Here is a 71,756-nt window from a genome sequence, read left to right on the forward strand (position 1 = left end):
CCCGAACCAATGATCAGAGGTCCCGACGCTGACGGAGAGGACGGTGACTCTACATGACGGCTAGAAACTTTAACTTTTTGCTGAGGACCTGTTCTGACTTAGAAAACGACTTTTAGCCAGAATAGGTAAATATGGAAAATGATGATCTTGCATTTAATTGGCTTTTCATACAAATTGATTTAGATAAACAATATTCTGTTTGAATTATTGTGTCGGGTGGTTATTTCATTGTTATGTTTTTTTGAATATGCAGAGTGTTTGAATTGTTTTCACCAAATCTATAGCAACTAGTAGATCGCATCAACCTCAGGGTATATGCAGATTGGTTAAGTATATAGAAAAGTGTTTCCCCTTATACATGGCACGAATAGAGTGGTAGGATGAATGTTGGTGTAATGGGCCCCACCAGCGTGTGATGTGTGTGTGTGCGTGTGACTGTGAAATCATTCCGTCCGTGGAAGTAGAGGGGATTCGGAAGCTCCGTTCTGCACCACCAGCACTAGCTTACAGTCTCTGTGCTGCTGGTCTGTCAACTTGGGAGAGAGAACAACTCCCTCCACTGACCCATCTTGCGCACTAGTGTAGAGGAGGTCAGGCACAGGCTCAGTTTCCTCCTCCACACCCTCATCAGTGACCAGTAACATGGTCATGTCTGTCCTGTCATGGTGGGGTTTCAATCTATTCACATGCAGGACCCTATGAGGGTTCCTGGGGGTGCCAAGGTCAACCAAATAGGTAACCTCACCCTTCTTTTTTAAGATTGGATAGGGCCCACGCCACTAGTCATGGAGGGCCCTGGGAGCCACAGGCTCCAACACCCACACCAATTGTCCTGGAGTATACTCAGGCATAGTAGCCTTTTGATCATACCAGTGCTTCATGAGCTCCTGTAGGCAAACTGTAAGCATGGGATGAGAATCCCATCTCCTCCTGAGTTTCTCTGACAACCCATTTATCATGCCCTTCAGGGCTTTGTTAAATCTCTCACCATGACCATTTGCTTGGGGGTGGTGAACTTGTAGTTGACACTACACTCATCCCACAAGCAGTCAGATTGCTGGACATGAAGTTTGTGCCCCTATCTGATACCGCCTCTTTCAGAAATCCACTCTGGTGAACACACCAAGCAGTGCTCTAGCCATTGCAGGAGTAGCAATGGTTCTGTGAGGGATTGCTTCAGGGTACCTAGTGGCATGGTCCACTACCACTAAGATAAACCTATTCCCTGATGCAGCAGGTAGGTCCAGGGGACCAACAATATCCATCCCCACCCTTTCAAAAGGAACCTCAACCACTGGCAGTGGTATTAGGGGAGCCTTTGTCTTGCCCCCTGCCTTGCCACTGGCCTGACAGGTAACACAGGAGCTGCAAAACTCCTTTACCTTTTCAGACATATGGGGCGAGTAGAAATGGTTTACCAACAGGTTCCATGTCTTTGTCTGTCCCAAATGTCCTGCCAAGGGGATATCATGACCCAAAGTCAGGATGAACTCTGTACTTCTGGGGCACCACCAACCTCCTGGTGGCCCCCTCCTTGAGGTTTCTGGCCTCAGTATAAAGCAGTCCATCGTCCCAGCAGAGTTTGTGAAACCCACTGTCATCCCCCTCCTCTTGCTTAGGAGCCATCCGCCTCAAGTTCTCACGGGTGGGACAGTCTCGCTGTCCCTTACTGAACTCCTCTCTGGAGGGTCCATCTGCTCCTGTCAGTTCTGCCAAATCTGACAGCTCTGGCAGGGATGGTCCGTCCCTCAGAGGCCAGATCTTCCCCATCAGGTTTAGATTCTTCCTGCACCTCTGGAGTTCCCTGGGCTGGCTCACCAGGCCCAGTACACTTGTCCTTGGATGCTTGGCCCTTGGTTCCAGGGTCCAAGTGTCTAGCCCTTCCCTTTTAGCTAGTCTGTGACCTAGTCACAGCACATACCCACTCAGGGAGCTCCAATATTTTCATATGAAGTCCTCTCTCCACCTCTGACCACTCAGAGGCTTGAAGATCATTGCCCAGTAAACACTGGACTGGGAGCACCTTTGACACAGCTACCTTCTTAGGGCCTGTCACACCTCCCCATTCTAAATCCACCACAGCCATAGGATGGAGTGTGGTAGTTCTGTCTGCATAAGTCACCTGGTGAAACTCACCAGGATTCAACCTCTCTGGAGGCACCAGCTCATCCAGGACCATAGTTACACTAGCCCCTGTGTCTCTGATAGCCTCAACATCAGTCCCATTCACTTTAGGCCTCTGCCTGTACGTGTGCATGTTTGGAGGTAAGGCAGCAAGGGTTACAATATTCACCCCACCCAGGGACACTAAGGTTGCTTCCACCACATGACTACCCCTCTCTGGGGCACCACTCTCCACCCTCCACCCCCACACTTACATTGGCAATCCCTGTGGATGGCCCCTTAGGGGGGAGCTTCTTGGCACAGACAGCATCTCCCTGTTTGTGCCCTGGCTGGTTACAGTCAAAGCACTTACCCACCTTTGAGGGATCAAAGAACCCACCCTGGCACCCCTTCTCTTTGAATTTGGGTTGCCTCGGGCCACCCCCCCTCCTTGTGCATATTTTTGTGGGTCTTTGGAGGATTCCTTCTGGTTTTGACCTTCTTTTCCCTGGGTTTTCACCGGGGGGGCCTGTCCCTTCTTCTGGTCACCCACCTGGTGCTGAATGGAAACCCAGGTTCTCACCCACTCATCAGCACTCATCAGCTGCTTCTCCAAGCTCTCTGGGGTCTGGCAGCTTAGAGTCCACCAGATACTGGCGTAACTTCTATTCTGCACAATAAGTCAAAATGTGTTCTTTCAAAAACAAATTATACAATCCCTCACATGTGTCAACAGTGTTACCAACAATCCAGCCTTCCAGCGCCTTCACTGAAACGTCTACAAAGTCTGCCCAAGACTTTGAACTAAATTTCTGGGTGCCTCTAAAGTTCAGCATGCATGACTAAGCAAGCCTTCATATGCTGGTATGATTCTGCATCCTCTCCCTTCAGGGTCAGGCGCCTATCCCTCTCAGCTACTGGAATCAGCTCCCACAGGAGTGCACCCCAATACTTATAGTGGACCCTACTCATTCTAAGGGCCCTCTCAAAAGCGGCTAGCCACTTGTCAATGTCATCCCCCTCAGTGTACTTGGGTACTATACCCTTGGGAAGTTTGTGATCAAGACCACCCTGCCCCCCCCCCCCCCGGACATTTCAAAATCGTCATCATTTTCACTGCCACCATTTCTTTTCAATGCCTCCTCCCTCTCTCATCACTTCTCAGCAACTTCCAGTTTCATCTGCTCCAAAGCTATTAAAGCTAATTGAGCCTTAAGCTGTCTCTCTGCAAGGGACAGTGGTGGTTCCTGTGTAAGGGTCCCTTCACCCCTCCCATCATCTGGAATCATATGGCTAACACTGGAAAAAATGGAAGAGGCATCATCCTCACAACCCTGTGGGGTGAGGTTGGGGGGCTCACCCTCCATCCCCCCTTGAGTCTCCTCAGCTACCCAGCCCAGGCTATTAGGGACATAATCAACGCTGTCTTCTTAATCTTGTTGGAAGCAGGCAGCCCCCTAAGCCTACACTGTACCCTAAGATCACCCACTGTGAACAGTTTAGTCCAAATTCCAAAAATCAAAAGTTCTGTTCTAAGGTAAGTTAGAGGATTCTTACAATCTTACTGAAAGGTGTACTCTTTAAACGCAAGTCCTCTTCCCACCGCTGCCACCAAATGTTGGAAAGTGGATTATTGGTAGGGGCAAATTTAGGTCTCCCACTGGCAATAAGGCCACTAACACAGTATAGGGCTCAGAATAGGTCTTAGAAAATTATTCCTATGCTCAACCCTTGGTAAAGTGGCCGCAAGCAGGGAGGCTTAAATTTAAAGACAGGAATGTAAAGCATTCAAAAGCACCAATTCAGTAAATACTTAAGACACTACACAAAATAAAAATCCAACACCAATTTATAAAAATAGGAAATATTTTTATCTTTTAAATGACACCAAAACAAAAAACATCCACTGTAGGGAACCAGGGTGATATGAATTTGTAAAGATCAGTCACTTTCTAGTGCTTAGAAACCAACAGTGCCCCTTTTAGTCATTTTGTTGACTCTTACAGGGACACATTCACCTTTCGCTATTGTTCTGAAGGATTTCACACCACTCTTGTGCAGCCCCCTTCAGCAAGCTGGGTCCAGTTAGAACTCCTTCATGAAGTTCTATTTGCGGGTCCCAAAGTATCCAACACACAATCCAAGGTTCTGGAATCTCCAAGAGGGTTTACAAAGTGTGAGACTTCAATTCCCGCAATCCACTTGAACAAAACCCTTACAAATCCACTGGTAGTACTCCAGGCTGGGGATTATTTGTGGGGATGTCCAGGTGAGCTCTGTTACCCTGTAGATTGCAGGGAGTCCACTCTTTAGTCCTTTTGAGGCAGGTTTGATCCACAGGGCTATAGTTTCAAATGGTGCAAAAAGGCGCAATCTCAGAGTCCTGGCCTTTGGAAATGCACATCAAAATCTTCAGTGCGGACCCTTCTGATTATCTTAAGTTTCAAGCAGCAGATATGAAGGCTTCTGCCCCTCTCAGATACTTATTCCAAGTTCTCTGGGTCAAGCAGGAGGTCACTCCTGACCAATGGGAGCAGGGTAACTCCCCAAGGGTATGACCACATCTTGTAGAGTGTGGCAATATTTTGTGCACCAAATCCTCCAAATTCATAATGGCTGATTTTCCAGCAGGGAGTTAAGAGCTAGCTAAACACACCCCTAGGATGGCTAATTTCCATAGACTCTCCCCCTTGCATCTGCTCATTCCTTCCTTAATCCTAGCTCTGGCTCGGGGTCAAAGGAGTAGAGTGGTAACTGAAACTGAGGCCTTCCCCTTTACTTTGAAGACCATGGTTTACGACTCCTCCCCCTGTTCTGGCATTCCTGTGTAGCAGCACACTGCCCTCCCAGCAGAGCTGGTTCTTTATCACCTCTTCAAATCAGCCTGGCTAATCCACTTAACTCTGACCAATCAGGACAGACCACTGGAAGGCTGAATCTGGACCTACAAACAAGAAAGTCTTATAACTTCCTGTCTGTACATTTTAAGAGAAATTCAACAATATCATATTGTTGGATTTATCACTACCATTCTGGGATGTCTTTGAATGGAAGTTCTATCATTCTCCTATCAGGAGTTATTAGTTAATGACCTCTTGCCAGGTTAACCTATGTGGCATGGGATTTGCAATGGGCAAAATGACTTGGGCCATTTTTCCAGCACCAGGCCTTATAAAAACATATTTTACAAGTATCCGCCTATATCTACAGGACCCCCACCCAATGGAACAACTAGGGGAGACTTTAGGGGTTCTGAATCTGTAGAAATATTGTAGATACTCCCTCCACAGAGCTCCTAGCCGAATTTGGGCAGCACTTTATCACAATGTGGGAAGTGAAATGTGAAATTCCACCTAATCCTGGGCATATAAAACTCATTATATAAGTGTCCACCTTATAAATACCTGACCCCCCAACCCCGGGACACCTAGGGGAGACCCTGAGGGTTCCTAATATGCCAAAACATAGTAGGTTATCTATTGTGAAGTGCCCCAAACACAAAAGTCGAGTTTGGGCACAATTCACTTGTTAAAAGCAGTCCTGCCACACAGAGCTACTTTTAGAAATACCCCGGGCTTCAGCAGTGCACACATGCAAGGGCAGAAAGGTCTGCTGGCCTCTAAACTGCCATGCCCTATTTATACTAGGGATTGATAGGTAGTTTCAATCCCTCTGCCCTAATTTGTACTAGGGCCCTATGGGGTAGGTCATGCCAATTACATGGGTACCCCAACCCTTGGTGTACCGCAGTGTATGTAGGTGTTTTCACCGTATTCTAAGTGTTTTCAGCATAGCACTGGCCCTGGGCCTGGTTAGGCAGAGCCCAGGGGACGTCAGAGTCAGTTACCACCAGTACCAGTCAGCAAAATAATGGGGGGTGCCCACGGCACAGGATGACTTTGCAACAGTAGTTTTGGTGGTATTGGTGGTGGGCGCATCGGTGGTAGTATTGGTGGTGAGGGTGTTGGTGGTGATGGTATTGGTTTTGGTGGTGGTGGTGGTATTGGTGATGGTATTGGTGGTGGTGGAGGTGGTGGTATTGATAGTGGTGTATTGGTGGTGGTGGTGGTATTGATAGTGGTGGTATTGATGGTGGTGGTATTGGTGGTGGTGGTATTGGTGGTGGTGCTGGTATTGGTGGTGGTGGTATTGGTGATGGTGGTGGTACTAATTGTGGTGGTATTGGTGGTGGTGGTATTGGTGGTGGTATTGGTGGCATTAGTTGTGATGGTGGTGGTAGTATTGGTGGTAGAGGTGGTATTGATGGTGGTGGTATTGATGGTGGTGGTATTGGTGGTGGTAGTTCCGGTTGTGGTGGTATTGGTGGTTGTGGTACTGGTGGTGGTGGTATTGGTGGTGATATTGGTATTGGTACTGGTGGTGGTATTGGTGGTGGTGGTATTGGTATTGGGTGCATTGGTGGTGATGGGGGTATTGGTGGTATTGGTGTTGTTGGTGGTATTGATATTGATGGTGGTATTGGTATCGGTGGTGGTAGTATTGGTATTGGTGGTGGTGGTATTGGTGGGGGTATTGGTGGTGGTATTGGTGGTGGTGGTATTGGTGGTGGTGGTAATGGTGGTGGTATTGGTGGTGGTATTGGTGGTGGTGGTATTGGTGGCATTGGTGATGGTGGTAGTATTGGGGTGGTGGTATTGGTATTGGTATTGATGGTGGTATTGTGGTGGTATTGTTGTGGTGGTATTGGTATTGCCGGTATTGGGGGTGGTGGTGGTATTGGTGGTGGTATAGGTGCTGGTGGTATAGGTGCTGGTGATATTGCTGGTAGTGATGGTGGTGGTGGTATTGGTGCTGGTGGTTTTGGAGGTGGTGGTGAAATTGGTGGTGGTATTGGCGAAGGTGGTATTGCTGATGGTGATATTGGTGGTGGTTGTATTGATGGTGCATGTATTGGTGGTGGTGGTGGTATTGGTGGTGATGGTATTGGTGGTGATGGTATTGGTGGTGGTATTGATGGTGGTATTGGTGGTGCTGGTGGTGGTATTGTTGGTGGTATTGGTGGTGGTATTAGTGATGGTGGAAGTATTGGTGGTGGTGGTGGTATTTGTGGTGGTGGTATTGTTGGTGGTATTGGTGGTGGTGGTATTGGTGATGGTGGTATTGCTGGGGGTATTGGTGGTAGTGGTATTGGTGGTATTTATGGCATTAGTGGTGGTGGTGGTATTGGTGGTGGTAGTATTGCTATTGGTGACATTGGTGATGGTATTGGTGGTAGTAGTATTAGTGGTGGTGGTGGCAGTGGTATTGTTTGTAGTGGTAGTATTGGTGGGGGTATTGATGGTAGTATTGGTGGTGGTATTGGTGGTGGTATTGGAGGCAGTATTGGTAGTGGTGGTATTGAGGCTGGTGGTATGGGTGGTGGTGGTAGTGATGGTGGTAGTGATGGTGGTGGTGGTATTGGTGGTGGTGGTATTGGTGATGGTAGTATTGGTGGTAGTGGCAGTATTGGTGGTGGTATTAGAGGAGTTATTGGTGCTAGTGGTATTGGTGTTGGTGGTATTGGTTGTGGTAGCAGTGATGGTAGTGTTGGTATTGGTGGTGGTGTTCGTATTGTTGGTGGTGATGGTATTGAAGGTGGTGGTATTGGTGGTGGTGGTGCCATTGGTCGTGATGGTGGTATTGGTGGTGTTATTGGTGGTGGTGTTATTGGTGGCAGTGGTATTGGTGGTAGTGGTATTGGTGGTGATATTGGTGGTGGTATTGGTGGTGGATGTGTATTGGTGGTATTGGTGGTAGGCGTATTGGTGGTGGTGTTGTGGTTGTGGTATTGGTGGTGGTGGTTGTGGTGGTGGTAGTATTGCTGGTGGTATTCGTGGTGGTGGAGGTGGTGGTATTGATGGTTGTGGTATTGGTGGTGGTGGTATTGATGGTGATGGTATTGGTGGTTGTGGTGGTATTGGTGGTGGTGATGGCATCGGTGATGGTGGTATTGGTGGTGGTGGTGGCAGTAGTAGTGGTGGTGGTATTGGTGGTGGTGGTATTGGTGGCATTGGTGGTGATGGTGATACTGGTGGTGGTGGTATTGGTGGCATTGGTGGTGGTGGTGGTGGTGGTATTGGTGGTGGTGGTATTAGTGGTGGTGGTGGTATTGATGGGGTATTGGTGGTGGTATTGGTGGTGGTATTGGTGGTGGTGGTATTGGTGGTGGTGGTAATGGTTGTGGTGGTATTGGTGGTGGTATTGGTGTTGGTGGTATTAGTGGCATTGGTGGTGGTGGTATTGGTGGTGGTGGTATTGGTATTGATGGTGGTATTGGGGGTGGTATTGTGGTGGTGGATTTGGTATTGGTGGTATTATTGGAGGTGGTATTGGTGACGGTGGTGGTATATGATAGTGGTCGTTTTGGAGGTGGTGGTGAAGTTGGTGGTGTTATTGGCGGTGGTGTAGATAGTGGTATTGGTGGTGGTGGTATTGGTGGTGGTGATGGTATCGGTGGTAATGGTATTGGTGGTGGTGGTATTGGTATTGGGTGCATTGGTGGTGATGGGGTATTGGTGGTGGTGGCATTGGTGTTGGTGGTGGTATTGGTATTGATGGTGGTATTGGTATCAGTGGTGGTAGTAATGGTATTGGTGGTATTGGTGGTGGTTGTATTGGTGGTGGTGGTAATGGTGGTGGTGGTATTGGTGCTGGTGGTTTTGGAGGTGGTGGTGAAATTGGTGGTGGTATTGGCGAAGGTTGTATTGGTGATGGTGATATTGGTGGTGGTTGTATTGATGGTGCATGTATTGGTGGTGGTGGTGGTATTGGTGGTGATGGTATTGGTGGTGGTGGTATTGTTGGTGCTGCTGATGGTGCTATTGTTGCTGGTATTGGTGGTGATATTAGTGATGGTGGAAGTATTGGTGGTGGTGGTGGTATTTGTGGTGGTGGTATTGTTGGTGGTATTGGTGGTGGTGGTATTGGTGATGGTGGTATTGCTGGGGGTATTGGTGGTAGTGGTATTGGTGGTATTTATGGCATTAGTGGTGGTGGTGGTATTGGTGGTGGTAGTATTGCTATTGGTGACATTGGTGGTGGTATTGGTGGTAGTAGTATTAGTGGTGGTGGTGGCAGTGGTATTGTTTGTAGTGGTAGTATTGGTGGGGGTATTGATGGTAGTATTGGTGGTATTGGTGGTGGTATTGGTGGTGGTATTGGAGGCAGTATTGGTAGTGGTGGTATTGAGGCTGGTGGTATGGGTGGTGGTGGTAGTGATGGTGGTGGTGGTATTGGTGGTGGTGGTATTGGTGGTGGTAGTATTGGTGGTAGTGGCGGTATTGGTGGTGGTATTAGAGGAGTTATTGGTGCTAGTGGTATTGGTGCTGGTGGTATTGGTTGTGGTAGCAGTGATGGTAGTGTTGGTATTGGTGGTGGTGTTCGTATTGTTGGTGGTGATGGTATTGAAGGTGGTGGTATTGGTGGTGGTGGTGGCATTGGTCGTGATGGTGGTATTGGTGGTGTTATTGGTGGTGGTGTTATTGGTGGCAGTGGTATTGGTGGTAGTGGTATTGGTGGTGATATTGGTGGTGGTATTGGTGGTGGATGTGTATTGGTGGTATTGGTGGTAGGCGTATTGGTGGTGGTGTTGTGGTTGTGGTATTGGTGGTGGTGGTTGTGGTGGTGGTAGTATTGCTGGTGGTATTCGTGGTGGTGGAGGTGGTGGTATTGATGGTTGTGGTATTGGTGGTGGTGGTATTTTTTTTTTTATTATTTTTTTTTATTGAAAATCTTGTGTCAGAGTTACAATTGATAATACCATAAGTTGGCACACAGAGAAAAAATATAAATTGGCAAGCAGAAAGAAAAAATACAGAATTACATGAAGAAAATAATTTACGCAATACGGAAATCAACCATTACACAAAGTAAAGACTCCAAATTCTATTAAACTTCATAATCCCGCCTATTCGCTGTGCATATCACATTTCAGTCTTTCTAACATTCCTAATTTTTTGCAGCCAGGCACTAAAGAGAGGGACATGAGCTGACTTCCAGTTCTGCAGGACTAATGACCTTGCAACTGCCATTGCAATAAATAATAGTTTAACCCTCTGTTCTGTCAAGCCAAGATCGGAATCGTAACCATACAATATTAATTTAACATTATAAGTAATCAGAATCCCACAATACTTTTGCAAATAATCGAATATCTCATTCCAAAAAGGCATAATTTTAACACAGTTAGCTATAGTGTGAGACCAGTTTGCAGGAATATATTGCTGGCATCTAAAACAGGTGGCGGTAGTGTTGGGAAACATTTTAGCAATGGCAGCAGGGGTACGGTACAGAAGCCATTTACTGAAAAATAGCATTCTTCTCCAATTAGATCCTCGAAGAACACTAAAATTCAGTTTATTTATAATTTTCCAAGTATTAATAGTAAGTACATGATTCTCCTGTTCTTGCCATTTTTTAATTGCTTTTTGGCTAAGATCATCCGCAGTATATTCTGCTAGAACACGTTTCCATACCCCTGGCTTCCTCGTCCTACAAGTCGTAAACAAATCGTCCCATAGTTGATTGGAGGAACCAATGCTGATTGGTTCGACTTGTACCAACGTTTTAAAGATAGAAACATACGAACCAAGTAACATAAAGTTCCCAGGAATAATAAGCTGCATCTCTCCAGGTAACAGCCATGTCCCCTCCCTCAAGAAATCTAACAAAGAATGAAATCCCGAAAGTGCCCATTGTAGTACAGTGTCAACTCCAATTTTTATTCCCAAAAAAAGGAGAGCATTCCTTAAGGGGGTTCTAAGATTAAATTGCGGGAGAGAATATCTTTTGAGAAAAACATCCTGACGCTTAAAAAACCAAAGCATCGTCTTATAACGAGTAAGTTTCGGTAATTTAGAAATATGTAACGGAGAAGGAATCTGAACCTCATGACAAATTCTATTAATAAAGAAATTAATAAACACAGTTGGGGTCTGCGTTCCAGATTTAAACCGCTCTAAATATTGGGCAAAATATGCGCTATAGTAATCTTTAATATTGGGTACGGCTAAACCTCCCAATTCTGTATCGGCGTAAAGAATCCGCATTGCGATCCTGGGACTTTTTTTTGCCCATATAAACCCTGTGAATAATGATTGTACTTTTGAGAAGAAACCACTGGGCAAAAAACAGGGAATGGCAGAAAATAAAAAATTAAATAACGGAAGAATAGACATTTTTATAAGTGCCACTCGCCCTAGGATGGAAAATGGCAACGATTCCCATCTATTGAATAAAGATTGAACCTTACGTAGAAGAGGATCAAAATTTAACATAACTAAATCGGAAACCAAAACAGAGTACATAACTCCTAAATACCTCTTCGGTCTAGGATTAATACAGCCGGATAAATCAGTGTGTAGCTCAACCTCACCCCCACCACAAACTAGTATTTCAGTTTTTTTTTTATTAATTCGATAACCACCGAGATGTTCGAATTCCTCAAAAAGCTGAAGAGCGGCAGTTTGAGATTGAATATCCGACTTAATCAGTAATAAAATATCGTCGGCATATAGTTTGATTTTTGCCATGGAGGGAATAGGAGGAGAGATATTTACGGATTCCCGAATAGCTGTGGCTAATGGTTCAATAAAAAAAGCAAAAAGAATAGGGGACAAGGGGCAACCTTGCCTGGTGCCCCGTTGAACCGATACTTTACCAACCATAACTGAATTAATGATTATATTGGCTTTGGCACCCGTGTACAAATTTTGAATTAAACTAATAATCTGTGGAGGAATTCCAAAGTGGTTTAAAATAACAAATAAAGTTGTCCATACCACTAAGTCAAAAGCTTTTTCCGCGTCTAATAATAAAATTAAAGCGGAAATTTTATTTGTCTGAAAATAATCTAAAGCCTCAGTAAGAAAATGTGTATTTGTAGCTAATTGTCGGCCTGCCACAAAGCCATTCTGATCCGGGTGAATACGATCCTTGGCAATGTGATTAAAACGTATTGATAATAATTTAGTGAGGATCTTATAATCAGTGTTAAGTAATGTAATAGGCCTATATGAATTGGGATCTTTGGGATCTTTGCCTTTTTTAGGAAAACTCACAACTGTGCCCTTCCCAAAAGAATCTGGAACTTGCCCACCCATTAACATATAATTAACTAATTGTAGCAACAAATCAGAAAAGGCGCAGAAGAAAACCTTAAAAAATTCAGCGGGGAGGCCATCCGGGCCACAGGCCTTACCAATTGGGAGGTTCTTTACCACTAATTCCAGCTCTGACTTTGAAAATAAACTCATCATAGCTCCACTGTCTGCCTGAGATAGAGAAGGCATATCATATCTTGCTAAGAAATGTAAGAGCCTAGAATGGTCTATTTCCTGATGATGGCTATATATCTGTTTATAGTGAGAGAGCATTATAGTACCAATAGCATCAGACTGTGATGTGTCTAACAAAGTGATAGGAGACTTCAAAGTACGAATTGAATTTGCAGCGGCTTGCTCCTTAGCCTGCCACGCAAGGAGTTTACCAGAAAAATTACTCTCCTCATAGCTCCTTTGAGATTGTATAAGGAATTGCTGTTCACTCTGTGTAGCAAAAAGCGTACTTAATTCACGTTTGGCCTCGTTTAATTTTTTTTGCGCAAGACTAGAGAAATGAGATTGTCGAAGCCGAGTCAGGGAACAGATTCTTTGATAGAGTACAGTCCTAGTCTGTTTAATAGTCCGCCATTCTTCTGCGTCTTTGGCGATAATAATACCACGAACAAAAGCTTTTAGTGAGTCCCAGATAATATGTAATGGGGCCGTGTGTGAATTACGAGCAATGAAGTCAACGATTTCTGATTTTAAAAAGGAAACCCAATTACTATCTTGTAGGTACATTTTATTAAATATCCATCTCTTAGGGGACTTAATTTCTTCCCCTACTTTAAACTCAATTACCAACATTGCGTGGTCTGAAAAGCCATTATGCAAAAATTTCTGATATGAAAATTTTAATGAACTAGAGGCCAAAAAAAAATCAATACGAGAGGAGGATCTATGTCTTCCCGACCAATAAGTAAATTCTTGTTTATGAGGAAATTTTAATCGCCATGGGTCACACAGATCAAGTAATGCGGAGTGCTTCATAATGGACCTTAATGACTTTGGTTTAGATTGTTTCTTTAAAAGACCAGTGGAATCAAGTTTTATATCGATAAGGATATTAAAATCCCCGCCTATAACTATATCTCCTCTGACTATTAGTAGTGATTGGAATAACTCCTCATAGATGGGGGCACGATCTTCCACTGGGGCATAATAACTAACAAAGGTAATTGGCCTATTCCTGTTTTTAATTACACAAGTAGCCCAACACCACCGCCCTGCTCCTCCATCTTCAAACTGAATAATTTCTGCATCTAAATTACGATTAATAAACAGCGCGACTCCCCTTTGAGATTCTTGAGCACATGAGAACCCACGATATGAAGACCAATTTTTAAACATTGAAAAAGAGTTAATTTTGTCCACAGAAATATGGGTTTCTTGCAGCATCACAACTGCTGGACGCTCTGTTTTAATCCAGAGCTCGATAGTGCGCATTTAAGGTGGTGGTGGTATTGATGGTGATGGTATTGGTGGTTGTGGTGGTATTGGTGGTGGTGATGGCATCGGTGATGGTGGTATTGGTGGTGGTGGTGGCAGTAGTAGTGGTGGTGGTATTGGTGGTGGTGGTATTGGTGGCATTGGTGGTGATGGTGATACTGGTGGTGGTGGTATTGGTATTGGTGGCATTGGTGGTGGTGGTGGTGGTATTGGTGGTGGTGGTATTAGTGGTGGTGGTGGTATTGATGGGGTATTGGTGGTGGTATTGGTGGTGGTATTGGTGGTGGTGGTATTGGTGGTGGTGGTAATGGTTGTGGTGGTATTGGTGGTGGTATTGGTGTTGGTGGTATTAGTGGCATTGGTGGTGGTGGTATTGGTGGTGGTGGTATTGGTATTGATGGTGGTATTGGGGGTGGTATTGTGGTGGTGAATTTGGTATTGGTGGTATTATTGGAGGTGGTATTGGTGACGGTGGTGGTATATGATAGTGGTCGTTTTGGAGGTGGTGGTGAAGTTGGTGGTGGTATTGGCGGTGGTGTAGATAGTGGTATTGGTGGTGGTGGTATTGGTGGTGGTGATGGTATCGGTGGTAATGGTATTGGTGGTGGTGGTATTGGTATTGGGTGCATTGGTGGTGATGGGGGTATTTTTGGTGGTGGCATTGGTGTTGGTGGTGGTATTGGTATTGATGGTGGTATTGGTATCAGTGGTGGTAGTAATGGTATTGGTGGTATTGGTGGTGGTTGTATTGGTGGTGGTGGTAATGGTGGTGGTGGTAATGGTGGTGGTATTGGTGGTGGCATTGGTGGTGGTGGTAGTATTGGAGTGGTGGTATTGGTATTGGTATTGATGGTGGTATTGGTATTGTGGTGGTATTGTTGTGGTGGTATTGGTATTGGTGGTGGTGGTATTGCTGGTGGTATTGCTGGTAGTGATGGTGGTGGTGGTATTGGTGGTGGTTTTGGAGGTGGTGGTGAAATTTGTGGTGGTATTGGCGAAGGTGGAGAAGGTGGTATTGATGCTGGTGATGTTGGTGGTGGTGGTATTGATGGTGCTGGTATTGGTGGTGGTATTGGTGGGGATGCCATTGGTGGTGGTGGTATTGGTGGTGGTGGTGGTATTGATGGTGGTATTTGTGGTGGTGGTGGTATTGTTGGTGGTATTGGTGGTTGTTGTATAGGTGGTGGTATTGGTGATGGTATTAGTGATTTAAGTAAGTAAGTAGGTAAAGTAAAGTTTATTGTATGATTACTTAAAATCCTTTACAAAAACAGAGCAGATAAATACAAATTAAGAAGAGGTAAAGATAAAATGAATAAAATCTGAATAGGGTTTAGATGCCAAGTACAATCGTAGTCCGCATAAAAATACATTTAAAATTAAAACAGGTGTTTGGTATTACATGCAAAGAATGTGCATAGCTACATCACCAAAGTCTATTAACTAGTAAAAAGTTGCTATGGGCAGTAGTAGTATGAAGGGTGATACTAAGCAAAAGCGATTATAGGTGTTCCGTGATTCGTAAGTTTGATTGTTGTCAGTTCGCGGGCTGATACTAAAGACAGCCCAGCCGCCGCAGAAAACTTCCCAATTCGTGCGAGCTCCATCGGGACTATGGTGGTGTATATATGCCTTAAGGCCTCCTTGCATGATCTTACGCCGTGTTGTATGAACATGGTTCTTAGATACAAGCGCCTTGAAGACTGCAGAACTGGATAACAACAAATTACATGCTCCACAGATTCTGTGTGATATTGGCACAAACAGCATGCAGACCTTCTTGACAACCCATTTTTCCAGTGAGCTCTATAATCTTGAATTGCCAAAGTTAATAGCCTTGTCATCATAACATTTTGTAAAGCATGCCTTCCCAGTCCTGCTTTTAGGTAGGGCTGGCATGCAGTTGTTTCATATGAGTTGATAAGACCCTCTGCACCCTGAACAGATCTGATCCGTTCAATGTCTTGTTGCCTCAGAGTGGTCTTACAACACTTTTTTAGCAGATTCTTTAGGCTAAGCTTAGTCAGGGGTGTGTCTGTTAAGAGGTCGACGGGGTGGTGGTGGTATTGGTGTGGGGTGGTATTGGTGGTAGTGGTGGTGTTGGTGGTGGTATTGGTAGTGGTATTAGAGGAGATATTCGTGCTGGTGGTATTAGTTGTGGTATTGGTGGTGGTATTGTGGTGGTGGCATTCAAGGTGGTATTGGTGCTGGTGATATTGGTGCTGGTGGTATTGGTGGTGGTGGTATTGGTGATGGTGGTGGTATATGGTAGTGGTGGCTTTGGAGGTGGTGGTGAAGTTGGTGGTGGTATTGGTGGTAGTGGAGGTGGTGGTATTGATGGTGGTGGTATTGATGGTGGTGGCATTGGTGGTTGTGGTACTGATGATGCTGGTATTGGTGGTGGTATTGGTGGTGGTATTTGTGGTGGTGCTGGTATTGGTGGTGGTGGTATTGGTGGTGGTATTGGTGATGATGATGGTATTGGTGGCATTAGTGATGAGGGTGGTGTTGAGTTGTTGGTAGTATTGATGGTGGAGGTAGCATTGGTGGTGGTGGTGGTATTGGTGATGGTCATACCGGTGGTGGTGGTGGTATTGGCGGTGGTGGTGGTAGTATTGGTGGTGGTGGCTGTATTGGTTGTGGTGGTAGTAGTGGAGATGGTGATATTGATGGTGGTAGTATTGATGGTCGTGTTATTGGTGGTGTTGGTGGTATTGGCGGTGGTGGTATTGGAGGTGGTGGTGGTGGTAGTTCTGGTTGTGGTGGTATTGGTGGTGGTGGTACTGGTAGCTGTGGTATTGGTGGTGCTATTGGTATTGGTGGTATTGGTGGCATTGGTGGTGATGGGGGTATTGGTGCTGGTGGTGGTATGGGTATTGGTGGTGGTATTGGTATTGATGGTGGTATTGGTATAGGTGGTGGTGTTGGTGGTATTGGTATTGGTGGTGGTGGTATTGGTGTGGTATTGGTGGTGGTTTTCATAGGGTGGTATAGGTGGTGGTGGTAATGGTGGTGGTGGTATTGGTGGCATTGGTGGTGGTGGTAGTATTGGGGTGGTGGTATTGGTACTGGTATTGATAGTGGTATTGGTATTGTGGTGGTATTGTGGTGGTGGTATTGCTATTGGTGGTATGGGTCGTGGTGGTGTTGGTGGAGGTATTGGCGCTGGTGGTATTGGTGCTGGTGATATTGCTGCTGGTGGTCTTGCTGGTGGTGGTAGTGATGGTGGTGGTGGTGGGGGTTTTGGAGGTGGTGGTGAAATTGGTGTTGGTATTGGCCGTGGTGGAGAAGGTGGTATTGATGCTGGTTGTTAGACCTGGCACCATTGGCGTGGGTCACCCTTCCATTTTTTGTCTCTGCCTCAATGTATTTTTGTGCTGGTGTTAGCTGCTCGGGGCACTGTGCCACTGCCATCCAGTGCCACAGTGCAAGTGCTCCCTATGGTAAAATGTGTTATGTGAATTGACTTCCACGTTTGGCTTATTTGGTTTACTATCAGTGCCTAGTAGAGTGCACCAGGGGTGCCAAGGGCTTGTATATCCAAATGCTGCTAGTGGGCTTGCAAAAAAACAGTTGATGGACAGAATGCAGAACAATGTCATACATTCATCCCAGTACAGAGATCTGGGCCTAAATCCATCATTTTTTTGCTCACCATGCCGTTCCAGTTTGAACCCAGCCATATGCAAATCAGTCTTGACTCTGTGCCTCATGGGAACAGTCCAGCCCCAACTGCCAAGCCAGGTCCTCCCTGGACTGGAAACAAGCATCCTAGGACCGGTTTCGGGGTTTCACCCCTCTTCAGCCCAGATAGCTTGATTCCAGTGGCATGGAGAGCAAGGGACCCACATCTGGGCATACCCTTCCCACTCGGGGTGACAAATGCAAAAAAACAGTTGATGGACAGAATGCAGAACAATGTCATACATTCATCCCAGTACAGAGATCTGGGCCTAAATCCATCGTTTTTTGCTCACCATGCCGTTCCAGTTTGAACCCAGCCATATGCAAATCAGTCTTGACCCTGTGCCTCATGGGAACAGTCCAGCCCGAAATGCCAAGACAAGTCCTCCTTGGACTGGAAACAAGCATCCTAGGAACGGTTTCGGTGTTTCACCCCTCTTCAGCCAGGATAGCTTGATTCCAGTGGCATGGAGAGCAAGGGACCCACGTCTGGGCATACCCTTCCCACTCGGGGTGACAAATGCAAAAAAACAGTTGATGGACAGAATGCAGAACAATGTCATACATTCATCCCAGTACGGAGATCTGGGCCTAAATCCATCGTTTTTTTGCTCACCATGCCGTTGCAGTTTGAACCCAGTCATATGCAAATCAGTCTTGACCCTGTGCCTCATGTGAACAGTCCAGCCCGAACTGCCAAGCCAGGTCCTCCCTGGACTGGAAACAAGCATCCTAGGACCGGTTTCGGGGTTTCACCCCTCTTCAGCCAGGATAGCTTGATTCCAGTGGCATGGAGAGCAAGGGACCCACGTCTGGGCATACCCTTCCCACTCGGGGTGACAAATGCAAAAAAACAGTTGATGGACAGAATGCAGAACAATGTCATACATTCATCCCAGTACAGAGCTCTGGGCCTAAATCCATCATTTTTTTGCTCACCATGCCGTTGCAGTTTGAACCCAGCCATATGCAAATCAGTCTTGACCCTGTGCCTCATGTGAACAATCCAGCCCGAACTTCCAAGCCAGGTCCTCCCTGGACTGGAAACAAGCATCCTAGGACCGGTTTCGGGGTTTCACCTCTCTTCAGCCAGGATAGCTTGATTCCAGTGGCATGGAGAGCAAGGGACCCACGTCTGGGCATACCCTTCCCACTCGGGGTGACAAATGCAAAAAAACAGTTGATGGACAGAATGCAGAACAATGTCATACATTCATCCCAGTACAGAGCTCTGGGCCTAAATCCATCATTTTTTTGCTCACCATGCCGTTGCAGTTTGAACCCAGCCATATGCAAATCAGTCTTGACCCTGTGCCTCATGTGAACAGTCCAGCCCGAACTTCCAAGCCAGGTCCTCCCTGGACTGGAAACAAGCATCCTAGGACCGGTTTCGGGGTTTCACCTCTCTTCAGCCAGGATAGCTTGATTCCAGTGGCATGGAGAGCAAGGGACCCACGTCTGGGCATACCCTTCCCACTCGGGGTCACAAATGCAAAAAAACAGTTGATGGACAGAATGCAGAACAATGTCATACATTCAACCCAGTACAGAGATCTGGGCCTAAATCCATCGTTTTTTTGCTCACCATGCCGTTCCAGTTTGAACCCAGCCATATGCAAATCAGTCTTGACCCTGTGCCTCATGGAAACAGTCCAGCCCGAACTGCCAAGCCAGGTCCTCCCTGGACTGGAAACAAGCATCCTAGGACCGGTTTCGGGGTTTCACCCCTCTTCAGCCAGGATAGCTTGATTCCAGTGGCATGGAGAGCAAGGGACCCACGTCTGGGCATACCCTTCCCACTCGGGGTGACAAATGCAAAAAAACAGTTGATGGACAGAATGCAGAACAATGTCATACATTCATCCCAGTACAGAGATCTGGGCCTAAATCCATCGTTTTTTTGCTCACCATGCCGTTCCAGTTTGAACCCAGCCATATGCAAATCAGTCTTGACCCTGTGCCTCATGGATACAGTCCAGCCCGAACTGCCAAACCAGGTCCTCCCTGGACTGGAAACAAGCATCCTAGGACCGGTTTCGGGGTTTCACCCCTCTTCAGCCAGGATAGCTTGATTCCAGTGGCATGGAGAGCAAGGGACCCACGTCTGGGCATACCCTTCCCACTCGGGGTGACAAATGCAAAAAAACAGTTGATGGACAGAATGCAGAACAATGTCATACATTCATCCCAGTACAGAGATCTGGGCCTAAATCCATCGTTTTTTTGCTCACCATGCCGTTCCAGTTTGAACCCAGCCATGTGCAAATCAGTCTTGACCCTGTGCCTCATGGGAACAGTCCAGCCCGAACTGCCAAGCCAGGTCCTCCCTGGACTGGAAACAAGCATCCTAGGACCGGTTTCGGGGTTTCACCCCTCTTCAGCCAGGATAGCTTGATTCCAGTGGCATGGAGAGCAAGGGACCCACGTCTGGGCATACCCTTCCCACTCGGGGTGACAAATGCAAAAAAACAGTTGATGGACAGAATGCAGAACAATGTCATACATTCATCCCAGTACAGAGATCTGGGCCTAAATCCATCGTTTTTTTGCTCACCATGCCGTTCCAGTTTGAACCCAGCCATGTGCAAATCAGTCTTGACCCTGTGCCTCATGGGAACAGTCCAGCCCGAACTGCCAAGCCAGGTCCTCCCTGGACTGGAAACAAGCATCCTAGGACCGGTTTCGGGGTTTCACCCCTCTTCAGCCAGGATAGTTTGATTCCAGTGGCATGGAGAGCAAGGGACCCACGTCTGGGCATACTCTTCCCACTCGGGGTGACAAATGCAAAAAAACAGTTGATGGACAGAATGCAGAACAATGTCATACATTCATCCCAGTACAGAGATCTGGGACTGAATCCATCGTTTTTCTGCTCACCATGCCGTTCCAGTTTGAACCCAGCCATATGCAAATCAGTCTTGACCCTGTGCCTCATGGGAACAGTCCAGCCCGAACTGCCAAGCCAGGTCCTCCCTGGACTGGAAACAAGCATCCTAGGACCGGTTTCAGGGTTTCACCCCTCTTCAGCCAGGATAGCTTGATTCCAGTGGCATGGAGAGCAAGGGACCCACGTCTGGGCATACCCTTCCCACTCGGGGTGACAAATGCAAAAAAAACAGTTGATGGACAGAATGCAGAACAATGTCATACATTCATCCCAGTACAGAGATCTGGGCCTAAATCCTTCGTTTTTTTGCTCACCATGCTGTTCCAGTTTGAACCCAGCCATTTGCAAATCAGTCTTGACCCTGTGCCTCATGGGAACAGTCTAGCCGGAACTGCCAAGCCAGGTCCTCCCTGGACTGAAAACAAGCATCCTAGGACCGGTTTCGGGGTTTCACCCCTCTTCAGCCAGGATAGCTTGATTCCAGTGGCATGGAGAGCAAGGGACCCACGTCTGGGCATACCCTTCCCACTCGGGGTGACAAATGCAAAAAAACAGTTGATGGACAGAATGCAGAACAATGTCATACATTCATCCCAGTACAGAGATCTGGGCCTAAATCCATCGTTTTTTTGCTCACCATGCCGATCCAGTTGAACCCAGCCATATGCAAATCAGTCTTGACCCTGTGCCTCATGTGAACAGTCCAGCCCGAACTGCCAAGCCAGGTCCTCCCTGGACTGGAAACAAGCATCCTAGGACCGGTTTCGGGGTTTCACCCCTCTTCAGCCAGGATAGCTTGATTCCAGTGGCATGGAGAGCAAGGGACCCACGTCTGGGCATACCCTTCCCACTCGGGGTGACAAATGCAAAAAAACAGTTGATGGACAGAATGCAGAACAATGTCATACATTCATCCCAGTACAGAGATCTGGGCCTAAATCCATCGTTTTTTTGCTCACCATGCCGTTCCTGTTTGAACCCAGCCATATGCAAATCAGTCTTGACCCTGTGCCTCATGGGAACAGTCCAGCCCGAACTCCCAAGCCAGGTCCTCCCTGGACTGGAAACAAGCATCCTAGGACCGGTTTCGGGGTTTCACCTCTCTTCAGCCAGGATAGCTTGATTCCAGTGGCATGGAGAGCAAGGGACCCACGTCTGGGCATACCCTTCCCACTCGGGGTGACAAATGCAAAAAAAACAGTTGATGGACAGACTGCAGAACAATGTCATACATTCATCCCAGTACTGAGATCTGGGCCTAAATCCATCGTTTTTTTGCTCACCATGCCGTTCCAGTTTGAACCCAGCCATATGCAAATCAGTCTTGACCCTGTGCCTCATGGGAACAGTCCAGCCCGAACTGCCAAGCCAGGTCCTCCCTGGACTGGAAACAAGCATCCTAGGACCGGTTTCGGGGTTTCACCCCTCTTCAGCCAGGATAGCTTGATTACAGTGGCATGGAGAGCAAGGGACCCACGTCTGGGCATACCCTTCCCACTCGGGGTGACAAATGCAAAAAAAAGTTGATGGACAGAATGCAGAACAATGTCAATACATTCATCCCAGTACAGAGATCTGGGCCTAAATCCATCGTTTTTTTGCTCACCATGCCGTTCCAGTTTGAACCCAGCCATATGCAAATCAGTCTTGACCCTGTGCCTCATGGGAACAGTCCAGCCGGAACTGCCAAGCCAGGTCCTCCCTGGACTGGAAACAAGCATCCTAGGACCGGTTTCGGGGTTTCACCCCTCCTCAGCCAGGATAGCTTGATTCCAGTGGCATGGAGAGCAAGGGACCCACGGCTGGGCATACCCTTCCCACTCGGGGTGACAAATGCAAAAAAACAGTTGATGGACAGAATGCAGAACAATGTCATACATTCATCCCAGTACAGAGATCTGGGCCTAAATCCATCGTTTTTTTTGCTCACCATGCCGTTCCATTATGAACCCAGCCATATGCAAATCAGTCTTGACCCTGTGCCTCATGTGAACAGTCCAGCCCGAACTGTCAAGCCAGGTCCTCCCTGGACTGGAAACAAGCATCCTAAGACCGGTTTCGGGGTTTCATCCCTCTTCAGCCAGGATAGCTTGATTCCAGTGGCATGGAGAGTAAGGGACCCACGTCTGGGCATACCCTTCCCACTCGGGGTGACAAATGCAAAAAAAACAGTTGATGGACAGAATGCAGAACAATGTCATACATTCATCCCAGTACAGAGATCTGGGCCTAAATCCATCGTTTTTTTGCTCACCATGCCGTTCCAGTATGAACCCAGCCATATGCAAATCAGTCTTGACCCTGTGCCTCATGTGAACAGTCCAGCCCGAACTGCCAAGCCAGGTCCTCCCTGGACTGGAAACAAGCATCCTAGGACCGGTTTCGGGGTTTCATCCCTCTTCAGCCAGGATAGCTTGATTCCAGTGGCATGGAGAGCAAGGGACCCACGTCTGGGCATACCCTTCCCACTCGGGGTGACAAATGCAAAAAAAACAGTTGATGGACAGGATGCAGAACAATGTCATACATTCATCCCAGTACAGAGATCTGGGCCTAAATCCATCGTTTTTTTGCTCACCATGCCGTTCCAGTTTGAACCCAGCCATATGCAAATCACTCTTGACCCTGTGCCTCATGGGAAGAGTCCAGCCCGAACTGCCAAGCCAGGTCCTCCCTGGACTGGAAACAAGCATCCTAGGACCGGTTTCGGGGTTTCACCCCTCTTCAGCCAGGATAGCTTGATTCCAGTGGCATGGAGAGCAAGGGACCCACGTCTGGCTATACCCTTCCCACTCGGGGTGGCAAATGCAAAAAAACAGTTGATGGACAGAATGCAGAACAATGTCATATATTCATCCCAGTACAGAGATCTGGGACTGAATCCATCGTTTTTTTGCTCACCATGCCGTTCCACTTTGAAACCAGCCATATGCAAATCAGTCTTGACCCTGTGCCTCATGGGAACAGTCCAGCCCGAACTGCCAAGCCAGGTCCTCCCTGGACTGGAAACAAGCATCCTAGGACCGGTTTCAGGGTTTCACCCCTCTTCAGCCAGGATAGCTTGATTCCAGTGGCATGGAGAGCAAGGGACCCACGTCTGGGCATACCCATCCCACTCGGGGTGACAAATGCAAAAAAAACAGTTGATGGACAGAATGCAGAACAATGTCATACATTCATCCCAGTACAGAGATCTGGGCCTAAATCCATAGTTTTTTTGCTCACCATGCCGTTCCAGTTTGAACCCAGCCATATGCAAATCAGTCTTGACCCTGTGCCTCATGTGAACAGTCCAGCCCGAACTGCCAAGCCAGGTCCTCCCTGGACTGGAAACAAGCACCCTAGGACCGGTTTGGGGGTTTCATCCCTCTTCAGCCAGGATAGCTTGATTCCAGTGGCATGGAGAGCAAGGGACCCACGTCTGGGCATACCCTTCCCACTCGGGGTGACAAATGCAAAAAAAACAGTTGATGGACAGAATGCAGAACAATGTCATACATTCATCCCAGTACAGAGATCTGGGCCTAACTCCATCGTTTTTTTGCTCACCATGCCGTTCCAGTTTGAACCCAGCCATATGCAAATCAGTCTTGACCCTCTGCCTCATGGGAAGAGTCCAGCCCGAACTGCCAAGCCAGGTCCTCCTTGGACTGGAAACAAGCATCCTAGGACCGGTTTCGGGGTTTCACCCCTCTTCAGCCAGATAGCTTGATTCCAGTGGCATGGAGAGCAAGGGACCCACTTCTGGGCATACCCTTCCCACTCGGGGTGACAAATGCAAAAAAACAGTTGATGGACAGAATGCAGAACAATGTCATACATTCATCCCAGTACAGAGATCTGGGCCTAAATCCATCGTTTTTTTGCTCACCATGCCGTTCCAGTTTGAACCCAGCCATATGCAAATCAGTCTTGACCCTGTGCCTCATGGGAACAGTCCAGCCCGAACTGCCAAGCCAGGTCCTCCCTGGACTGGAAACAAGCATCCTAGGACCGGTTTCGGGGTTTCACCCCTCTTCAGCCAGGATAGCTTGATTCCAGTGGCATGGAGAGCAAGGGACCCACGTCTGGGCATACCCTTCCCACTCGGGGTGACAAATGCAAAAAAACAGTTGATGGACAGAATGCAGAACAATGTCATACAATTATCCCAGTACAGAGATATGGGCCTAAATCCATTGTTTTTTTGCTCACCATGCCGTTCCAGTTTGAACCCAGCCATATGCAAATCAGTCTTGACCCTGTGCCTCATGGGAACAGTCCAGCCCGAACTGCCAAGCCAGGTCCTCCCTGGACTGGAAACAAGCATCCTAGGACCGGTTTCAGGGTTTCACCCCTCTTCAGCCAGGATAGCTTGATTCCAGTGGCATGGAGAGCAAGGGACCCACGTCTGGGCATACCCTTCCCACTCGGGGTGACAAATGCAAAAAAACAGTTGATGGACAGAATGCAGAACAATGTCATACATTCATCCCAGTACAGAGATCTGGGCCTAAATCCATCGTTTTTTTGCTCACCATGCCGTTCCAGTTTGAACTCAGCCATATGCAAATCAGTCTTGACACTGTGCCTCATGGGAACAGTCCAGCCCGAACTGCCAAGCCAGGTCCTCCCTGGACTGGAAACAAGCATCCTAGGACCGGTTTCGGGGTTTCACCCCTCTTCAGCCAGGATAGCTTGATTCCAGTGGCATGGAGAGCAAGGGACCCACGTCTGGGCATACCCTTCCCACTCGGGGTGACAAATGCAAAAAAACAGTTGATGGACAGAATGCAGAACAATGTCATACATTCATCCCAGTACAGAGATCTGGGCCTAAATCCATCGTTTTTTTGCTCACCATGCCGTTCCAGTTTGAACCCAGCCATATGCAAATCAGTCTTGACCCTGTGCCTCATGGGAACAGTCCAGCCCGACCTGCCAAGCCAGGTCCTCCCTGGACGGGAAACAAGCATTCTAGGACCGGTTTCGGGGTTTCACCCCTCTTCAGCCAGGATAGCTTGATTCCAGTGGCATGGAGAGCAAGGGACCCACGTCTGGGCATACCCTTCCCACTCGGGGTGACAAATGCAAAAAAACAGTTGATGGACAGAATGCAGAACAATGTCATACATTCATCCCAGTACAGAGATCTGGGCCTAAATCCATCGTTTTTTTGCTCACCATGCCGTTCCAGTTTGAACCCAGCCATATGCAAATCAGTCTTGACCCTGTGCCTCATGGGAACAGTCCAGCCCGAACTGCCAAGCCAGGTCCTCCCTGGACTGGAAACAAGCATCCTAGGACCGGTTTCGAGGTTTCACCCCTCTTCAGCCAGGATAGCTTGATTCCAGTGGCATGGAGAGCAAGGGACCCACGTCTGGGCATACCCTTCCCACTCGGGGTGACAAATGCAAAAAAAACAGTTGATGGACAGAATGCAGAACAATGTCATACATTCATCCCAGTACAGAGATCTGGGCCTAAATCCTTCGTTTTTTTGCTCACCATGCTGTTCCAGTTTGAACCCAGCCATTTGCAAATCAGTCTTGACCCTGTGCCTCATGGGAACAGTCCAGCCGGAACTGCCAAGCCAGGTCCTCCCTGGACTGAAAACAAGCATCCTAGGACCGGTTTCGGGGTTTCACCCCTCTTCAGCCAGGATAGCTTGATTCCAGTGGCATGGAGAGCAAGGGACCCACGTCTGGGCATACCCTTCCCACTCGGGGTGACAAATGCAAAAAAACAGTTGATGGACAGAATGCAGAACAATGTCATACATTCATCCCAGTACAGAGATCTGGCCTAAATCCATCGTTTTTTTGCTCACCATGCCGATCCAGTTTGAACCCAGCCATATGCAAATCAGTCTTGACCCTGTGCCTCATGTGAACAGTCCAGCCCGAACTGCCAAGCCAGGTCCTCCCTGGACTGGAAACAAGCATCCTAGGACCGGTTTCGGGGTTTCACCCCTCTTCAGCCAGGATAGCTTGATTCCAGTGGCATGGAGAGCAAGGGACCCACGTCTGGCCATACCCTTCCCACTCGGGGTGACAAATGCAAAAAAAACAGTTGATGGACAGGATGCAGAACAATGTCATACATTCATCCCAGTACAGAGATCTGGGCCTAAATCCATCGTTTTTTTGCTCACCATGCCGTTCCAGTTTGAACCCAGCCATATGCAAATCACTCTTGACCCTGTGCCTCATGGGAAGAGTCCAGCCCGAACTGCCAAGCCAGGTCCTCCCTGGACTGGAAACAAGCATCCTAGGACCGGTTTCGGGGTTTCACCCCTCTTCAGCCAGGATAGCTTGATTCCAGTGGCATGGAGAGCAAGGGACCCACGTCTGGCTATACCCTTCCCACTCGGGGTGGCAAATGCAAAAAAACAGTTGATGGACAGAATGCAGAACAATGTCATATATTCATCCCAGTACAGAGATCTGGGACTGAATCCATCGTTTTTTTGCTCACCATGCCGTTCCAGTTTGAAACCAGCCATATGCAAATCAGTCTTGACCCTGTGCCTCATGGGAACAGTCCAGCCCGAACTGCCAAGCCAGGTCCTCCCTGGACTGGAAACAAGCATCCTAGGACCGGTTTCGGGGTTTCACCCCTCTTCAGCCAGGATAGCTTGATTCCAGTGGCATGGAGAGTAAGGGACCCACGTCTGGGCATACCCTTCCCACTCGGGGTGACAAATGCAAAAAAAACAGTTGATGGACAGAATGCAGAACAATGTCATACATTCATCCCAGTACAGAGATCTGGGCCTAAATCCATCGTTTTTTTGCTCACCATGCCGTTCCAGTTTGAACCCAGCCATATGCAAATCAGTCTTGACCCTGTGCCTCATGGGAACAGTCCAGCCCGAACTGCCAAGCCAGGTCCTCCCTGGACTGGAAACAAGCATCCTAGGACCGGTTTCGGGGTTTCACCCCTCTTCAGCCAGGATAGCTTGATTCCAGTGGCATGGAGAGCAAGGGACCCACGTCTGGGCATACCTTTCCCACTCGGGGTGACAAATACAAAAAAACAGTTGATGGACAGAGTGCAGAACAATGTCATACATTCATCCCAGTACAGAGATCTGGGCCTAAATCCATCGTTTCCTTACGCCATAAGTTGGCAGGGTATGCTCAGACGTGAGTCCCTTGCTCACTACGCCACTGGATTCAAGCAAGCCTGGCTGAAGACGGCTGAAATGCCAGAAACCAGTCCCAGGAAGCTTGTTTCCGGTCCAGGAAAGACATGGCTTGGCAGTTCGGGCTGGACTGTTCCCATGAGGCACAGGGTCAGACTGATTTGCATATGGCCATGTCTGAACTGGGGTGGCAGAGTGGGCTAAAGAACGGTGATGGATTAAACCCAGATCAGTTGACTGGGGGTGAGTGCTTGCAATGTTCAACACTCCATCCATCATTTCCTTTGGTTTTTCTTTGTACGCCAAAAGTTGGCAGGGTATGCTCAGACGTGAGTCCCTTGCTCACTATGCCACTGGATTCAAGCAAGCCTGGCTAAAGACGGCTGAAATGCCAGAAACCAGTCCCAGGAAGCTTGTTTCCGGTCCAGGAAAGACATGGCTTGGCAGTTCGGGCTGGACTGTTCCCATGAAGCACAGGGTCAGACTGATTTGCATATGGCCATGTCTGAACTGGGGTGGCAGAGTGGGCTAAAGAAAGGTGATGAATTAAACCCAGATCAGTTGACTGGGGGTGAGTGCTTGCAATGTTCAACACTCCGTCCATCATTTCCTTTGGTTTTTGCTTTGCACGCCATAAGTTGGCAGGGTATGCTCAGACGTGAGTCCCTTGCTCACTATGCCACTGGATTCAAGCAAGCCTGGCTGAAGACGGCTGAAATGCCAGAAACCGGTCCCAGGAAGCTTGTTTCTGGTCCAGGGAAGACATGGCTTGGCAGTTCGGGCTGGACTGTTCCCATGAGGCACAGGGTCAGACTGATTTGCATATGGCCATGTCTGAACTGGAGTGGCAGAGTGGACTAAAGAACGGTGATGGATTAAACCCAGATCAGTTGACTGGGGGTGAGTGCTTGCAATGTTCAACACTCCGTCCATCATTTCCTTTGGTTTTTGCTTTGTACGCCATAAGTTAGCAGGGTATGCTCAGACGTGAGTCCCTTGCTCACTATGCCACTGGATTCAAGCAAGCCTGGCTGAAGACGGCTGAAATGCCAGAAACCGGTCCCAGGAAGCTTGTTTCCGGTCCAGGGAAGACATGGCTTGGCAGTTCGGGCTGGACTGTTCCCATGAGGCACAGGGTCAGACTGATTTGCATATGGCCATGTCTGAACTGGGGTGGCAGAGTGGGCTAAAGAACGGTGATGGGATAAACCCAGATCAGTTGACTGGGGGTGAGTGCTTGCAATGTTAAACACTCCGTCCATCATTTCCTTTGGTTTTTGCTTTGTAAGCCACAAGTTGGCAGGGTGTGCTCAGACGTGAGTCCCTTGCTCACTATGCCACTGGATTCAAGCAAGCTTGGCTGAAGACGGCTGAAATGCCAGAAAACGGTCCCAGGAAGCTTGTTTCCGGTCCAGGGAAGACATGGTTCGGCAGTTCGGGCTGGACTGTTCCCATGAGGCACAGCGTCAGACTGATTTGCATATGGCCATGTCTGAACTGGGGTGGCAGAGTGGGCTAAAGAACGGTGATGGATTAAACCCAGATCAGTTGATTGGGGGTGAGTGCTTGCAATGTTCAACACTCCGTCCATCATTTCCTTTGGTTTTTGCTTTGTACGCCATAAGTTGGCAGGGTATGCTCAGACGTGAGTCCCTTGCTCACTATGCCACTGGATTCAAGCAAGCCTGGCTGAAGACGGCTGAAATGTCAGAAACCGGTCCCAGGAAGCTTGTTCCCGGTCCAGGGAAGACATGGCTTGGCAGTTCGGGCTGGACTGTTCCCATGAGGCACAAGGTCAGACTGATTTGCATATGGCCATGTCTGAACTGGGGTGGCAGAGTGGGCTAAAGAACGGTGATGGATTAAACCCAGATCAGTTGACTGGGTGAGTGCTTGCAATGTTCAACACTCCGTCCATCATTTCCTTTGGTTTTTGCTTTGTACGCCATAAGTTGGCAGGGTATGCTCAGACGTGAGTCCCTTGCTCACTATGCCACTGGATTCAAGCAAGCCTGGCTGAAGACGGCTGAAATGCCAGAAACCGGTCCCAGGAAGCTTGTTTCCGGTCCAGGGAAGACATGGCTTGGCAGTTCGGGCTGGACTGTTCCCATGAGGCACAGGGTCAGACTGATTTGCATATGGCCATGTCTGAACTGGGGTAGCAGAGTGCGCTAAAGAACGGTGATGGATTAAACAGAGATCAGTTGTCTGTGGGTGAGTGCTTGCAATGTTCAACACTCCGTCCATCATTTCCTTTGGTTTTTGCTTTGTACGCCATCCGTTGGCAGGGTATGCTCAGAAGTGAGTCCCTTGCTCACTATGCCACTGAATTCAAGCAAGCCTGGCTGAAGACGGCTGAAATGCCAGAAACCGGTCCCAGGAAGCTTGTTTCCGGTCCAGGGAAGACATGGCTTGGCAGTTCGGGCTGGACTGTTCCCATGAGGCACAGGGTCAGACTGATTTGCATATGACCATGTCTGAACTGGGGTGGCAGAGTGGGCTAAAGAACGGTGATGGGATAAACCCAGATCAGTTGACTGGGGGTGAGTGCTTGCAATGTTAAACACTCCGTCCATCATTTCCTTTGGTTTTTGCTTTGTACGCCATAAGTTGGCAGGGTGTGCTCAGACGTGAGTCCCTTGCTCACTATGCCACTGGATTCAAGCAAGCTTGGCTGAAGACGGCTGAAATGCCAGAAAACGCTCCCAGGAAGCTTGTTTCCGGTCCAGGGAAAACATGGCTTGGCAGTTCAGGCTGGACTGTTCCCATGAGGCACAGCGTCAGACTGATTTGCATATGGCCATGTCTGAACTGGGGTGGCAGAGTGGGCTAAAGAACGGTGATGGATTAAACCCAGATCAGTTGACTGGGGGTGAGTGCTTGCAATGTTAAACACTCCGTCCATCATTTCCTTTGGTTTTTGCTTTGTACGCCATAAGTTGGCAGGGTATGCTCAGACGTGAGTCCCTTGCTCACTATGCCACTGGATTCAAGCAAGCCTGGCTGAAGACGGCTGAAATGCCTGAAACCGGTCCCAGGAAGCTTGTTTCCGGTCCAGGGAAGACATGGCTTGGCAGTTCGGGCTGGACTGTTCCCATGAGGCACAGGGTCAGACTGATTTGCATATGGCCATGTCTGAACTGGGGTGGCAGAGTGGGCTAAAGAACGGTGATGGATTAAACCCAGATCAGTTGACTGGGGGTGAGTGCTTGCAATGTTCAACACTCCGTCCATCATTTCCTTTGGTTTTTGCTTAGTACGTCATAAGTTGGCAGGGTATGCTCAGGTGTGAGTCCCTTGCTCACTATGCCACTGGATTCAAGCAAGCCTGGCTGAAGACGGCTGAAATGCCAGAAACCGTTCCCAGGAAGCTTGTTTCCGGTCCAGGGAAGACATGGCTTGGCAGTTCGGGCTGGACTGTTCCCATGAGGCACAGGGTCAGACTGATTTGCACATGGCCATGTCTGAACTGGGGTGGCAGAGTGGGCTAAAGAACGGTGATGGATTAAACCCAGATCAGTTGACTGGGGGTGAGTGCTTGCAATGTTCAACACTCCGTCCATCATTTCCTTTGGTTTTTGCTTTGTACGCCATAAGTTGGCAGGGTATGCTCAGACGGGAGTCCCTTGCTCACTATGCCACTGAATTCAAGCAAGCCTGGCTGAAGACGGCTGAAATGCCAGAAACCGGTCCCAGGAAGCTTGTTTCCGGTCCAGGGAAGACATGGCTTGGCAGTTCGGGCTAGACTGTTCCCATGAGGCACAGGGTCAGACTGATTTGCATATGGCCATGTCTGAACTGGGGTAGCAGAGTGCGCTTAAGAACGGTGATGGATTAAACCCAGATCAGTTGACTGGGGGTGAGTGCTTGCAATGTTCAACACTCCGTCCATCATTTCCTTTGGTTTTTGCTTTGTACGCCATAAGTTGGCAGGGTATGCTCAGAAGTGAGTCCCTTGCTCACTATGCCACTGGATTCAAGCAAGCCTGGCTGAAGACAGCTCAAATGCCAGAAACCGGTCCCAGGAAGCTTGTTTCCGGTCCAGGAAAGACATGGCTTGGCAGTTCGGGCTGGACTGTTCCCATGAGGCACAGGGTCAGACTGATTTGCATATGGCCATGTCTGAACTGGGGTGGCAGAGTGGGCTAAAGAACGGGGATGGATTAAACCCAGATCAGTTGATTGGGGGTGAGTGCTTGCAATGTTCAACACTCCGTCCATCATTTCCTTTGGTTTTTGCTTTGTACGCCATCAGTTGGCAGGGTATGCTCAGACGTGAGTCCCTTGCTCACTATGCCACTGGATTCAAGCAAGCCTGGCTAAAGACGGCTGAAATGCCAGAAACCGGTCCCAGGAAGCTTGTTTCCGGTCCAGGGAAGACATGGCTTGGCAGTTCGGGCTGGACTGTTCCCATGAGGCACAGGGTCAGACTGATTTGCATATGGCCATGTCTGAACTGGGGTGGCAGAGTGGGCTAAAGAACGGTGATGGATTAAACCCAGATCAGTTGACTGGGGGTGAGTGCTTGCAATGTTCAACACTCCGTCCATCATTTCCTTTGGTTTTTGCTTTGTACGCCATAAGTTGGCAGGGTATGCTCAGACGTGAGTCCCTTGCTCACTATGCCACTGGATTCAAGCAAGCCTGGCTGAAGACGGCTGAAATGCCTGAAACTGGTCCCAGGAAGCTTGTTTCCGGTCCAGGGAAGACATGGCTTGGCAGTTCGGGCTGGACTGTTCCCATGAGGCACAGGGTCAGACTGATTTGCATATGGCCATGTCTGAACTGGGGTGGCAGAGTGGGCTAAAGAGCGGTGATGGATTAAACCCAGATCAGTTGACTGGGGGTGAGTGCTTGCAATGTTCAACACTCCGTCCATCATTTCCTTTGGTTTTTGCTTTGTACGCCATAAGTTGGCAGGGTATGCTCAGGTGTGAGTCCCTTGCTCACTATGCCACTGGATTCAAGCAAGCCTGGCTGAAGACGGCTGAAATGCCAGAAACCGGTCCCAGGAAGCTTGTTTCCAGACCAGGGAAGACATGGCTTGGCAGTTCGGGCTGGACTGTTCCCATGAGACACAGGGTCAGACTGATTTGCACATGGCCATGTCTGAACTGGGGTGGCAGAGTGGGCTAAAGAACGGTGATGGATTAAACCCAAATCAGTTGATTGGGGGTGAGTGCTTGCAATGTTCAACACTCCGTCCATCATTTCCTTTGGTTTTTGCTTTGTACGCCATAAGTTGGCAGGGTATGCTCAGACGTAAGTCCCTTGCTCACTATGCCACTGGATTCAAGCAAGCCTGGCTGAAGACGGCTGAAATGCCAGAAACCGGTCCCAGGAAGCTTGTTTCCGGTCCAGGGAAGACATGGCTTGGCAGTTCGGGCTGGACTGTTCCCAAGAGGCACAGGGTCAGACTGATTTGCATATGGCCATGTCTGAACTGGGGTGGCAGAGTGGGCTAAAGAACGGTGATGGATTAAACCCGGATCAGTTGACTGGGGGTGAGTGCTCGCAATGTTCAACACTCCGTCCATCATTTCCTTTGGTTTTTGCATTGTACGCCATAAGTTGGCAGGGTATGCTCAGACGTGAGTCCCTTGCTCACTATGCCACTGGATTCAAGGAAGCCTGGCTGAAGACGGCTGAAATGCCAGAAACCGGTCCCAGGAAGCTTGTTTCCGGTCCAGGGAAGACATGGCTTGGCAGTTCGGGCTGGACTGTTCCCATGAGGCACAGGGTCAGACTGATTTGCACATGGCCATGTCTGAACTGGGGTGGCAGAGTGGGCTAAAGAACGGTGATGTATTAAACCCGGATCAGTTGACTGGGGGTGAGTGCTTGCAATGTTCAACACTCCGTCCATCATTTCCTTTGGTTTTTGCTAGTGGGCTTGCAGCACTGGTTGTGCCACCCACAGAAGCAGCGGGGTAAAATGTGTGGTACTGTCGCGCTGACTGCGCAAGTGCACCCACTTGCCAGTCCCTAAACCTTCCCTTAACTACATGTTAGTCACCCCTCTGGTAGGCCCAAGGGCAGGGTGCATTGTAGGCGTAAGGTAGGACATGCCCTGATGTGTGTGGCATGTCTTAATAGTGAATTACAGCCATTTTCGTCTTTCACTATTGAAGGCTACCTGCTCTCCATAGGCCAGAATGGGCTGCTAGATTATAACACTCTATAATCCTAGCGGACTCAGGAAGCATGGTAGAAATTCGTGTTTAGTATGCCTGAACTCAGAATAATAAAATACTTCTTTTAGTAAAGTTTATTTTAATATCCTGTGTTTGTAAATACTACTTTTAGAAAGTTAGTATTTACTGACCTGACCATCTCAGTCCGCCTCTGCGCTGTGTGTGTGTTCTGCCTAGCAACAGGGCTGGGGAATTCCAGGAGACAGGCTGGCTGCCAGGTGGTGGGTAGAGAGATTATACCAGGATGGGTGGGAGGAGTACACCTTGACTCTTGAATAGACCTGTGCTCTGCCACCACAATGCCGGCTCCGCCCCCTGTGGAGCGGCTGATGTCTCTGCCCTGCTGCTGAAAGGAAAGAGCAGAGTCACCACAACAAAGTGCTCCAAAACTGGACTGAGCCAGGCCTAGGCCCCCTGGCGACAAAGAACAAAAGATTTGCGCTTTAAAAGAAGGAGCCCTGCTCCTAGGAAATCAGATCCTGCTTGTGACCAAGAAGAACGCTCTTCCTGAGGAGGAGGAACCTGAAGCTGAAGGAGGGAAGCTGTCCCTAAGTCTGGAGGACTGGCCTGCAGTGGTTGCCTTGCTGCCGAAGGAGAGAAGAAACTTACAACGACTTGCTTTACTTATGTATTTAAAGACTTGTGCTCACTGCAATCTCCAAGGGCTTGATTGAGTGTGCCCCCTGAATCGAACCCCAGGACCAGTGGGTTCACCGTGTCTCCGCTCGTCTGAGAATCGAGCCGTGTGCTTTCTCCCGCCGGAGTGCTCTGCGCACCTTCGCCCCCTCCTAGGGCTGTGACACCCAGAAGCCTGGCCGCCTCCACCCGCCGAGAGCCGCGCTCTACCTGAGTCGCTCTTGCCCCATCGGGTTTGGCCGCCCCGCTTCCCTGTCGCCTGCCTGCTACTGGAGCGTGCTTGGTGCCCCCGCGCTCTCCCGACGGATTTCTACTTGGAACGCGAATTCAAGCCCCAGACGGCCGCCCGTACGTCGCACGTACCCGGCCGCCCCGCTTCGCCTCCACGAAAGAGTCAGACCGCGCCGCCCCCTGAAGTGACCTCTCGCACCGTCCGTGTCAGAGGCCCTGGGCCGCGCCTGTCCACCGAAAGCCGCCCGCTGGTTCTAGATCCAGAGACCCTCGAGGTGCAGAACCTGCACCCTCCACCGAAGACTCGTCCCACACACCGCACGCTCCCAGGTACAGTGAACTCTCTTTCGGACTCGGGGTCCGCAACCTTCTGATTTCCCCGTATCACTGTACCTCGGGTGCGCTGCGCATCACCGTGACTGGACAAACTCGAAAGAGCGCTACGAAGCGCCAGTAACAGAAGAGAACAGTGCCTAATTTCCATCTTGTGGCTACCCATTTCGCAACCGTTATTTATGGTCTTGTACTAAGCCTGCATCACAAAGAAGCTTTTATATAAAGTATACGTATTTTTGATACAACTTACGCCTGGTGTCCATTTGTGGGGGATCGTTGTGATTTACTGTGTGTGCTCATAAATGCTTAACTGACTTAGCGCCCTGAAGTTTAGCCCTGACTGCTCGTGCCACACTACCTATAGGGTGAGCAGGGGTTGTTCTGAAGGTGCAATTCTCTTGCCCTGAATAGAAGAAGGGACTACTGCTTGTCACAAGTACCTACCTGTGTCAACCAGGGGTGCCCCCATTCTAACATTGGTGGCAGCGGTGAGGATTTCGAATTTGCATTTATGATTTACATACAGTGAATTATTGATCACCACGTAGTGAGAGCAGACCTATAACACAGCCACAGATTGATTGACAGTTGTTGCTAAAGAAGAATCTCCACTTTAAGAAGCCATGACTAGCTCAGTCAGTGGAGGCGGAGCGTCCTCTATATCCTCTGGAGTTGATGAAATAGATTGGGAACAGGAGGCACTGAGGAAGTGCACAAATGAAGTCTTGAAAGGATATCTCTCAAAGTACAGAATTAAACAAAGTGGATTAACAAACAAGGATCAGTACATAAAGGAGCTAAGGGCCTGGCACGAATCAAAGTTCCCAGAGAATGCACGGGAGGTGATACCCCCAGAAGGTGTGTCTGAGCCTAGCAGAGGCCTGTCGCCAGAGGAGATGGCCGACAGGAGTGCTGCACGAGCACATGAAGTGGAGATGGCAAAACTGCAAATAGAAATGGAAAGACAAAGGCTGGCCATGGAGCATGAGGTAAAAATGAGGGAGTTGGATCTCAAGGCCAAGAGTTTAGACCGCTCTCCCTCTGGTGGCAGCAATTTAACAGAGTCAAAGGTGCACATTCCTAAAGATGTAGTGAAAGAATATTATAAGCAGGATGATATTGGGCAATGGTTCAGGGCCTATGAAATAGCCATGTCCTCCCACCGGGTCCCTGAGAAAGATTGGGGAGCGGGGTTGTGGGGAAGGTTCCTCAGTGAGGGGCGGGACACACTGCTGGATCTCCCCTCTGATGTCAAAACGTCCTATCCACACATGAAGGAAGCTCTGATGACAAGGTATGGGTTAACTCCTGAATTGTACAGGCAGAGATTTAGGGATTGCACCAAGAAACCTGGTACCACTTATGTAGAATATGTGACCTTTTTTTCAAGAGCGCTGGATGGTTGGGTGAAGGGTAGCAAAGTGAATGATTACCAAGGGCTGTTTGATTTGATTGCATGGGAGCACTTGTCGGATAATTGTTTTCCTGAGTTATGCCAGCACCTGATCGATAGCAAGCTGACTAACCCTAGGAAGCTTTCTGAGGAGGCGGACCGCTGGATCAGCACCAGGGTCCACAAGGGTCCCGTGGGAGGCCCCGCCAAAGGTGGTCAGGGTCCCCAGCAGAAGAGTGGGGGGGACAGGGGTAAACAGAGGGAGTTCTACAGAGGGCCCCAAAGTAATTCCCAAGGGAACCAAGGGAAAGGTTCTCAGCCACCCCCACCCCCGAAGCAGACCGGGGCCCGACAGGTAACCCTGTTCAAAGAGGGCCCCCCAGATGTTACAAGTGTAACAACCTGGGGCACTATTCCATGGATCCCAAGTGCCCCATGTATGGTAAACCAGCACCCTCTGGTGCTCCACCCCCAAGCAGTTGGCTAGTGTAGCCTTTGGGAGGGAGGTAGATGTCCACGGGGAGGGGGTTCCCGTACAGATGACCCTAGTCTCATTAGGAGACAGTGAGATGGTCGCTGAGGCCCAGCTGCCCCCCAATACTCAAAAGTATGGGCAGTGGGTGACCATAAATGGCCGAAGGGTGGGGGCTCTTAGAGATACAGGAGCCAGTGTGACTGCTGTCAAGCAACACCTGGTGTCTCAAGAGCAGGTTGTCCCACACGCATTCTGCCGTGTTGTCAACGCCGACAACACAAAGAGTCAGTGTCCAATGGCTCAGGTTCCCTTTGAGGGGGGGGGGTCTCTGGTACTCTGCAAGTGGCTGTGAGAGAGGCCATGCCTGTTGATTGTCTCCTAGGTAACGATTTGGAGAGCTCCCCTTGGGAAAAGGTGGAGAAGACAACTCACCTGCGGATGGTGGGTTTACCTGATTGGGCGTGCGTGACCACCCGGTCGATGGCAGCCAATAGGGGTGTTGAAGGAACCCTGGAGCCTGAAGGAGAGGCCAAGGAACCGGCCTTAGGGAGAGGGCACAGGAGGCACGGGAATCCGGCTCCTGAAGTTCCCACGGCCCAGGAGGAAGCAGACCTTGAGGGGGATGCCCTGGAGCCTACCGGGGAACAGATAGCCGAACTGGGGGACCTGACTGAGCTGACCCATTGGCAGCAAGAAGGAGGCCCCACCAGGGAGGAATTCTGCAGGGAGCAGAAGGAGTGCCCCTCTCTAGTGGGTATGCGGCAGCAGGCTGCAGCCCAGGCCAATGGTGATCAGTCCGGTACTCACTTGATCTACTGGGAGAACGACCTCCTGTACTCAGAGCCTAAGGTTGCTGAACCCGGGTCAGCCCGTGCGCTGGTGGTACCCCAGAAGTTCAGAGCCTTCCTACTGGGGCTGGCTCACGACGTTCCGTTAGCCGGGCATTTGGGGCAGGACAAGACCTTTGAAAGGCTTGTTACCCACTTTTATTGGCCTCAAATGCGCAGGAGTTCTGACACTCACTGCAGGACATGCCAGACTTGCCAGACAAGTGGTAAGGAAGCTGAGGGCTCCACTCCAACCTTTCCCTGTGGTCAGTACCCCATTCCAGCGAGTGGGGATTGACATTGTGGGGCCACTGGACCCCAAGACAGCCATGGGCAACAGGTTTATCCTGGTCTTGGTGGACCATGCCACCCGGTACCCTGAAGCCATCCCTCTGAGGACAGTGACGGTCCCCGTGGTGGGACGAGCACTGATGGGAATTTTCTCACTAGTAGGATTCCCTCTAGAGGTGGTGTCTGACAGGGGGACCAATTTCATATCCAAATATATGAAATCCCTTTGGCAAGAGTGTGGTGTGACGTACAAGTTCACCACCCCTTACCATCCCCAAGGAAACGGGTTGGTTGAGCGCTTCAACCGAACCCTGAAAGGCATGATTATGGGTCTCGAGGAACCCATGAGGCGTAAGTGGGACGTCCTCTTACCATGCCTTCTCTTTGCGTACCGCGAGGTGCCACAAAAGTCTCTGGTGTTTAGTCCCTTTGAGCTGTTGTATGGCCACCCAGTACGAGGTCCTCTTAGTCTGGTCAAGGAAGGCTGGGAGCAATCTCCCAGGAAACCTCCCCAGAATGTATACAGTTACATGCTGGCTTTCCGGAAACTTGCTGAGGCAAACCTGGAAGCCAGCCAGGAGGAAATGAAGCGGTGGTACGACCAGAATGCCACTCTGGTTGAGCTTCAACCTGGTCAAAAAGTGTGGGTCCTGGCCCCTGTGGAGCCTTGTGCACTCCAGGACAAGTGGACAGGACCCTTTGAGATTGTGGAGGGCAAGAGTTCTGTCACCTACTTGGTGGACTTGCAGTCTCCGAGGAACCCCTTGAGGGTCCTTCATGTCAATCGACTGAAGCCCCACTTGGAGAGGTCCGAAGTGGGCATGCTCTTGGCCACAGATGATGGGACGGAGGAGGAGTCTGAGCCTCTTCCTGACCTCCTGGTAGCCTCAGAGCGAGACGGGTCAGTGGATGGAGTTAACCTCTCACCCACCCTGACCCCTGAGCAACAGGATGACTGCCGCCAGCTGCTGGGGCAGTTTCCTGACCTGTTCTCCCTGGTTCCTAGTATCACAGATTGGTGCGTCCATGATGTGGATACAGGAGACAGCTTACCTGTGAAGCACAAGGCTTACAGGGTAACTGACAGGGTCAGAGCCTGCATCAAAGAGGAGGTTTCAAAGATGCTTGCTCTTGGGGTGGTTGAGTCCTCCAGCAGTCCTTGGGCCAGCCCAGTGGTCTTGGTCCCAAAGGCTGCCTCGCCGGGTGCCACACCCGAACTCCGGTTCTGTGTGGACTACAGAGGACTCAATTCGGTCACGAAGACTGACGCGCACCCCATCCCCAGAGCTGATGAGCTCATCGATCGGTTAGGGGCTGCCCGGTACCTCAGCAGGTTTGATCTAACATCTGGGTACTGGCAGATCGCCTTGACTGATGGGGCCAAAGAGAGGTCCGCATTCTCCACACCAGATGGGCATTTCCAGTTCCGGGTTATGCCATTTGGGATGAAGAATGCCCCTGCCACCTTCCAGAGGTTGGTCAACCAGGTGTTGGCTGGGCTGTCCGAGTTCAGCGCAGCATACCTGGGTGACATCGCAGTGTTCAGTGGCACATGGGAAGAACACCTGCGACATCTCTGGGAAGTGTTGACGACACTGCGCAAGGCAGGCCTCACGATCAAGGCAAGCAAGTGTCAGATCGGGCAGGGTTCCGTGGTGTACTTGGGACACCAAGTAGGGAGCGGCCAGGTGGCGCCCCTACAACCCAAGATAGAAACCATCCTGGCTTGGGACCCCCCAAAGACCCAGACGGAGGTGAGGGCCTTTTTAGGACTCACAGGGTACTACAGGAGGTTTGTCAAGGGGTATGGCAGCATCGTTGCCCCCTTGACAGAGCTGACTTCGAAAAAGCAGCCCAGAAAAGTGATATGGACTGACACCTGTCAGAAGGCCTTTGACACCCTGAAAACTGCCATGTGCACGGCGCCTGTGCTCTTGGCTCCTGACTTCTCCAAAGAGTTCCTGGTGCAGACAGATGCATCAGAGCATGGTGTAGGGGCTGTTCTCTCACAGATCCCTGAGGAGGGCTTTGACCAGCCCGTAGCCTTTATTAGTAGAAGGTTACTTCCCCGGCAACAAAAGTGGAGTGCGATTGAGCGAGAAGCATTTGCTGTGGTCTGGGCATTGAAGAAGCTAAGACCCTACTTGTTTGGGTCTCACTTCCGGGTTCAAACAGACCACAGGCCCCTCAGATGGTTGATGCAGATGAGGGGTGAGAATCCTAAGTTGTTGAGGTGGTCCATTTCCCTACAGGGGATGGATTTCACGGTGGAACATCGCCCTGGTACAGACCACGCCAACGCTGATGGTCTTTCCAGATTTTTCCGCCTTAGTGATGAGAACTCCCTGGGGTAGGGTAGTTCTCCCCACATTTCAGCTGGAGGGGACACGTGTTAGACCTGGCACCATTGGCGTGGGTCACCCTTCCATTTTTTGTCTGTGCCTCAATGTATTTTTGGGCTGGTGCTAGCTGCTCGGGGCACTGTGCCACTGCCATCCAGTACCACAGTGCAAGTGCTCCCTATGGTAAAATGTGTTATGTGAATTGACTTCCACGTTTGGCTTATGTGGTTTACTATCAGTCCCTAGTAGAGTGCACCAGGGGTGCCAAGGGCTTGTATATCCAAATGCTGCTAGTGGGCTTGCAGCACTGGTTGTGCCACCCACAGAATCAGCGGGGTAAAATGTGTCTAAGGTCTGCCATTGCAGAACCTGCGCGCAGTCTGGTTCTGTCGCGCTGACTGCGCAAGTGCACCCACTTGCCAGTCCCTAAACCTTCCCTTAACTACATGTTAGTCACCCCTCTGGTAGGCTCAAGGGCAGGGTGCATTGTAGGCGTAAGGTAGGACATGCCCTGATGTGTGTGGCATGTCTTAATAGTGAATTACAGCCATTTTCGTCTTTCACTATTGAAGGCTGCCTGCTCTCCATAGGCCAGAATGGGCTGCTAGATTATAACACTCTATAATCCTAGCGGACTCAGGAAGCATGGTAGAAATTTGTGTTTAGTATGCCTGAACTCAGAATAATAAAATACTTCTTTTAGTAAAGTTTATTTCAATATCCTGTGTTTGTAAATACTACTTTTAGAAAGTTAGTATTTACTGACCTGACCATCTCAGTCCGCCTCTACGCTGTGTGTGTGTTCTGCCTACCAACAGGGCTGGGGAATTCCAGGAGACAGGCTGGCTGCCAGGTGGTGGGTAGAGAGATTACAACAGGTTGGGTGGGAGGAGTACACCTTGACTCTTGAATAGACCTGTGCTCTGCCACCACAATGCCGGCTCTGCCCCCTGTGGAGCGGCTGATGTCTCTGCCCTGCTGCTGAAAGGAAAGAGCAGAGTCACCACAACAAAGTGCTCCAAAACTGGACTGAGCCAGGCCCAGGCCCCCTGGCGACAAAGAACAAAAGATTTGCGCTTTAAAAGAAGGAGCCCTGCTCCTAGGAAATCAGATCCTGCTTGTGACCAAGAAGAACGCTCTGCCTGAGGAGGAGGAACCTGAAGCTGAAGGAGGGAAGCTGTCCCTAAGTCTGGAGAACTGGCCTGCAGTGGTTGCCTCGCTGCCGAAGGAGAGAAGAAACTTACAACGACTTGCTTTACTTATCTACTCAAAGACTTGTGCTCACAGCAATCTCCAAGGGCTTGATTGAGCTTGCCCCCTGAATCGAACCCCAGGACCAGTGGGTTCACCGTGTCTCCGCTCGTCTGAGAATCGAGCCGTGTGCTTTCTCCCGCCGGAGTGCTCTGCGCACCTTCGCCCCCTCCTAGGGCCGTGACACCCAGAAGCCTGGCCGCCTCCACCCGCCGTGAGCCCCGCTCTACCTGAGTCGCTCTTGCCCCATCGGGTTTGGCCGCCCCGCTTCCCTGTCGCCTGCCTGCTACTGAAGCGTGCTTGGTGCCCCCTCGCTCTCCCGCCGGATTTCTACTTGGAACGCGAATTCAAGCCCCTGACGGCCGCCCGTACGTCGCACGTACCCGGCCGCCCCGCTTCGCCTCCACGAAAGAGTCAGACCGCGCCGCCCCCTGCAGTGACCTCTCGCACCGTCCATGTCAGAGGCCCTGGACCGCGCCTGTCCACCGAAAGCCGCCCGCTGGTTCTAGATCCGGAGACCCTCGAAGTGCAGAACTTGCACCCCCACCAAAGACTCGTCCAACACACCGCACGCTCCCAGGTACAGTGAACTCTCTTTCGGACTCGGGGTCCGCAACGTTCTGATTTCTCCGTATCACTGTACCTCGGGTGCGCTGCGCATCACCGTGACTGGACAAACTCGAAAGAGCGCTACGAAGCGCCAGTAACAGAAGAGAACAGTGCCTAATTTCCATCTTGTGGCTACCCATTTCGCAACCGTTATTTATGGTCTTGTACTAAGCCTGCATCACAAAGAAGCTTTTATATAAAGTATACGTATTTTCGATACAACTTACGCCTGGTGTCCATTTGTGGGGGATCGTTGTGATTTACTGTGTGTGCTCATAAATGCTTAACTGACTTAGCGCCCTGAAGTTTAGCCCTGACTGCTCGCGCCACACTACCTATAGGGTGAGCAGGGGTTGTTCTGAAGGTGCAATTCTCTTGCCCTGAATAGAAGAAGGGACCACTGCTTGTCACAAGTACCTACCTGTGCCAACCAGGGGTGCCCCCATTCTAACACTGGTGATATTGGTGATGGTGGCATTGATGGTGCTGTTTTGGTGGTGGTGGGATTGGTGGTGGTGATGGGATTGGTGGTGGTGGTATTGGTGGTGGTGGTGGTATTGAAGGTGGTACTGGTGGTGGTGGTATTGATATTAGTGGTGGTGGTATTGATGGTTGTGGTACTGGTGGTGGTGGTATTGATGGTGGTGATATTGGTGGTGGTGGTGGTTTTATTGATGGTGGTTTTAGTGGTGGTGATGGCATCGGTGGTGGTGGTATTGGTGCTGGTAATTGTGTTGGTGGTGGTGGCATTGGTGGTGGTGGTGCTTTTGGTGTGGGGTGGTAGTATTGGTATTGGTGGCATTGGTGGTGGTAGTGGTATTGGTGGTGGTGGCATTGGTATTGATTGTGGTATTGGTTTGGTGGTGGTAGTATTAGTATCAGTGACATTGGTGTTGATTTTGGTGGTAGTAGTATTAGTGGTGGCAGTGGTATTGGTGGTAATGGTAGTATTGGTGGTGGTATTGATGGTACTATTGGTGGTATTGGTGGCGGTGGTGTTGGTGGTGATATTGGTGGTGGTATTGGAGGCAGTATTGGTAGTGGTGTATTGAGGCTGGTGGTATTGGTGGTGGTGGTATTGGTGTTATTGGTGATAGTGGTGGTATTGGTGGTGGTGGTATTGGTTGTGGGATTAGATGAGATATTGGTGCTGGTGGCATTGGGGCTGGTGGTATTAGTTGTGGTATTGGTGGTGGTATTGTGGTGGGGGCATTGGGGGTGGTATTGGTGCTGGTGGTATTGGTAGTGGTGGTAGTGATGGTGGTATTGGTGGTGGTGGTGACGGTGGTGGTATATAGTAGTGGTGGCTTTGGAGGTGGTTGTGAAGTTGGAGGTGGTATTGGCAGTAGTGGAGGTGGTGGTATTGATGGTGGTGGTATTGATGGTTGTGGTATTGATGATGCTGGTATTGGTGGCGGTGGTGGTATTGGTGGTGGTATTTGTGGTGGTGCTATTGGTGGTGGTGGTATTGGTGATGGTATTGGTGATCGTGGTGGTATTGGTGGTGGTGGTATTGGTGGTGGTACTGTTTGTGGTGGTATTGATGGCAGTGGTATTGGTGGTGGTATTGGTGGAGGTGGTATTGGTGGTATTGGCATTGGTGGTGGTGGTACTTGTGGCATTAGTGGTTTTGGTGGTGGTGATGGCATTGGTGGTGGTGGTGGTATTGGTGATGGTCATACCGGTAGTGGGGTTGGTATTGGCGGTGGTGGAGGTAGTATTGGTGGTGGTGGTTGTATTGTTGGTGGTGGTAGCAGTGGAGGTGGTGATATTGATGGTGGTAGTATTGATGGTCGTGGTATTGGTGGCGTTGGTGGAATTGGTGGTGGTGCTATTGGGGGTGGTGGTGGTGGTAGTTCTGGTTGTGTTGGTATTGGTGGTGGTTGTATTGGTGGTGGTGGTACTGGTGGTGGTTGTATTGGTGGTGGTATTGGTATTGGTGGTGGTATTGGTGGTGGTGGTATTGGTATTTGTGGCATTGGTGGTGATGGGGGAGTTGGTGGTGGTGGTGGTGGTATTCGTATTGGTGGTGGTATTGGTATTGATGGTGGTATTGGTATAGGTGGTGGTGGTGGTATTGGTATTAGTGGTGGTTTTGGTAGGGTGATATTGGTTGCATTGGTGGTGGTGGTAGAATTGGGGTGGTGTTATTGGTACTGGTATTGATGGTGGTATTGGTATTGTGGTGGTATTGTGGTGGTGGTATTGCTATTGGTGGTATGGGTCGTGGTGGGATTGGTGGCTGTATTGGTGTTGGTATTGGCGCTGGTGGTATTGGTGCTGGTGAGATTGGTGCTGGTGGTATTGCTGGTGGTGGAAGTGATGGGGGTGGTGTTATTGGTGGTGGTATTGATGGTGCTGTTTTGGTGGTGGTGGTGGTGGTGGTATTGGTGGTGGTGATGGCATTGGTGGTGGTGGTATTGGTGGTGGTGATATTGATGGTGGTGCTGGTGGTGGTGGTATTGGTGGTGGAGGTAGTATTAGTGGTGGCGGTACTATTGGTGATGGTGGTATTGGTGGTGGTATTGGTGGTAGTGGTATTGGTAGTGGTGGTATTGGTGGTGGTGGTGGCATTGGTATTGATCGAGCTATTGGTGGTGGTAGTATTGGTATTGGTGTTGGTATTGGTGGTAGTAGAATTAGTGGTGGTGGTGGGGGTGGTATTGATGGTAGTGGTAGTATTGGTGGTAGTATTGATGGTAGTATTGGTGGTATTTGTGATGGTATTGGAGGCGGTATTGGTAGTGGTGGTTTTGAGGCTGTAGGTATTGGTAGTGGTGGTAGTGATGGTGGTGGTGGTAGTGAAGGTGGTGGTGGTACTGGTGGTGGTAGTGGTATTGGTGGTGGTGGTTGTATTGGTGGTGGTGGTGGTAGTGGAGGTGGTGGTACTGATGGTGGTAGTTTTGATGGTGGTGGTGTTGGTGGTATTGGTGGTGGTGGTAGTTCTGATTGTGGTGGTGTTAGTGGTGGTGGTATTGGTGGTGGTCGTACTGGTGGTGGTATTTGTGGTGGTTGTGGTATTGGTGGCATTGGTGGTGATGGGGGTATTGGTGGTGCTGGTATTGGTGGTGGTATTGGTATTGATGGTGGTATTGGTATAGGTGGTGGTGGTATTGGTGGTATTGGTGGAGGTGGTATTGGTGGTGGTATTGGCATTGGTGGTGGTGGTATTTGTGGCATTAGTGGTGAGGGTGGTGGTGTTGGTGGTGGTTTTGGTGGTGGTGATGGCATTGGTGGTGGTGATGGCATTGGTGGTGGTGGTATTGGTGATGGTCATACCGGTAGTGGTGGTGGTATTGGCGGTGGTATTGGCGGTGGTATTGGTATTGGTGGTGGTATTGGTGGTGGTGGTATTGGTATTTGTGGCATTGGTGGTGATGGGGGAGTTGGTGGTGGTGGTGGTGGTATTCGTATTGGTGGTGGTATTGGTATTGATGGTGGTATTGGTATAGGTGGTGGTGGTGGTATTGGTATTAGTGGTGGTTTTGGTAGGGTGATATTGGTTGCATTGGTGGTGGTGGTAGAATTGGGGTGGTGTTATTGGTACTGGTATTGATGGTGGTATTGGTATTGTGGTGGTATTGTGGTGGTGGTATTGCTATTGGTGGTATGGGTCGTGGTGGGATTGGTGGCTGTATTGGTGTTGGTATTGGCGCTGGTGGTATTGGTGCTGGTGAGATTGGTGCTGGTGGTATTGCTGGTGGTGGAAGTGATGGGGGTGGTGTTATTGGTGGTGGTATTGATGGTGCTGTTTTGGTGGTGGTGGTGGTGGTGGTATTGGTGGTGGTGATGGCATTGGTGGTGGTGGTATTGGTGGTGGTGATATTGATGGTGGTGCTGGTGGTGGTGGTATTGGTGGTGGAGGTAGTATTAGTGGTGGCGGTACTATTGGTGATGGTGGTATTGGTGGTGGTATTGGTGGTAGTGGTATTGGTAGTGGTGGTATTGGTGGTGGTGGTGGCATTGGTATTGATCGAGCTATTGGTGGTGGTAGTATTGGTATTGGTGTTGGTATTGGTGGTAGTAGAATTAGTGGTGGTGGTGGGGGTGGTATTGATGGTAGTGGTAGTATTGGTGGTAGTATTGATGGTAGTATTGGTGGTATTTGTGATGGTATTGGAGGCGGTATTGGTAGTGGTGGTTTTGAGGCTGTAGGTATTGGTAGTGGTGGTAGTGATGGTGGTGGTGGTAGTGAAGGTGGTGGTGGTACTGGTGGTGGTAGTGGTATTGGTGGTGGTGGTTGTATTGGTGGTGGTGGTGGTAGTGGAGGTGGTGGTACTGATGGTGGTAGTTTTGATGGTGGTGGTGTTGGTGGTATTGGTGGTGGTGGTAGTTCTGATTGTGGTGGTGTTAGTGGTGGTGGTATTGGTGGTGGTCGTACTGGTGGTGGTATTTGTGGTGGTTGTGGTATTGGTGGCATTGGTGGTGATGGGGGTATTGGTGGTGCTGGTATTGGTGGTGGTATTGGTATTGATGGTGGTATTGGTATAGGTGGTGGTGGTATTGGTGGTATTGGTGGAGGTGGTATTGGTGGTGGTATTGGCATTGGTGGTGGTGGTATTTGTGGCATTAGTGGTGAGGGTGGTGGTGTTGGTGGTGGTTTTGGTGGTGGTGATGGCATTGGTGGTGGTGATGGCATTGGTGGTGGTGGTATTGGTGATGGTCATACCGGTAGTGGTGGTGGTATTGGCGGTGGTGGTGGTAGTATTGGTGGTGGTGGTTGTATTTTTGATGGTGGTAGTAGTGAAGGTGGTGATATTGATGGTGGTAGTATTGATGGTCGTGGTATTGGTGGTGTTGGTGGAATTGGTGGTGGTGCTATTGGGGGTGGTGGTGGTGGTAGTTCTGTTTGTGGTGGTATTGGTGGTGGTTGTATTGGTGGTGGTGGTACTGGTGGTGGTGGTATTAGTGGTGGTATTGGTATTGGTGGTGGTATTGGTGGTGGTGGTATTGGTATTTGTGGCATTGGTGGTGATGGGGTATTGGTGGTGGTGGTGGAATTGGTGGTGGAATTGGTGGTGGTATTGGTATTGATGGTGGTATTGGTATTGGTGGTGGTTTTGGTAGGGTGATATTGATGGTGGTGGTAATGGTGGTGGTGGTATTGGTTGCATTGGTGGTGGTGGTAGTATTGGGGTGGTGTTATTAGTACTGGTATTGATGGTGGTATTGGTATTGTGGTGGTGGTATTGCTATTGGTGGTATGGGTTGTTGTGGTATTGGTGGTTGTATTGGTGTTGGTATTGGCGCTGGTGATATTGGTGCTGGTGAGATTGGGGCTGGTGGTATTGCTGGTGGTGGTAGTGATGGTGGTGGTGTTATTGGTGGTGGTATTGATGGTACTGTTTTGGTGGTGGTGGTATTGGTGGTGGTGATGGCATTGGTGGTGGTGGTATTGGTGGTGGAGGTATTGGTGGTAGTATTAGTGGTGGTGGTATTGTTGGTGGCATTGGTGGTGTTAGTATTGGTGATAGTGGTATTGGTGGTGTATTGGTGGTAGTGGTATTGGTGGTATTGATGGCATTGGTGGTGGTGGTATTGGTGGTGGTGGCATTGGTATTGATCGTGGTATTGGTGGTGGTAGTATTGGTATTGGTGGCATTGGTGTTGGTGGTAGTAGAATTAGTGGTGGTGGTGGGGGTGGTATTGATGGTAGTGGTAGTATTGGTGGTAGTATTGATGGTAGTATTGGTGGTATTGGTGATGGTGGTGGTGGTATTTGTGGTGGTATTGGAGGGGGTATTGGTAGTGGTAATATTGAGGCTGAAGGTATTGGTAGTGGTGGTAGTGGTGGTGGCAGTGAATGTGGTGGTGGTATTGGTGGTGGTAGTGGTAGTATTGGTGGTGGTGGTTGTATTGCTGGTGGTGGTGGTAGTGGAGGTGGTGGTACTGAAGGTGGTAGTATTGATGGTGGTGGTATTGGTGGTATTGGTGGTGGTGGTATTGGTATTGATGGTGGTATTGGTATTGGTGGTGGTTTTGGTAGGGTGATATTGATGGTGGTGGTAATGGTGGTGGTGGTATTGGTTGCATTGGTGGTGGTGGTAGTATTGGGGTGGTGTTATTAGTACTGGTATTGATGGTGGTATTGGTATTGTGGTGGTGGTATTGCTATTGGTGGTATGGGTTGTTGTGGTATTGGTGGTTGTATTGGTGTTGGTATTGGCGCTGGTGATATTGGTGCTGGTGAGATTGGGGCTGGTGGTATTGCTGGTGGTGGTAGTGATGGTGGTGGTGTTATTGGTGGTGGTATTGATGGTACTGTTTTGGTGGTGGTGGTATTGGTGGTGGTGATGGCATTGGTGATGGTGGTATTGGTGGTGGAGGTATTGGTGGTAGTATTAGTGGTGGTGGTATTGTTGGTGGCATTGGTGGTGTTAGTATTGGTGATAGTGGTATTGGTGGTGTATTGGTGGTAGTGGTATTGGTGGTATTGATGGCATTGGTGGTGGTGGTATTGGTGGTGGTGGCATTGGTATTGATCGTGGTATTGGTGGTGGTAGTATTGGTATTGGTGGCATTGGTGTTGGTGGTAGTAGAATTAGTGGTGGTGGTGGGGGTGGTATTGATGGTAGTGGTAGTATTGGTGGTAGTATTGATGGTAGTATTGGTGGTATTGGTGATGGTGGTGGTGGTATTTGTGGTGGTATTGGAGGGGGTATTGGTAGTGGTAATATTGAGGCTGAAGGTATTGGTAGTGGTGGTAGTGGTGGTGGCAGTGAATGTGGTGGTGGTATTGGTGGTGGTAGTGGTAGTATTGGTGGTGGTGGTTGTATTGCTGGTGGTGGTGGTAGTGGAGGTGGTGGTACTGAAGGTGGTAGTATTGATGGTGGTGGTATTGGTGGTATTGATGGTGGTGGTATTGGAGGTGGTGGTGGTAGTTCTGATTGTTGTGGTGTTATTGGTGGTGGTATTGGTGGTGGTGGTACTGGTGGTGGTATTTGTGGTGGTTGTGGTATTGGTGGCATTGGTGGTGATGGGGGTATTGGTGGTACTGGTATTGGTATTGATGGTGGTATTGGTATAGGTGGTGGTGGTATTGGTATTGGTGGTATTGGTGGTGGTGGTATTGGTGGGGGTATTGGTGGTGGTTTTGGTGGGGTGGTATTGGTGGTGGTGGTAATGGTGGTGGTTGTATTGGTGACATTGGTGGTGGTGGTAGTATTGGGGTGGTGGTATTGGTATTGATGGTGGTATTGGTGGTGGTATTGGGGTTGGTGGCATTGGTGCTGGTGGTATTGGTGCTGGTGATGTTGCTGGTGATATTGGTGGTGGTGGTATTGATGATGCTGGTATTGGTGGTGGTATTGGTGGTGGTGATGGCATTGGTGGTGGTGGTATTGGTGATGGTATTGGTGGTATTGCTCGTAGTATTGGTGGTGGTGGTGGTATTGGTGGTGGTGGTATTGGTGAAGGTGATATTGGTGGTAGTGGTATTGGTGGTATTGATGGCATTGGTGGTGGTGGTGGAATTGGTGGGGGGTGGTAGTATTGGTATTGGTGGCATTGGTGGTGGTATTGTTGGTAGTGGTATTGGTGGTATTGATGGCATTGGTGGTGGTGGTGGCGTTGATGGTGGTAGTAGTATTGATATTGGTGGCATTGGTGTTCGTATTGGTGGTAGTAGTATTAGTGGTGGTGGTGGCGGTGGTATTGGTGGTAGTGGTAGTATTGGTGGTGGTATTGAAGGTAGTATTGGTGGTATTGGTGGCGGTGGTGTTGGTGGTGGTATTAGTGATGGTATTGGTGGTGGTATTGGAGGCAGTATTGGTAGTAGTGGTATTGAGGCTGGTGGTATTGGTGTTGGTGGTAGTGATGGTGGCAGTAATGGTGGTGGCGGTATTGGTGGTGGTGGTGGAATTGGTGGGGGAGGGTAGTATTGGTATTGGTGGTGGTATTGTTGATAGTGGTATTGGTGGTATTGATGGCATTGGTAGTGATTGTGGTATTGGTATTGGTGGTGGTAGTATTGGTATTGGTGACATTGGTGTTGGTATTGGTGGTAGTAGTATTAGTGGTGGTGGTGGCGGTGGTATTGGTGGTAGTGGTAGTATTGGTGGTGGTATTGATGGTAGTATTGGTGGTACTGGTGGCGGTGGTGTTGGCGGTGGTATTAGTGGTGGTATTGGTGGTGGTATTGGAGGCAGTATTGGTAGTAGTGGTATTGAGGCTGGTGGTATTGGTGTTGGTGGTAGTGATGGTGGTAGTAATGGTGGTGGTGGTATTCGTGGTGGTGTTATTGGTGGTAGTGGTGGTGGGGGTATTGGTGCTGGGTGTATTATTGGGGTGGTGGTATTCGTATTGGTATTGATGGTGGTATTGTGGTGGTGGTATTGGTATTGGTGGTGATATTGGTGCTGGTGGTATTGGTGCTGGTGATATTGTTGCTAGTGGTATTGCTGGTGGTGATAGTGATGGTGGTATTGCTGGTGGTGGTTTTGGAGGTGATATTGGTAGTGATATTGGTGGTGGTGGTATTGATGGTGCTGGTATTGGTGGTGGTATTGGTGTGGTGATGGCATTGGTGGTGGTGGTATTGGTGGTGGTATTGATGGTGGTATTCGTGGTGGTGGTATTGCTGGTGGTTGTGGTAATAGTGCTGGTGGTAGTATTGGTGGTGGTGGCATTGTTGGTGGTATTGGTGGTGATGGTATTGGTGATGGTGGTATTGGTGGTGATATTGGTGGCAGTGGTATTGGTGGTATTGATGGCATTGTTGGTGGTGGTGGTATTGGTGTGGGGTGGTATTGGTGGTAGTGGTGGTATTTGTTGGTGGTGGTATTGGTGGTGGTATTTGAGGAGACATTGGTGCTGGTGGTATTAGTTGTGGTATTGGTGGTGGTATTGTGGTGGTGGTATTGGTATTGGTATTGGTGGTGGTATTGGCGGTGGCATTCGAGGTGGTATTGGTGCTGGTGGCATTGGTGCTGGTGATATTGGTGCTGGTGGTATTGGTGGTGGTGGTAGTGATGGTGGTATTGGTGACGGTGGTGGTATATGGTAGTGGTGGCTTTGCAGGTGGTGGTGAAGTTGGTGGTGGTCTTGGCAGTAGTGGAGGTGGTGGTATTGATGGTGGTGGTATTGATGGTGGTGGCGGTGGTATTGGTGGTGGTATTTGTGGTGGTGGTAGTATTGGTGCTGGTATTGATAATAGTATCGGTGGTATTGGTGGTGGTAGTATTGGTGGTGGTATTGGTGGTGGTATTGGAGGTGGTATTGGTAGTGGTTGTATTGGTGCTGGTGGTAGTGATGGTGGTGGTGGTATTGGTAGTATTGGTTGTAGTGGCAGCATTGGTGGTGGTAGTATTGCTTTTGGTATTAGAGGAGGTATTGGTGCTTGCGGTATTGGTGCTGGTGGTATTGGTTGTGGTAGTAGTGATGGTGGTGTTGGTATTGGTGGTTGTGTTCGTATTGATGGTGATGGTGGTTTAGGTGGTGGTATTGGTGGTGATGGTGGTATTGGTGGTGTTATTGTGGTGCTGTTATTGGTGGCAGTGGTATTGGTGGTGGTTGTATTGGTGGCAGTGGTATTGGGGGTGGTATTGGTGGTGGTGGTATTGGTGGTGGTGTTGGTGGTGGTGGTACTAGTGGTGGTGGATTTGTTGGTGGTGGTGGAATTGGTGGTGGTATTGGCAGTGGTGGTATTGATGGTGGTATTGGTGGTGGTGGTTTTGTTGGTGGTGGTATTGGTGGTGGTGATGGCATTGGTGGTGGTGGTATTGGTGGTGGTGCTGGTATTGGTGGTGGTGGTGGTGGTATTGGTGGTGGTGATGGCATTGGTGGTGGTGGTGGTATTGATGGTGGTATTGGTGGTGGTGGTATTGGTGGTATTGATGGAATTGGTGGTGGCATATGTATTGATTGTGGTATTGGTATTGGTGGTGGTGGTATTGGTATTGGTGGCATTGGTGTTGGTATTGGTGGAATTGGTGGCGATGGTGTTTGTGGTGGTATTGGTGGGGGTATTGGAGGCGGTATTGGTACTGCTGGTATTGAGGCTGGTGGTATTGGTGGTGGTGGTAATGATGGTGGTAGTGATGGAGGTGGTGGTATTGGTGGTGGTGGTATTCGTGCTGGTATTAGAGGAGGTATTGGTGCTGGTGGTATTGGTGCTGGTGGTATTGGTTGTGGTATTGGTGGTGGTATTGTGGGGGTGGTATTGGTATTGGTGGTGGTATTGGTGGTGGTATGGGAAATGTTATTGGTGCTGGTGGTATTGATGCTGGTGATATTAGTGCTGGTGGTATTGTGGTAGTGGCAGTGATGGTAGTGTTGGTGTGGTGGTGACAGTGGTATTGATGCTGGTGATATTGGTGTTGGTGGTAATGATGATGCTGGTATTGGTGGTGGTGGCAGTATTGATGGTGGTGGTATTGGTGCTGATATTGGTGGTGGTGGTATTGGTGGTGGTATTGGTGATGGTGGTGGTATTGGAGGTGGTGGTATTGGTGGTGGTATTGGTGATGGTGGTGGTATTGGTGGTTGTGGTATTGGTGGTGGTGGTACTGGTTGTGGTGGTATTGGTGGCGGTGATATTGGTGGTGGTATTGGTGGTGGTATTGGCATTGGTGGCGGTGGTATTTGTGGAATTAGTGGTGAGGGTGGTGCTGGTGGTGGGGTTGGTGGTGGTATTGGTGGTGGAGGTGACATTGATAGTGGTGGCATTGGTGATGGTCATACCGGTGTTGGTAGTTGTATTGGTGGTGGTAGTGAAGGTGGTGGTATTGATGGTGGTAGTATTGGTGGTTGTGGTATTGGTTGCGTTGGTGCAATTGGTGGTGGTGGTATTGGAGGAGGTGGTGGTGGTGGTAGTTCTGGTTTGGTGGTATTGGTGGTGGTGGTATTGGTGGTGGTGGTACTGGTGGTGGTGGTATTGGTATTAGTGGTGTCATTGGTGGTGGTGGTATTGGTATTGCTGGCATTGGTGGTGATGGGGGTATTGGTTGTGGTGGTGGTATTGGTATTGGTGGTGGTATTGGTATTGATGGTGGTATTGGTATAGGTGGTGGTGGTATTGGTATTGGTGGTGATGGTAGTTTTTGTAGGGTGGTATTGGTGGTGGTGGCAATGGTGGTGGTATTGGTGGTGGTATTGGTGGCATTGGTGGCATTGGTGGTGGTGGTAGTATTGGGGTGGTGGTATTGGTACTGGTATTGTTGGTGGTATTGGTATTGTGGTGGTATTGCTATTGGTGGTATGAGTGGTGGTGGTGGTATTGGTGTTGGCGGTATTGGTGCTGGTGATATTGGTGCTGGTGGTATTGCTGGTGGTGGTAGTGATGGTGGTGGTGTTATTCATGGTGGTGGTTTTTGAGGTGGTGGTGAAATTGGTGGTGGTGTTGGCAGTGGTGGAGAAGGTGGTATTGATGCTGGTGATATTGGTGGTGGTGGTATTGATGGTGCTGTATTGGTGGTGGTGGTGGTGGTGGTATTGGTGGTGGTGATGGCATTGGTGGTGGTGGTATTGATGGTGCTGTATTGGTAGTGGTTGTATTGGTGCTGGTGGTAGTGATGGTGGTGGTGGTATTGGTAGTATTGGTTGTAGTGGCAGCATTGGTGGTGGTAGTATTGCTTTTGGTATTAGAGGAGGTATTGGTGCTTGCGGTATTGGTGCTGGTGGTATTGGTTGTGGTAGTAGTGATGGTGGTGTTGGTATTGGTGGTTGTGTTCGTATTGATGGTGATGGTGGTTTTGGTGGTGGTATTGGTGGTGATGGTGGTATTGGTGGTGTTATTGTGGTGCTGTTATTGGTGGCAGTGGTATTGGTGGTGGTTGTATTGGTGGCAGTGGTATTGGGGGTGGTATTGGTGGTGGTGGTATTGGTGGTGGTGTTGGTGGTGGTGGTACTAGTGGTGGTGGATTTGTTGGTGGTGGTGGAATTGGTGGTGGTATTGGCAGTGGTGGTATTGATGGTGGTATTGGTGGTGGTGGTTTTGTTGGTGGTGGTATTGGTGGTGGTGATGGCATTGGTGGTGGTGGTATTGGTGGTGGTGCTGGTATTGGTGGTGGTGGTGGTGGTATTGGTGGTGGTGATGGCATTGGTGGTGGTGGTGGTATTGATGGTGGTATTGGTGGTGGTGGTATTGGTGGTATTGATGGAATTGGTGGTGGCATATGTATTGATTGTGGTATTGGTATTGGTGGTGGTGGTATTGGTATTGGTGGCATTGGTGTTGGTATTGGTGGAATTGGTGGCGATGGTGTTTGTGGTGGTATTGGTGGGGGTATTGGAGGCGGTATTGGTACTGCTGGTATTGAGGCTGGTGGTATTGGTGGTGGTGGTAATGATGGTGGTAGTGATGGAGGTGGTGGTATTGGTGGTGGTGGTATTCGTGCTGGTATTAGAGGAGGTATTGGTGCTGGTGGTATTGGTGCTGGTGGTATTGGTTGTGGTATTGGTGGTGGTATTGTGGGGGTGGTATTGGTATTGGTGGTGGTATTGGTGGTGGTATGGGAAATGTTATTGGTGCTGGTGGTATTGATGCTGGTGATATTAGTGCTGGTGGTATTGTGGTAGTGGCAGTGATGGTAGTGTTGGTGTGGTGGTGACAGTGGTATTGATGCTGGTGATATTGGTGTTGGTGGTAATGATGATGCTGGTATTGGTGGTGGTGGCAGTATTGATGGTGGTGGTATTGGTGCTGATATTGGTGGTGGTGGTATTGGTGGTGGTATTGGTGATGGTGGTGGTATTGGAGGTGGTGGTATTGGTGGTGGTATTGGTGATGGTGGTGGTATTGGTGGTTGTGGTATTGGTGGTGGTGGTACTGGTTGTGGTGGTATTGGTGGCGGTGATATTGGTGGTGGTATTGGTGGTGGTATTGGCATTGGTGGCGGTGGTATTTGTGGAATTAGTGGTGAGGGTGGTGCTGGTGGTGGGGTTGGTGGTGGTATTGGTGGTGGAGGTGACATTGATAGTGGTGGTATTGGTGATGGTCATACCGGTGTTGGTAGTTGTATTGGTGGTGGTAGTGAAGGTGGTGGTATTGATGGTGGTAGTATTGGTGGTTGTGGTATTGGTTGCGTTGGTGGAATTGGTGGTGGTGGTATTGGAGGAGGTGGTGGTGGTGGTAGTTCTGGTTTGGTGGTATTGGTGGTGGTGGTATTGGTGGTGGTGGTACTGGTGGTGGTGGTATTGGTATTAGTGGTGTCATTGGTGGTGGTGGTATTGGTATTGCTGGCATTGGTGGTGATGGGGGTATTGGTTGTGGTGGTGGTATTGGTATTGGTGGTGGTATTGGTATTGATGGTGGTATTGGTATAGGTGGTGGTGGTATTGGTATTGGTGGTGATGGTAGTTTTTGTAGGGTGGTATTGGTGGTGGTGGCAATGGTGGTGGTATTGGTGGTGGTATTGGTGGCATTGGTGGCATTGGTGGTGGTGGTAGTATTGGGGTGGTGGTATTGGTACTGGTATTGTTGGTGGTATTGGTTTTGTGGTGGTATTGCTATTGGTGGTATGGGTGGTGGTGGTGGTATTGGTGTTGGCGGTATTGGTGCTGGTGATATTGGTGCTGGTGGTATTGCTGGTGGTGGTAGTGATGGTGGTGGTGTTATTCATTGTTAGAATGGGGAACCCCTAGTTGGCACAGGTAGGTACTTGTGACAAGCAGTGGTCCCTTCTTCTATTCAGGGCGAGAGAGTTACCCCCTCAGAACAACCCCTGCTCACCCTATAGGTAGTGTGGCGCGAGCAGTCAGGGCTAAACTTCAGGGCGCTAGTCAGTTAAGCATTTATGATCACACACAGTAAACCACAATGATCCCCCACAAATGGACACCAGGCGTAAGTTGTATCAAAAATACGGATGCTTTATATAAAAGATTCTTTGTTACGCAGGCATGTACAAGACCATCAATAACGGTTGCGGAATGGAAGCCACAAGATGATAATTAGGCACTGTTATTGTCTTTGGTAACTTATTCGATCACGAGCGCTTCACAGGGCTCGGTTGAGTCGGTCCAGTCACGATGATGCGCAGTGCACCCAGGGTACAGTGATACGGGGAAATCAGAACGTTGCGGACCCCGAGTCCGATAGAGAGTTCACTGTACCTGGGAACGTGCGGTGTGCTTGGACGAGTCTTCAGGAGAGATGCAGGTTCTGCACCTCGTGGGTCTTCCGGATCAAGAATTCAGCGGGCGGCTTTCGGTAGACAGGTGCGGCCCAGGGCCTCCGACACGGACTGTGCGGGAGGTCACTGCGGAGGGCGGCACGGTCAGACTCAGGCTGGGGGGTGAAGCGGGGCGGCCGGATACGTTACGACGTACGGGCGGCCGTCCGAGGCTGGATTTCACTTCCCCACTAGAAATCCGGCGGGAGGGCGAAAGGGCACCAAGCGCGCTCCAGTAGCAGGCAGGTGACAGGGAGGCGGGACGGCCAGACTCGTGGGTCCAGAGCGACTCAGGTAGAGCGGGGCTCTCGGCGAGTGGAGGCAGCCAGGCTTCTGGGTGTCACGGCCCTAGGAGGGATGCGAAGGTGCGCAGGGCACTCCGGCGGGAGAAAGCACACGGCTCGAATTCTTAGACGAGCGGAGACACGGTGAACCCACTGGTCCTGGGGTTCAGTTCAGGGGGCAAGCTCTTCTTCCAAGCCCTTGGAGATAGTTGAAGAACAAAGTGCAAAAAGTCTCTTTCAGTCTTTTTCCTCTCCTTCCTTAGCAAGGCACCTACTGCAGGCCAGTCCCTTAGGTCAGGGAAAGTTACTCCTCCTTCAGCTTCTTCCAGGTCCTTCTAGTCAGGCAGAGTTCCTTCGTGGTTCAATCTGGATCTGATTTCTTAGGAGCCAGGCTCCTACTTTTATACAGGGATTCTTTTGTTCCTTAGCGCCAGGGGGCCTGGGCCTGGCTCAGTCCAGTTTTGGAGCACTCTGTTGTGGTGACTCGGCTTGTTCCTTTCAGCAGCAGGGCAGAGACATCAGCCGCTCCACAGGGGGCGGCGCCGGCTTTGTGGTGGCAGAGCACAGGTCTATTCAAGAGTCAGGGTGCACTCCTCCCACCCATCCTGGTGTAATCTCTCTACCCACCACCTGGCAGCCAACCTGTCTCCTGGAATCCCCCAGCCCTGCTCCTGTACTGTTACTAGGCAGAACACACACACACAGCAGAGGCGGACTGAGATGGTCAGGCACGCAAAGGCTAACTTTCTAAAAGTAGCATTTGCAAACCCGGGATATTAAAATAACCTTTACTAAAAGATGTATTTTATTATCCCGAGTTCAGGCATACTAAACATGACTTTCTACCATGCTCTCTGAGTCCACTGGGGTCACAGCGTGTAGCGATCCCAGCAGCCCATTCTGGCCTATGGAGAGCAGGTAGCCTTCAATAGTGAAAAACGAAAATGGCTGTAATTCACTATTAAGACATGCCACACACATCAGGGCATGTCCTACCTTATACCTACAATGCACCCTGCGCTCAGGCCTACCAGAGGGGTGACTAACATGTAGTTAAGGGAAGGTTTAGGGACTGGTAAGTGGGGACACTTGCTCAGTCAGCGCGACGGTACCAGACCGCGCGCAGGGTCTGCAGTGGCAGACCCTAGACACATTTTACCCCGCTGCTTCGGTGGGTGGCACAACCAGTGCTGCAAGCCCACTAGCAGCATTTGGATATACAAGCCCTCGGCACCCCTGGTGCACTCTACTAGGGACTGATAGTAAACCAAATAAACCAAACGTGGAAGTCAATTCACATAATACATTTTACCATAGGGAGCACTTGCACTGTGGCACTGGATGGCAGTGGCACAGTGCCCTGAGCAGCTAACACCAACACAAAACACATTGAGGCACAGACAAAAATGGAAGGGTGACCCACGCCAATGGTGCCAGGTCTAACACGTGTCCCCTCCAGCTGAAAAGTGGGGAGAACTACCCTACCCCAGGGAGTTCTGCATCACTAAGGCGGAAAAACCTGGACAGACCGTCAGCATTGGCGTGATCTGTGCCAGGGCGATGCTCCACCGTAAAGTCCATACCCTGTAGGGAGATGGACCACCTCAACAGTTTTGGGTTCTCACCCCTCATTTGCATCAACCATCTGAGGGGCCTGTGGTCGGTCTGAACCCGGAAGTGAGACCCAAACAAGTAGGGTCTTAGCTTCTTCAGCGCCCAGACCACAGCGAATGTTTCTCGTTCTATCGCACTCCACCTTTGTTCCCGGGGAAGTAGCCTCCTGCTAATAAAGGCTACGGGTTGGTCAAAGCCCTCCTCAGTGATCTGTGAGAGAACAGCCCCTACACCATGCTCTGATGCATCCGTCTGCACCAGGAACTCTTTGGAGAAGTCAGGAGCCAAGAGCACGGGCGCCGTGCACATGGCAGTTTTCAGGGTGTCGAAGGCTTTCTGACAGGTGTCAGTCCATATCACTTTTCTGGGCTGCTTCTTCGAAGTCAGCTCTGTCAAGGGGGCAACGATGCTGCCATACCCCTTGACAAACCTCCTGTAGTACCCGGTGAGTCCTAAAAAGGCCCTCACCTCCGTCTGGGTCTTTGGGGGCTCCCAAGCCAGGATGGTTTCAACTTTGGGTTGGAGGGGCGCCACCTGGCCGCTCCCCACTTGGTGTCCCAAGTACACCACTGAACCCTGCCCGATCTGACACTTGCTTGCCTTGATCGTGAGGCCTGCCTTGCGCAGCGCCATCAACACTTCCCAGAGATGTTGCAGGTGTTCTTCCCATGTGCCGCTGAACACTGCGATGTCATCCAGGTAGGCGGCGCTGAACTCGGTCAGCCCCGCCAACACCTGGTTGACCAACCTCTGGAAGGTGGCAGGGGCATTCTTCATCCCAAAGGGCATCACCCGGAACTGGTAATGCCCATCTGGTGTAGAGAATGCGGACCTCTCTTTGGCCCCATCAGTTAAGGCGATCTGCCAGTACCCAGACGTTAAGTCAAACGTGCTGAGGTACCGTGCAGCCCCTAACCGATCGATGAGCTCATCAGCTCTGGGGATGGGGTGCGCGTCAGTCTTCGTGACTGAGTTGAGTCCTCGGTAGTCCACACAGAACCGGAGTTCGGGCGTGGCACCCGGCGCTGCAGCCTTTGGGACCAAGACCACTGGGCTGGCCCAAGGACTGCTGGAGGACTCAACCACCCCTAGGGCAAGCATCTTCGAGACCTCCTCTTTGATGCAGGCTCTGACCCTGTCAGTTACCCGGTAGGCCTTGTGCTTCACAGGTAAGCTGTCTCCTGTATCTACATCATGGACGCACCAATTTGTGATACCAGGAATCAGGGAGAACAGGTCAGGGAACTGCCCCAGCAGCTGGCGACAGTCACCCTGTTGCTCAGGGGTCAGGGTGGGTGAGAGGTTAACTCCATCCACTGACCCGTCTCGCTCTGAGGCTACCAAGAGGTCAGGAAGAGGCTCGGACTCCTCTTCCGTCCCATCATCGGTGGCCAAGAGCATGCCCACTTCGGACCTCTCCAAGTGGGGCTTCAGTCGATTGACATGTAGGACCCTTAAGGGGTTCCTAGGAGACCGCAAGTTCACCAAGTAGGTGACAGAACTCTTGCGCTCCACAATCTCAAAGGGTCCGGTCCACTTGTCCTGGAGTGCACAAGGCTCCACAGGGGCCAGGACCCACACTTTTTGGCCAGGTTGAAGCTCAACCAGAGTGGCATTCTGGTCGTACCACCGCTTCATCTCCTCCTGGCTGGCTTCCAGGTTTGCCTCAGCAAGTTGCCTGAAACGCCTAGTCTGGTTCCGGAAAGCCAGCATGTAACTGTATACATTCTGGGGAGGTTTCCTGGGAGATTGCTCCCAGCCTTCCTTGACCAGACTAAGAGGTCCTCGTACGGGGTGGCCGTACAAAAGCTCAAAGGGACTGAACCCTAGAGACTTTTGTGGCACCTCGCGGTACGCAAAGAGAAGGCATGGTAAGAGGATGTCCCACTTACGCCTCATGGGTTCCTCGAGACCCATAATCATGCCCTTCAGGGTTCGGTTGAAGCGCTCAACCAACCCGTTTCCTTGGGGATGGTAAGGTGTGGTGAACTTGTAGGTTACACCACACTCTTGCCAAAGGGACTTCATATATTTCGATATGAAGTTGGTCCCCCTGTCAGACACCACCTCTAGAGGGAATCCTACTCGTGAGAAAATTCCCATCAGTGCCCGTCCCACCACGGGGGCCGTCACTGTCCTCAGAGGGATGGCTTCAGGGTACCGGGTGGCGTGGTCCACCAAGACCAGGATAAACCTGTTGCCCATGGCTGTCTTGGGGTCCAGTGGCCCCACAATGTCAATCCCCACCCGCTGGAATGGGGTACTGACCACAGGGAAAGGTTGGAGTGGAGCTCTCAGCTTCCTTCCACTCTTGCCACTTGCCTGGCAAGTCTGGCATGTCCTGCAGTGAGTGTCAGAACTCCTGCGCATTTGGGGCCAATAAAAGTGGGTGACAAGCCTTTCAAAGGTCTTGTCCTGCCCCAAATGTCCTGCTAACGGTACGTCGTGAGCCAGCCCCAGTAGGAAGGCTCTGAACTTCTGGGGTACCACCAGCGCACGGGCTGACCCAGGTTCAGCAACCTTAGGCTCTGAGTATAGGAGGTCGTTCTCCCAGTAGATCAAGTGAGTTCCGGACTGATCACCATTGGCCTGGGCTGCAGCCTGCTGCCGCATACCCTCTAGAGAGGGGCACTCTTTCTGCTCCCTGCAGAATTCCTCCCTGGTGGGGCCTCCTTCTTGCTGCCAATGGGTCAGCTCAGGCAGGTCCCCCAGTTCGGCTATCTGTTCCCCGGTAGGCTCCAGGGCATTCCCCTCAAGGTCTGCTTCCTCCTGGGCCGTGGGAACTTCAGGAGCCGGAGTCCCGTGCCTCCCTTGCCCTCTCTCTAAGGCCGGTTCCTGGGCCTCTCCCTCAGGCTCCAGGGTTCCTTCAACACCCCTACCGGCTGCCATCGACCGGGTGGTCACACACGCCCAATCAGGCAAGCCCACCATCCGCAGGTGAGTCGTCTTCTCCACCTTTTCCCAAGGGGAGCTCTCCAAATCGTTACCTAGGAGACAATCAACAGGCATGGTCTCTCTCACAGCCACTTGCAGAGTACCAGAGACCCCCCCCCACTCAAAGGGAACCTGAGCCATTGGACACTGACTCTCTGTGTTGTCAGCGTTGACAACACGGCAGAATGCGTGCGGGACAACCTGCTCTTGAGACACCAGGTGTTGCTTGACAGCAGTCACACTGGCTCCTGTATCTCTAAGAGCTCCCACCCTCTTGCCATTTATGGTCACCCACTGCCCATACTTTTGAGTATTGGGGGGCAGCTGGGCCTCAGCGACCATCTCACTGTCTCCTAATGAGACTAGGGTCATCTGTACGGGATCCCCCGCCCCTTGGACATCTATCTCCCTCCCCAAGGCTACACTATTCACCTGCTTGGGGGGTGGAGCACCAGAGGGTGCTGGTTTGCCATACAGGGGGCACTTGGGATCCACGGAAATGTGCCCCAGGTTGTTACACTTGTAACATCGGAGGGGCCCTCTTTGAACAGGGTTACCTGTCGGGGCCCCGGTCTGCTTCGGGGGTGGGGGTGGCTGAGAACCTTTCCCTTGGTTCCCTTGGGAATTACTTTGGGGCCCTCTGTAGAACTCCCTCTGTTTACCCTTGTCCCCCCCACTCTTCTGCTGGGGACCCTGAACACCCTTGGCGGGGCCTCCTACGGGACCCTTGTGGACCCTGGTGCTGATCCAGCGGTCCGCCTCCTCAGCAAGCTTCCTCGGGTTGGACAGCTTGCTATCGATCAGGTGTTGGCGTAGCTCAGGAAAACAATTATCCGACAAGTGCTCCCATGCAATTAAATCAAACAGCCCTTGGTAATCATTCACTTTGCTACCCTTCACCCAACCATCCAGCGCTCTGCAAAAAAAGGTCACATATTCTACATACGTGGTACCAGGTTTCTTGGTGCAATCCCTAAATCTCTGTCTGTACAGTTCAGGAGTTAACCCATACCTTGTCATAAGAGCCTCCTTCATGTGTGGATAGGATGTGTGGACATCAGAGGGGAGGTCTAGCAGAGTGTCCCGCCCCTCACTTAGGAACCTTCCCCACAACCCCGCTCCCCAATCCTTCTCAGGGACCCGGTGGGAGGACATGGCTACTTCATAGGCCCTAAACCACTGCCCAATATCATCCTGCTTATAATATTCTTTGACTACATCTTTAGGAATGTGCACCCTTGACTCTGTTGAATTGCTGCCACCAGAGGGTGAGTTGTCTAAACTCCTGGCCTTGAGATCCAACTCCCTCATTTTTACCTCATGCTCCATGGCCAGTTTCTGCCTTTCTCTCTCCATTTGCAGTTTTGCCATCTCCACCTCGTGTGCTCGGGCGGCACTCCTGTCGGCCAACTCCTCTGGCGACAGGCCTCTGCTAGGCTCAAACACACCTTCGGGGGGTATCACCTCCCGGGCATTCTCTGGGAACTTTGATTCGTGCCAGGCTCTCAGTGCTGTCACGTACTGATCCTTGTTGCTTAGTCCACTTTGCTTGATTCTGTACTTGGAGAGATACCCCTTCAGGACATCATTTGTGCACTTCCTCAGTGCCTCGGGCTCCCAATCGATGTCATCCACTCCAGAGAATACAGAGGGCGCTCCGCCTCCGTTGACTGAGCTAGGCATGGTTTCTTAAGGTGGAGATTTTTCTTTAGCAACAACTGTCAATCAATCTGTGGCTGCGTTATAGGTCTGCTCTACGTGGTGATCAATAATTCACTGTATGTAAATCATAAATGCAAATTCGAAATCCCACCGCTGCCACCAATGTTAGAATGGGGAACCCCTAGTTGGCACAGGTAGGTACTTGTGACAAGCAGTGGTCCCTTCTTCTATTCAGGGCGAGAGAGTTACCCCCTCAGAACAACCCCTGCTCACCCTATAGGTAGTGTGGCGCGAGCAGTCAGGGCTAAACTTCAGGGCGCTAGTCAGTTAAGCATTTATGATCACACACAGTAAACCACAATGATCCCCCACAAATGGACACCAGGCGTAAGTTGTATCAAAAATACGGATGCTTTATATAAAAGATTCTTTGTTACGCAGGCATGTACAAGACCATCAATAACGGTTGCGGAATGGAAGCCACAAGATGATAATTAGGCACTGTTATTGTCTTTGGTAACTTATTCGATCACGAGCGCTTCACAGGGCTCGGTTGAGTCGGTCCAGTCACGATGATGCGCAGTGCACCCAGGGTACAGTGATACGGGGAAATCAGAACGTTGCGGACCCCGAGTCCGATAGAGAGTTCACTGTACCTGGGAACGTGCGGTGTGCTTGGACGAGTCTTCAGGAGAGATGCAGGTTCTGCACCTCGTGGGTCTTCCGGATCAAGAATTCAGCGGGCGGCTTTCGGTAGACAGGTGCGGCCCAGGGCCTCCGACACGGACTGTGCGGGAGGTCACTGCGGAGGGCGGCACGGTCAGACTCAGGCTGGGGGGTGAAGCGGGGCGGCCGGATACGTTACGACGTACGGGCGGCCGTCCGAGGCTGGATTTCACTTCCCCACTAGAAATCCGGCGGGAGGGCGAAAGGGCACCAAGCGCGCTCCAGTAGCAGGCAGGTGACAGGGAGGCGGGACGGCCAGACTCGTGGGTCCAGAGCGACTCAGGTAGAGCGGGGCTCTCGGCGAGTGGAGGCGGCCAGGCTTCTGGGTGTCACGGCCCTAGGAGGGATGCGAAGGTGCGCAGGGCACTCCGGCGGGAGAAAGCACACGGCTCGAATTCTTAGACGAGCGGAGACACGGTGAACCCACTGGTCCTGGGGTTCAGTTCAGGGGGCAAGCTCTTCTTCCAAGCCCTTGGAGATAGTTGAAGAACAAAGTGCAAAAAGTCTCTTTCAGTCTTTTTCCTCTCCTTCCTTAGCAAGGCACCTACTGCAGTCCAGTCCCTTAGGTCAGGGAAAGTTACTCCTCCTTCAGCTTCTTCCAGGTCCTTCTAGTCAGGCAGAGTTCCTTCGTGGTTCAATCTGGATCTGATTTCTTAGGAGCCAGGCTCCTACTTTTATACAGGGATTCTTTTGTTCCTTAGCGCCAGGGGGCCTGGGCCTGGCTCAGTCCAGTTTTGGAGCACTCTGTTGTGGTGACTCGGCTTGTTCCTTTCAGCAGCAGGGCAGAGACATCAGCCGCTCCACAGGGGGCGGCGCCGGCTTTGTGGTGGCAGAGCACAGGTCTATTCAAGAGTCAGGGTGCACTCCTCCCACCCATCCTGGTGTAATCTCTCTACCCACCACCTGGCAGCCAACCTGTCTCCTGGAATCCCCCAGCCCTGCTCCTGTACTGTTACTAGGCAGAACACACACACACAGCAGAGGCGGACTGAGATGGTCAGGCACGCAAAGGCTAACTTTCTAAAAGTAGCATTTGCAAACCCGGGATATTAAAATAACCTTTACTAAAAGATGTATTTTATTATCCCGAGTTCAGGCATACTAAACATGACTTTCTACCATGCTCTCTGAGTCCACTGGGGTCACAGCGTGTAGCGATCCCAGCAGCCCATTCTGGCCTATGGAGAGCAGGTAGCCTTCAATAGTGAAAAACGAAAATGGCTGTAATTCACTATTAAGACATGCCACACACATCAGGGCATGTCCTACCTTATACCTACAATGCACCCTGCGCTCAGGCCTACCAGAGGGGTGACTAACATGTAGTTAAGGGAAGGTTTAGGGACTGGTAAGTGGGGACACTTGCTCAGTCAGCGCGACGGTACCAGACCGCGCGCAGGGTCTGCAGTGGCAGACCCTAGACACATTTTACCCCGCTGCTTCGGTGGGTGGCACAACCAGTGCTGCAAGCCCACTAGCAGCATTTGGATATACAAGCCCTCGGCACCCCTGGTGCACTCTACTAGGGACTGATAGTAAACCAAATAAACCAAACGTGGAAGTCAATTCACATAATACATTTTACCATAGGGAGCACTTGCACTGTGGCACTGGATGGCAGTGGCACAGTGCCCTGAGCAGCTAACACCAACACAAAACACATTGAGGCACAGACAAAAATGGAAGGGTGACCCACGCCAATGGTGCCAGGTCTAACATTCATGGTGGTGGTTTTTGAGGTGGTGGTGAAATTGGTGGTGGTGTTGGCAGTGGTGGAGAAGGTGGTATTGATGCTGGTGATATTGGTGGTGGTGGTATTGATGGTGCTGTATTGGTGGTGGTGGTGGTGGTGGTATTGGTGGTGGTGATGGCATTGGTGGTGGTGGTATTGATGGTGCTGTATTGGTGGTGGTGGTATTGGTGGTGGTGATGGCATAGGTGGTGGTGGTATTGGTGGTGGTGGTGGTATTGATGGTGGTACTGGTGGTGGTGGTATTGGTGGTGGTGGTATTGGTGGTGGTATTAGTGGTCGTGGTAGTATTGCTGGTGGGGGTGGTATTGATGCTGGTGATATTGGTGGTGGTGGTATTGGTGGGGTTGATGGCATTGGTGGTGGTGGTATTGGTGGTGGTGGTGATATTGATGGTGGTACTGGTGGTGGTGGTGGTATTGGTGTTGGTGGTATTGGTGGTGGTAGTATTGGTGGTGGTGGTGGTATTGTTGGTGGTGGTATTGTTGGTGGTATTGGTGGTTGTGGTATTGGTGGTATTGATGGCATTGGTGGTGGTGGTGGTATTGGTGGGGGTGGTACTATTGGTATTGGTGGCATAGGTGGTGGTATTGGTGGTATTGGTGGTGGTATTGGTGGCATTGGTATTGATTGTGATATTGGTATTTGTGGTGGTAGTATTGGTGGCATTAGTGTTGGTATTGGTGGTAGTAGTATTAGTGGTGGTGGTATTGGTGGTAGTGGTAGTATTGTTGTTGGTATTGATGGTAGTATTGGTGGTATTGGTGGTGTTGGTGGTGGTATTGAAGGCAGTATTGATAGTGGTGGTATTGAGGCTGGTGGTATTGGTAGTGGTGGTGGTATTGGTGGTGGTGGTACTGGTTGTGATAGTATTGGTAGTGGTGGTATTGGTGGTGGCGCTATTGGCGGTGGTATTGGTGGTTGTGGTATTGGTGCTGGTGGTATTGCTGGTGGTGGTGTTATAGTTGGTGGTGGTTTTGAAGGTGGTGGTGATGGTGGTGGTGGTGGTGGTATTGGTGGTGGTGATGACATTGGTTGTGGTGGTATTGGTGGTGGTAGTGGTATTGATGGTGGTATTGGTGGTGGTGGTATTAGTGGTGGTGGTGGTATTGGTGGTGGTGGTATTGGTGGTGGCGCTATTGGTGGTGGTATTGGTGGTGGTATTGGTGGTTGTGGTATTGGTGCTGGTGGTACTGCTGGTGGTGGTGTTATTGGTGGTGGTGGTTTTGGAGGTGGTGGTGATGGTGGTGCTGGTGATATTGGTGGTGGTGATGACATTGGTTGTGGTGGTATTGGTGGTAGTATTAGTGGTGGTGGTGGTATTCATGGTGGTGGTTTTCGAGGTGGTGGTGAAATTGGTGGTGGTGTTGGCAGTGGTGGAAAGGGTGGTATTGATGCTGGTGATATTGGTGGTGGTGGTATTGATGGTGCTGTATTGGTGGTGGTGGTGGTGGTGGTATTGGTGGTGGTGATGGCATTGGTGGTGGTATATATGGTGCTGTATTGGTGGTTGTGGTATTGGTGGTGGTGATGGCATAGGTGGTGGTGGTATTGGTGGTGGTGGTGGTATTGATGGTGGTGGTTTTGGAGGTGGTGGTGGTGATGGTATTGGGGGTGGTGATGACATTGGTTGTGGTGGTATTGATGGTGGTAGTGATGGTGGTGGTGTTATTCATGGTGGTGGTTTTCGAGGTGGTGGTCGTGTTGGCAGTGGTGGAAAAGGTGGTATTGAGGCTGGTGATATTGGTGGTGGTGGTATTGATGGTGCTGTATTGGTGGTGGTGGTATTGGTGGGGGGTGGCATTGTGGTGGTGGTATTGGTGGTGGTGGTGATATTGATGGTGGTACTGGTGGTGGTGGTATTGGTGTTGGTGGTATTGGTGGTGGTAGTATTGGTGGTGGTGGTGGTATAGTTGGTGGTGGTATTGTTGGTGGTATTGGTGGTTGTGGTATTTGTGGTATTGATGGCATTGGTGGTGGTGGTGGTATTGGTGGGGGTGGTGGTATTGGTATTGGTGGCATAGGTGGTGGTATTGGTGGGATTGGTGGTGGTATTGGTGGCATTGGTATTGATTGTGATATTGGTATTGGTGGTGGTAGTATTGGTGGCATTAGTGTTGGTATTGGTGGTAGTAGTATTAGTGGTGGTGGTGGTGGTATTGGTGGTAGTGGTAGTATTGTTGGTGGTATTGATGATAGTATTGGTGGTATTGGTGGTGTTGGTGGTGGTATTGAAGGCAGTATTGGTAGTGGTGGTATTGAGGCTGGTGGTATTGATAGTGGTGGTGGTATTGGTGGTGGTGGTACTGGTTGTGATAGTATTGGTAGTGGTGGTATTGGTGGTGGCGCTATTGGCGGTGGTATTGGTGGTGGTATTGGTGGTTGTGGAATTGGTGCTGGTGGTATTGCTGGTGGTGGTGTTATAGGTGGTGGTGGTTTTGGAGGTGGTGGTGATGGTGGTGGTGGTGGTGGTATTGGTGGTGGTGATGACATTGGTTGTGATGGTATTGGTGGTGGTAGTGGTATTGATGGTGGTATTGGTGGTGGTGGTATTAGTGGTGGTGGTAGTATTGGTGGGGGTGGTATTGGCGCTATTGGCGGTGGTATTGGTGGTGGTATTGGTGGTTGTGGTATTGGTGCTGGTGGTACTGCTGGTGGTGGTGTTATTGGTGGTGGTGGTTTTGGAGGTGGTGGTGATGGTGGTGGTGGTGATATTGGTGGTGGTGATGACATTGGTTGTGGTGGTTGGTGGTGGTATTAGTGGTGGTGGTGGTATTCATGGTGGTGGTTTTCGAGGTGGTGGTGAAATTGGTGGTGGTGTTGGCAGTGGTGGAAAAGGTGGTATTGATGCTGGTGATATTGGTGGTGGTGGTATTGATGGTGCTGTATTGGTGGTGGTGGTGGTGGTGGTATTGGAGGTGGTGATGGCATTGGTGGTGGTATTGATGGTGCTGTATTGGTGGTGGTAGTATTGGTGGTGGTGATGGCATAGGTGGTGGTGGTATTGGTGGTGGTGGTGGTATTGATGGTGGTGGTTTTTGAGGTGGTGGTGGTGACGGTATTGGTGGTGGTGATGACATTGGTTGTGGTGGTATTGGTGGTGGTGTTGGCAGTGGTGGAAAAGGTGGTATTGATGCTGGTGATATTGGTGGTGGTGGTATTGATGGTTCTGTATTGGTGGTGTGGTGGTATTGGTGGTGGTGATGGCATTGGGTGTGGTGGTATCGATGGTGCTGTATTGGTGGTGGTGGTATTGGTGGTGTTGATGGCATGGGTGGTGGTTTGATGGTGGTTATATTGGTGCTGGTGGTATTGCTGGTGGTGGTAGTGATGGTGGTGGTGTTATTCATGGTGGTGGTTTTGGTGGTATTGATGGTGGTACTGGTGGTGGTGGTGGTATTGGTGGTGGTATTAGTGGTGGTGGTAGTATTGCTGGTGGGGGTGGTATTGATGCTGGTGATATTGGTGGTGGTGGTATTGATGGTGCTGTATTGGTGGTGGTGGTATTGGTGGTGGTGATGGCATTGGTGGTATTGGTGGTGGTGGTGGTATTGATGGTGGTACTGGTGGTGGTGGTATTGGTGGTGGTGGTAGTATTGGTGGTGGTGGTGGTATTGGTGGTGGTGGTATTGTTGGTGGTATTGGTGGTTGTGGTATTGGTGATGGTGGCATTGGTGGTGGTATTGGTGGTCATGGTATTGGTGGTATTGATGGCATTGGTGGTGGTGGTGGTATTGGTGGGGGTGGTAGTATTGGTATTGGTGGCATAGGTGGTGGTATTGGTGGTAGTGGTATTGGTGGTATTGGTGGTGGTGGTACTGGTTGTGATAGTATTGGTAGTGGTAGTATTGGTGGTGGCGCTATTGGCGGTGGTGTTAGTGGTGGTGGTGGTTTTGGAGGTGGTGGTGGTATTGATGGTGGTGATGACATTGGTTGTGGTGGTATTGGTGGTGGTAGTGGTATTGATGGTGGTATTGGTGGTGGTGGTAGTATTGGTGGTGGTGGTATTGGTGGTGGCACTATTGGCGGTGGTATTGGTGGTGGTATTGCTGGTGGTGGTGTTATTGGTGGTGGTGGTTTTGGAGGTGATGGTGGTGGTCGTGGTATTGGTGGAGGTGATGACATTGGTTGTGGTGGTATTAGTGGTGGTGGTAGTATTCATGGTGGTGGTTTTCGAGGTGGTGGTGATGGCAGTGGTGGAAAAGGTGGTATTGATGCTGGTGATATTGGTGGTGGTGGTATTGATGGTGCTGTATTGGTGGTGGTGGTATTGGTGGCATTGGTATTGATTGTGATATTGGTGGTGGTAGTATTGGTGGCATTAGTGTTGGTATTGGTGGTAGTGGTATTAGTGGTGGTGGTGGTGGTATTGGTGGTAGTGGTAGTATTGGTGGTGGTATTGATGGTAGCATTGGTGGGATTGGTGGCAGTGGTGTTGGCGGTGGTATTAGTGGTGGTATTGGTGGTGGTATTGGAGGCAGTATTGGTAGTAGTGGTATTGAGGCTGGTGGTATTGGTGTTGGTGGTAGTGATGGTGGTAGTAATGGTGGTGGTGGTATTCGTGGTGGTGTTATTGGTGGTAATGGTGGTGGGGGTATTGGTGCTGGGTGTATTATTGGGGTGGTGGTATTCGTATTGGTATTGATGGTGGTATTGTGGTGGTGGTATTGGTATTGGTGGTGATATTGGTGCTGGTGGTATTGGTGCTGGTGATATTGGTGCTAGTGGTATTGCTGGTGGTGATAGTGATGGTGGTATTGCTGGTGGTGGTTTTGGAGGTGATATTGGTAGTGATATTGGTGGTGGTGGTATTGATGGTGCTGGTATTGGTGGTGGTATTGGTGTGGTGATGGCATTGGTGGTGGTGGTATTGGTGGTGGTATTGATGGTGGTATTCGTGGTGGTGGTATTGATGGTGGTTGTGGTAATAGTGCTGGTGGTAGTATTGGTGGTGGTGGCATTGTTGGTGGTATTGGTGGTGATGGTATTGGTGATGGTAGTATTGGTGGTGATATTGGTGGCAGTGGTATTGGTGGTAATGATGGCATTGTTGGTGGTGGTGGTATTGGTGTGGGGTGGTATTGGTGGTAATGGTGGTGTTTGTTGGTGGTGGTATTGGTGGTGGTATTTGAGGAGACATTGGTGCTGGTGGTATTAGTTGTGGTATTGGTGGTGGTATTGTGGTGGTGGTATTGGTATTGGTATTGGTGGTGGTATTGGCGGTGGCATTCGAGGTGGTATTGGTGCTGGTGGCATTGGTGCTGGTGATATTGGTGCTGGTGGTATTGGTGGTGGTGGTAGTGATGGTGGTATTGGTGACGGTGGTGGTATATGGTAGTGGTGGCTTTGCAGGTGGTGGTGAAGTTGGTGGTGGTCTTGGCAGTAGTGGAGGTGGTGGTATTGATGGTGGTGGCGGTGGTATTGGTGGTGGTATTTGTGGTGGTGGTAGTATTGGTGCTGGTATTGATAGTAGTATCGGTGGTATTGGTGGTGGTAGTATTGGTGGTGGTATTGGTGGTGGTATTGGAGGTGGTATTGGTAGTGGTTGTATTGGTGCTGGTGGTAGTGATGGTGGTGGTGGTATTGGTAGTATTGGTTGTAGTGGCAGCATTGGTGGTGGTAGTATTGCTTTTGGTATTAGAGGAGGTATTGGTGCTGGTGGTATTGGTGCTGGTGGTATTGGTTGTGGTAGTAGTGATGGTGGTGTTGGTATTGGTGGTTGTGTTCGTATTGATGGTGATGGTGGTTTTGGTGGTGGTATTGGTGGTGATGGTGGTATTGGTGGTGTTATTGTGGAGCTGTTATTGGTGGCAGTGGTATTGGTGGTGGTTGTATTGGTGGCAGTGGTATTGGGGGTGGTATTGGTGGTGGTGGTATTGGTGGTGGTGTTGGTGGTGGTGGTACTGGTGGTGGTGGATTTGTTGGTGGTGGTGGAATTGGTGGTGGTATTGGCAGTGGTGGTATTGATGGTGGTATTGGTGGTGGTGGTTTTGTTGGTGGTGGTATTGGTGGTGGTGATGGCATTGGTGGTGGTGGTATTGGTGGTGGTGCTGGTATTGGTGGTGGTGGTGGTGGTATTGGTGGTGGTGATGGCATTGGTGGTGGTGGTGGTATTGATGGTGGTATTGGTGGTGGTGGTATTGGTGGTATTGATGGAATTGGTGGTGGCATATGTATTGATTGTGGTATTGGTATTGGTGGTGGTGGTATTGGTATTGGTGGCATTGGTGTTGGTATTGGTGGAATTGGTGGCGATGGTGTTTGTGGTGGTATTGGTGGGGGTATTGGAGGCGGTATTGGTACTGCTGGTATTGAGGCTGGTGGTATTGGTGGTGGTGGTAATGATGGTGGTAGTGATGGAGATGGTGGTATTGGTGGTGGTGGTATTCGTGCTGGTATTAGAGGAGGTATTGGTGCTGGTGGTATTGGTGCTGGTGGTATTGGTTGTGGTATTGGTGGTGGTATTGTGGGGGTGGTATTGTTATTGGTGGTGGTATTGGTGGTGGTATGGGAGATGTTATTGGTGCTGGTGGTATTGATGCTGGTGATATTAGTGCTGGTGGTATTGTGGTAGTGGCAGTGATGGTAGTGTTGGTGTGGTGGTGACAGTGGTATTGATGCTGGTGATATTGGTGGTGGTGGTGGTAATGATGATGCTGGTATTGGTGGTGGTGGCAGTATTGATGGTGGTGGTATTGGTGCTGATATTGGTGGTGGTGGTATTGGTGGTGGTATTGGTGA

This window comes from Triturus cristatus, chromosome 2_2, assembly GCF_964204655.1.
Source record: "Triturus cristatus chromosome 2_2, aTriCri1.1, whole genome shotgun sequence".
Classification (NCBI taxonomy): Eukaryota; Metazoa; Chordata; class Amphibia; order Caudata; family Salamandridae; genus Triturus; species Triturus cristatus.